Source organism: Bombyx mori, chromosome 19 (genome assembly GCF_030269925.1).
Source record: "Bombyx mori chromosome 19, ASM3026992v2".
In the NCBI taxonomy this organism is placed as follows: domain Eukaryota; kingdom Metazoa; phylum Arthropoda; class Insecta; order Lepidoptera; family Bombycidae; genus Bombyx; species Bombyx mori.
The window spans coordinates 1059898-1131986 of NC_085125.1; the positions used below are offsets into that span (position 1 = coordinate 1059898).

The 72089-nt window shown below is 36.9% G+C and overlaps 3 protein-coding genes, 1 long non-coding RNA gene and 1 other non-coding gene across 8 annotated transcripts; 2 read left to right on the forward strand and 3 right to left on the reverse strand.

Moving 5' to 3' along the window:
- Window positions 1-6262: 6262 nt before the first annotated feature.
- CPR11 (cuticular protein RR-1 motif 11) lies at window positions 6263-8177 on the reverse strand. Its single transcript, NM_001173266.1, is given in 3 exon segments — window positions 6263-6270; window positions 6973-7672; window positions 8142-8177. Coding segments are annotated over 3 exon segments (744 nt in total).
- Window positions 8178-13149: 4972 nt separating this feature from the next.
- Window positions 13150-22059, reverse strand: LOC134200640 (uncharacterized). Its single transcript, XR_009975640.1, has 2 exons — window positions 21833-22059; window positions 13150-13497 (listed from the first exon to the last, which is right to left on the reverse strand). It is a non-coding gene; the product is annotated as an uncharacterized LOC134200640 (long non-coding RNA).
- On the reverse strand, window positions 13881-13977 carry Mir2849-3 (microRNA mir-2849-3). Its single transcript, NR_107462.1, has one exon. It is a non-coding gene; the product is annotated as a microRNA mir-2849-3 (primary transcript).
- A 23418-nt stretch (window positions 22060-45477) lies between the features above and the next one.
- Or-10 (olfactory receptor 10) lies at window positions 45478-53927 on the forward strand. Of its 2 annotated transcripts, none has more exons than XM_021347993.3 (9): window positions 45478-45811; window positions 47452-47635; window positions 48382-48516; window positions 49630-49798; window positions 49912-50024; window positions 50702-50801; window positions 51549-51653; window positions 52948-53103; window positions 53812-53927. In XM_021347993.3, exons 2-9 carry the CDS (start codon window positions 47469-47471, stop codon window positions 53866-53868), a joined length of 1002 nt encoding a protein of 333 aa, XP_021203668.1. In that variant the 5' UTR covers window positions 45478-45811; window positions 47452-47468; the 3' UTR covers window positions 53869-53927. The 2 variants fall into 2 exon arrangements, with proteins under 2 accessions (XP_021203668.1, NP_001104819.1); NM_001111349.1 differs by lacking the exon at window positions 45478-45811 and adding an exon at window positions 46702-46849 and having other exon boundaries at window positions 53812-53868.
- Window positions 53928-57904: 3977 nt separating this feature from the next.
- LOC693089 (TPR-repeat protein) lies at window positions 57905-66562 on the forward strand. Of its 3 annotated transcripts, NM_001046842.1 has the most exon segments (10): window positions 58068-58111; window positions 59543-59656; window positions 59997-60116; window positions 61081-61208; window positions 61992-62202; window positions 62781-62984; window positions 64254-64571; window positions 65433-65628; window positions 66385-66471; window positions 66474-66518. In NM_001046842.1, coding segments are annotated over 7 exon segments (1204 nt in total). In that variant the 5' UTR covers window positions 58068-58111; window positions 59543-59656; window positions 59997-60056; the 3' UTR covers window positions 66474-66518.
- Window positions 66563-72089: the final 5527 nt, after the last annotated feature.

The following is a 72089-nucleotide window of genomic DNA, read 5'->3' on the forward strand; positions in this document are numbered from 1 at the left end:
TTTGATTTATGTGCTTTAGTCAGATTGTGTGTTGAGCAAAATGTAAACCGATGATGTAATAAAAAATAAACTGAAAATTTTGACTTATGTGCTTTAGTCTGCCGACCCTAGTATTGTCGTGTCGCGCGTGACGCCGCGGGGCAAATCTAGTCTAAAAAAGCCTAAGCTACGCCTTATATCATCAGCTACCTATCAGTAAAGTTTCGTCAAAATTGGGCCAGCCATTCGAGAGATTAGCCGGGACAAACAGACAGATAGACAAAAATTGTAAAAAATGTTATTTTGGTGTATGTACCGTGTATAATTATATTCATATGCATTATAGTAAAAAGCGGTTATTTCAATATTACAAACAGACATTCCAATTTAATTATTTAATTATTTATTTCCATTATCTGGTACATGTAACACAAGTTCTTTACGAACTTAACATGGGACCAGATAACGTGGCGTGATTGTTAGTAAATATTTATTCTTATGCATAACAATTTTTCCCCTACCTAATCTTTGGTAGCTTAAGGGGCTATTCCAAATATGCAAGATCTCGTAGGTGAGCTCACTGAGCTCGAGCTAGGAGGATTTGCTAATACTAGCCCTAGAGTGCCGTGCTTTGCTCATAACTCGACAATAAGCATTAAGGCTATTATTCTAAACTAGCTTTTGCCGGGACTTCGAACAAATTTGGTCAGCATAAAAAACGTTATAGTGAGCCAACCTTAACATATAGACATATGCTGTCGCGGACTTTTTTTAGATCTTTTAAAGGCGAACAATTATGTCATACATTATTTTAGCGAAACTTTAATCGTTTCTGCAGCGCACGCAGCGGAAGCTCACAAAAGGGAAAAAAATCCGATTTTGAAACATTATTTATTGGTTCTCCGCTTGTATTAGTCTTGGCGTGATGTCATATAGCCTATAGCCTTCCTCAATAAATGGGCTATCTAACACTGAAATAATTATTCAAATCGGACCAGTAGTTCTGAGATTAGCGAGTTCAAATAAACAAATTCTTTAGCTTTATAATATTAGTATAGATATCAAATCAATTTGTTGTCGTTGTTCGATATCACGTGAGGAATAGGGCTTTGATAAAAAAAGGTGACAAAAGAAAACAATTTGTTGTAGATTCATTCGTGAATCATTTATTTACAAAATAATAATTTACATTTAAAATTTAAAGTTAAATCCGTACATTCTAAGCAAAAAAACCTGTTCTAAGATTCCGTAATGATCGTACTACATTTTTTTTATGTTTCCCGTTAATTGATAAACTTTTAATAGCTTTTTAAAATTATTTTTTGGCCCAGAGTGTCGGTATCCTAAAAGAGATAAATTACAATTTAAAATCACAAATGTCTTACAATTCTAAACAATCACTAATGGCACTAGTAATGATAGCCGGTTTTCTCGTCAAACCTCTGAGGTTGTTTGGGACCACTGAACTCTTCACCTTTGGTTTCTTGGTTTTGAGCATCCTGATTTGAGGTTTGACCAAACTGAGCTATCTTACAGCATGGTTTACCAAAAGCGGGCTTGGCCTGAACTTCGGATTCCTGTCCGGTTGATGCTTGAGCTGATGCGGTGGCTGATGGACCTTGAGCAGTCGCTGAACTCGCTGACTCCTGTGACGGTCTTTGACTGTATGAGGAGGGACTCGATGCTGGCTGGAAACCGAAAGGTTTATTGGGCTGCCTGAAAGCCTGTGAATTGGAGACTGCAGGGCTGCTAGATGCGTATGCATTTGCTGAGGATTGACCAAACTCAGGTTTTGTTGGTGCAGGAAATTGTGTCTGGTAATCATTGTACTGCCCACGAGCAGGCTGTGCTTGATTTGATCCAAAGATTGGTTGCGATTGACCGATTTGGGGAATATTTGCTGGTATTTGACTTCCAAATGGCTTATAAGTTTGGGAACCGAATTTCGAAATGGACTGTTGGTTGTAGTTTGGTGATTGAATTTGTCCAGCTTGCGCTTTTGATGGGAAACCAAATTGAGGCTTGTTTGGAGTCTGAGCAACACCGAAAGGCTTGTAGCCTTGATTCCCGAATTGTGTTGGAAATCCTTGGGTTCCAGTTACCGGGCTTCCGAAACCTGGTTGTGAAGATTGACTAGTTTGTGGACTTACATTCAGAGATTGGTCAAATTGTGGTTTGGTCTGTTGTGTCTGACCAAATTGGGGTTTGAGATTAGATCCAAATGCACCAGTTGGTTGCTGACCAAAAGGCTTTAATGGTGGAGTTCCGAACTGAAAACCAGCTAATTGAGAAGTTGGAATATTTGTGAAGGATGATTGTGAGTTTTGACCAAATTGACCTTTAGCCGGTAGGGATCCAGGTAGAGAAGCAGCACCAAAAGGCTTGAATGGTTGGGAACCAAATTGAGACTGAGAAGTTGGCTGTTGCGGTGTAATTCCGAAAGAAAATTGATTAGTTGGTTTGGTTGCTCCAAAAGAAGATGTTTGTATTTCAGTCTCGGTTTTTGAAGGGGACTGGCTGTCTTGATCAAATTGTGGCTTGGTTTGAGGTTGTTCGTTGGAAGATTTATCATCTGAAGAATCTTCTTGCTCAGTTCCAGGAGCTAAAACTGGCTCTGGTTTGTTATACTGATATAGTTCACCGTCGTATTGTTGAGTGGGTTTAGATTCGGATGGATTAAAGTTATCTTCTGAATCAGTTTTCGCGGGTTCGTCTTGACTGACTGCCTTCTGAGGCTTATACTGATTATTCACGTTTTGTATTGTACTTTGGACTGATTCTGGCTTTGAAAACTGCTGCCCCGATTGTAAAAATGTTTGAGGCTTCTGAGGAGTCAGGACTTGTTGAGGCTTAACACCGAATCTGTTTCCGAATTGAGCAGATGGTATTGTTGGCTTAGTAGGAAATGGGGATGCTGAAGCCTGAGTCACTCCGTTAAATACAGGTTGTGATGCTCCAGGTTGCTGTTCAGGCTTAGAGGTAGAGTTAGCGTATTCTTCCTGATCCTCTGTACTAGGATATTTGATTTTATCCACAGTCGGTATATTTGATGGCTTAGATGAAAACGGAACCTTACCTCCTTGCTGGATCTCCGAAGATGGAGTACTAAATGGTTTTGTTGGTTGATTATAATAATAAGAATGATCAGCTCCTTGTGGTTGCTGGACAACTATGGGTTGATTATTAAAAGGCGATGTAGTACTCTGCGTTTGAGGGCGTTGACTACCAAAAGCATTTTGAATGGATCCGCTTGAAGCAGTGGGCTGGCCAAATAGATTATTATTCTGAGAGAATCCAGTTTGAAATGGTGATGGCTGTTTCTGGCCACTGCTGAATTGGTTTTGTTGATTTTGAACTAGGGTTGGGTTCGTCGGCTTGTTAATTCCAAAAGCTCCAGTCTGTGTAAAGCCATTTTGGAATGTCTGTGGTTTATTTCCTATTGAAGCTTGACCAAATTGATTCTGACCTTGCGGCTGTAGATTTGAAGATGATAATGGTTTATTTTGAGAAGCAAATGCTCCATTTTGCGACAATCCCGTTTGAAGAGGCTGAGGTTTGTTTATTAAACCGGGTTGACTAATTTGACCTTGAGGCTGCTTTCCTGGAGTACTTGATGGTTTTGTGTTAAATCCATTATTCTGATTAAACCCATTTTGGAAAGACTGTGGCGGTTGACCTCCAGATAGTGGTTGGCTTAGTTGCTGACTAGGAATCGTCGGGATCTGTGGTTGCGTGCTAAATGCGTTCTGAGTATAACTCGGTTGTTGATTTCCAGAGAATGGTCTTTGACCTTGAAATTGTTGTACGGAAGCTGGCGACGATTGTGTTCCGAAAGCATCATTCTGAGTGAATCCGGTTTGGAAGGACGACGGCCGATTGCTGCTAGTCAGAAGCTCGTTTATTTGACCTTGGCCTTGGGGTTGTTGAACTGGAAAGGCGGAAGGCTGCTTCTGTGTATTGTACGAACCGAAAGTAGGTTTGAAGCTTTGAAAGTCCGCTACATGAGAATTTTGTCCTGTTTGGGATGGGAACTGCGAAGTACCGATTTGGCTTGTTGTTGTACTTGTAGACGGTTGGCTTGGATTATTGGAAATCTGACCTTGTGCGCCGGCGTCACCTTCGTGCTTTTCTTCGTTTTGTTTCATAGATGTTGTTAGACCAGCTTGCGGAACAGAGTTTTGAGGCTTGAATGACCCAAAATTATTAGAAGCAGTTTCAGTTGAACCTTGGGGAGAGGTTGATTGCAAAAGTCCCGGTCGAGACACTGATTCTATGGAACCAGAGACTTGTTGCTGATTTCCGTAAGAAGATTGTGAGTTTAGAGTAGATGAAGTGAACTGTCCGGGAGGACTTCCAGATGGGGTTGGAAACCCTCCGATAGATCCAAATGGTTTATTTGTACTAAAAGTGAAAGCTCCTGGCTTTTGAGGCTGTGCATTATAATTAAGTTGAGTTTGTCCGGCGTCACTAAAAGGTGGCAAGTACTCATTATTTATAAAACCACTTTGTCCAGCTTGGCCAAAGTTATTGGTGGTAGTTCCAGTTGGCTTATAGTTTGACCCAAATTGTTGGATACCCGGTTTGCTTGAAGTACCAGTATAAGTTAGTGAATTTTGAGCAATAGGTTGTTCATCATTAGATGATGACTGCTGATTGTTAGCTGTAGATGGTGTTCCTTGTGCTTCATCAAATTGGGTGAAAGAACCGATAATAGCGCTGCCAATGTTTGTCTGGGAGGTTGAGCCACCAAGCAATGACGGTCCTTGATTAGGCAGGAGACTAGGAAACGTACTGGGAATTATCGAAGATTGACCAAACTGTGGTTTCAGTGACTGCAATCCATGTTGTACAGCAGATCCAATAGCAGAACCAGTGCTGATCAAACTATCAAAACCATTTTGTCCTCCAGGTTTCGAAATGAACTGCGATCCTATTTGGGCCAATTGGCCAAAACCTGGCAATGGTTGGCCAGTAAATGTTTGGCTGCTCAATCCGGGGATGATGGTTGGTACGTCATTTTGCGTTTGAGCGCCATTAGCGGGGCCCGAGTTCAAGCCGTTCTGATTGATGACAGCTCCATTGGAAGTCGTATCTGATCCAGGTCGCTTGTCAAATTGACTCTGTTGTTCGCCATTGTATTTATTACTGTCACTCTCAGTGTAATCACCTTCCGCATTGTATTTCTGAGCATCGTAAGAGCCTGCAAAATAAAAATGAAAGTTGTCTATCATTTGTCAGCGACGTCTCAATAGGCATATGTCATTGATACATAGATCAGAGAGCACAATAACCTAAGCCGACCTGTGACATCTTTTTGAATGAAATAGTTTTTTTTTTGGCTTTGATTCAGGAATAGATGTTACATCACGTGAACATCGATAAATTAATTTCGTTATAATGTTCTACATTTTTTACTAAAGTTTTGAAAAACGCATGTCAATATTAAATATTTAGCTATATAATGAGAGCGTTGTGTCTTTTAGATATTGAATTTGAAATATTGCAAAGACATGAGAGATTGGAATTTAAATGCAATAAAAACATCCATTTTAAATTCATAACAAAAAACTTGCGCGGATTAGTAACTAGTTTTCTTTATTGTTTTTAAATTAATGTTTTTGTTTTGTTTGAAATAACGGATGGACGTATCGCCTGTGCAAAATAGTGAGGCGTTTTTATTACGTATATGAATGGATGGGCTCATCTGTCTTAAGGTGGCTATTGGAGTCCGTAGATAATACAGACTTAATGCCGTCACCTGAGATGTGAATTAGAAATCTCAATTAAATTGTATTACAGATATTCCACGGTGGGATAATACACGGCAGTAAAAGCCAGGTCGTGGTACCTACCCGTGCAAGTTTATAAGCCCTACTACCTGTGAATACATTGGCATATTTCAAAGTATATGATTTCAAGCAGTTAAAAATAAATAGCAATATCTTCGGTATTGATAATTGCAGTATCAGTTTTGCGATATGAAGACATTATTTTGAGACAGAATTCAAACAGAAATAATGTAAAAGATTCGTCTACCATTAAATTTCATTAACAGTGCATTACTTCATAAATATTTCTGTAAATGCAACGGCACTGGTATTATGTATAGATATAATGTGCATGACCGTCTTTGATTGGAAAATACAAATCCATTAACTGAATAGATAAACGGTCCGAATTATCGTCGATATGATGTACAAGATTAATTTCCAACGGGTCAGATACATAAACGTATCGTTTTATTTGTTTACAAATTTGTGTTTCGTTAGCATACGTATCTTTTTTATAATCCTATTAATGTTAAAATCGATTACTCATTTTTTTAGTTCGTTTGAAAGTTTGTTTTGCAAGACCGTTTTATTGTAAGTCGAGTGTTAGTAAATCTGTAATACTAATATTAAATAAGTGTAATTTTTACGTTTGGATACTTCTTACTCAATCATGGAAAAACGATTGAAACTATTGGAAAAAATTGGATTGGGATAAAGTACAGAGATAATTTAGAACCTGGATTATGACATAGCCCACTTTTTACTATGGAAATGACATGCGTATATTGTAATAGTGCTTTCATTTTTTCGTGATTTTACATACCAACTAAATGACCTGATAATTTATGGATCAGAGAGTGACACAAGCTACGGTCTATCCCGGGAAATTCAACACGTTTTAATTCTCTCTAAATTAAAAAAGTAACGCGAGTGAAATCGCTAGCTAAGGTCTGATAGCTTACAAAAAGATTGATTGACTAAGAAAAAAGATTACCTTAAGACTCTAAGCTTGTACCTATATTAATTTTGTGATATTGATATCCATCTATATTACATACTGATAGCTTTGTTGGTCCAGTGATCTTGACTACCATGCAAAGAATCTAGTTTCGATTCTCAGTCGGAGTAAATATATTTGTTGAACTTTTAATGAACAAGTGACCCCATTAGCCAAACATCTTACAAGCCCTAAGGATAAAATTGAACAAAATATCTGACTCACCGTCGTCAACTAGGCCAGCAGCTTCATCCTTTTTGTTCTGCTCGATGGACTTTAGAATCTCGTCAGGAATCGGAGGAGCGGTCGGCAAATGGTTTCCTTGCGGCTTGTACCCGTTCTTATCAGCAGTGTAGGTGACGCTATAGACTTGGCCATCGTCGCCCTTGTAAGAGTACCCGCCCTGGGCATGCACTCCATCATGGGCCACGCCATTTTCTCCGACAGCTATTCCATTATCAGTTTCGAAGCCATAATTATAGTTATTTATGTCGACATTGTTTTCGTAAGTTATTATATTCGAATTCCTGTCTTGAGTCGCTTGAGGTCTTTCGGGTTTCGCTTCGAATGCCCCATTTACTTGGCCGCTTAGTGGAGCCCCGAAATTGTTTTGAGAGCCTCTGAAGGCTGCGTCACCAACCTTAGATGCCGTCGATCCGTAGGAAGGTCTTGGGCCACCCAAACCGGACTGTTCCGATTCACCTGTAGATCTAGTGCCAGTTAATGCTGCGTCTACCACGACGCCCTGGGCATCGTTAGTATAACCGCCGGCTGGTAGTTCTCCTATTCCTTGGTTAAAGCTTCCCGTGAGAGGAGTTTGTAAGGACCCTGGACTCCCACCAGCTGTTTTAGCAGAAGCGGGTGGTAGGTAGGTCCTGTCTAACTTCGCGGCGCCACATACCGCTGTGAGAGCGGTTAGTACCAGCTGGAACCAAAAAATTTACTTCAAACAGTCGTTCTTGAAAAAATAAATATTATTTAGATATTTCGTGAAGCATTTATTACCATAATATGTAGATAGATTTATATATCACATAAAGATTACCATAGATACCACATGTAGACTTAGATTTAACTATATAATTAAACACTTAAGGATACTAATAAAACAATTCTCATACGTTAGAAATACCTTGACGAATCGTTATTCACGTTAATTTAGACTTTTTTCTATTCTAAAATAAAATAGTGTAAAATAAACTATGTTTAATTCGTTTTGCCGTTTTGTTACGTAATGTGATCGATTATTTTAGTTTTGTACAGTTTCAAGAGGATTTAAAGGGTTTGGATATGATTCTGGAAAACTGACCATAGCTAATGACAATTAACGCACTAAGCGAAGATCTACACCTACCTGCTACTAGTGATGTCCATGAGCAACAGTCACTACGTACAATCAGGACAGTGTGTTCGTATGCCGACAGCCGCATTGAAAAACATATTAATATGAACATCAAATTTGGAGACTGTAAGTTTTGTGTTGAGTGATCATTGTAAGGTATTTTACTAACTTTCGTAAATGCCTTTTTGGTTAATGAGAGAAGAGACGTTGCTTTATAAAAATTAAACATTTGTTTTTATAATTTGCGTGATTAATACTGGTAGGATAGCTCGAAAGTAGACGATAATGTGAGGAGAGCTTCCTAAAAAGACTTTGGAAGGACTTTGTTAAAAGGCTGTGTAAGGTAATGTAAGGGAGAAGGATGTCAGTCCAGAGATGAGGTACGATAGGCCTGAATGGACATTCTGTACCGACCCAACGTAGTGGGACGAAGGCACGAACAACAAGGATATTCAGAGCCTCCACTGGTTGCTACCATCATGGATATTTATATTTGACTTGTTCGAATAGTCGTTATATAGTACAAGTGAGATAATGACATCTTGTTGCAAGTTGGGAGGCATTCGCATTAATTATATCCTTGGACTCAAGTGGCCTTTCTTTACTTCAGACTTTATTTCAGTTGGGGTTTGAGATTCTCCAACCAACTAGTATGGCTAAAAAGATAGACAATAAGGGTGTAATCTTACAATTGTTACAAAAGTTAATTGTGTTTCATATGTGAGCTTTTTAAAAATAAAGCTGTGTGTCTTTGTCTAACAAGAAATAGCGGGATGTGTTTTCTCACGCAAAACTTATTACCAAATTATTTGATTTATATTTCGGATTTAACATAATATTTTGTATGTATTTACAAATATTATGATAATAGCATTTTGTATTTAAACGATGATTTAAGGATAAAAACGAGAGAGCTCATATTTTTATGAAAATGCGAACATACATAATAATAACTTTAATAAATAATTAATTTTTTTACCGTTAAACGGATTTAGATCTTGATGACTCATTTTCGACATATTTTTTGAAAGAAACAACTTCGATTTATTTTTTATAGGTTTTTTTTTCTATTTTTAATCGTATTCAATATAGCGCTTAAGTTCTGATAAGCACTTTACAATTATGAATCCAATTCACATGTTTGAATGCACGAAAAAACCTCACCCCGTAGAAGAAAAAATAAAGGTTATATTACCAAAATCATTTTTGGCGGCCTTCTTCGTTTTTGGATGCTGCTCACTGGATGACCCAAGACACACTACAAGATTACATGATAACTTAAGCTTTTTATAGTCCGCTAAAACGTGCTGCGTCTGCATCGGGCTATGAGCACCGTTATGCTAAATTATTGTGTTGTTAACGCCCACCTTAAGCACTCGAGTTTAGAGATCATATTCGTTTGATAAGTATTTCGCAAGTAATTTTGCTAATAGCACCCCTATTTTTTTGATTTGGGTTAGCCATTTCGGTTGGTAGGGCTTCGTGTCTATACAGGTTTATTCTACCTGTCGCTGTCGTCAAGTGGTCGTGGATTCTGGTCTGAAGATCGAGACAACCGCTGTACAAACAGAATTGAGATTCCACGTCTTGAAATTGGTGTCAATAATAGTTAAATCCGTGAACTTGGCTTTGGAGATAATTCCTTCGACATTTACCCCATTACGTTCAGTGATTTTAGTATCGATTTATATTGACTTTGTAACTAGAAACACTCTCTTATATATACAATTGACAGTCGAATTAGCGTTGAATATGAAATTTGGTACCAACTATTTTTATATACGCAAAGTTAATTGTAAGTCAATATATGAACCATGATAATATGTCGTACAAAAGTACTGTTTATTACAAAATTAAATGTCTTTCAGTTGGCCTTGACAGCGAGATGTAAATTGGACTGTAAATACTCCTCATAGTTTTTTTGTGATGTAATTTAAAATTATGTATTGAGAATTTCAAAAAAACACCTCCCGATTTAAAAATATTCTTGACAATAATAAAATTCTTTGACGTCTCTTTTCTCGATGTTAAATTTCCTGTCCCACGAAAGGATTATTATAGTCGAAACATTTGCATCACAAAGACCTCTGAACTACAAATAAACTACGTAAAATTTAATGTTATTAAATGAATAATTTTTAAAGATCTGTCATTAAATTGTATCTTAAAGTTTCTTGACCTCAACGTGTATTCTTTATACTATCTTGTTTAATTGTTTGAATTATTATAGACTCTTCATATTGACATGAAGTCGAATTCTTTATTCCTGAAATCCTTTTAAAATAAGCCCTAGCACCAGTAGTTAGAGAATTTTTTTTTAAACTATTTTATGAATATTATTTGTCTTGGTCTAATTGTAAGTGACTAATTCTTTGACCGTGTGAGTTTGAGTCACAATTGGCGACATCTTTGAAGACAAATATCTTGTCTCATATTAAGTATTTCAGGTAAACCAACAACTTAGAGCCGTTGAGTTCTTTTTCCCCCTACCTATTCACTGGTAGCGTAAGGGGCTATTTCAGCTAAGCGCGGACGGGTATTTGCTAACACTAGCCCTAGCAAGAGTAGGGCCTCGCAGAGTCTACCACCGGATCGGAATTGCGACCCACTGAGAAGATCTGACGAGAAACTCAGTGGGCTGTGTCTATGGGTTAGTTCGCTCGTCGAACTCTTCGTCGTAATCGACTAGTTCGACGAGGATGGTGACTGGTGCTTGAGAGACCTAAAAGCACCGAGAGTGAATCTGGGGGATCCGACATGTTTCCGGCGACGGCAGCTTTGCGTTGCCCTGTCGGGGTCGGATAAGTTCTAGTAACCTCGGTGGGCTATGCTAGTTTTGCAGAACAAGTAGGTGAGCTCACGGGGCTCTAACCTGATGACGTTGCTAACACTAACCCTAGCGAGAGCATTGCTTCGCAGAGTCGTTGAGTTAATTGAACGGTTAATGTATATTTGTACGTCTAATTATAGAAAAAAACCTGTTCAACCAAGAACAGTTACTCATATTTCGTGAACACGAGATTCTCCTCTATGGAAGTCTTTCGGGAACCTTTGCGTTTGGAACCATTCTCTCATGACTGTCTGTTGGGTTGTGACTTCTCAAATGAGACTTCAAATGCATTCAGTATTCGTTTAAGATTCGGATGGTTCGAAGATCTGAGTATATTTGTTCTTATCAATAATATTCCGTACCCGTAATGTAACTGATGGACCTAGCTTTAGGTCATTAGGTCTGAGAAGATTTTAAACAGCAAACGCCCACATTTGCGTTACAAAGAGACAATAAGCGTTAAATCTATTAAGCTATGAATGCTTAAATGTGATCACAGTCGCTCATTACATAGGAAAAGACGCATTAATTGACGGCATCGACATTTTTAACGACGCGTGTCCTGGTCTCAGAAACAAACTAGTATCCAAGTTCCTTTGTTTATAATTCGTGAAAGAATGTTAACTCTTGTTTTCGTGTTCTTTTCAATTATTATTTTTATGTCGTACTGTTAAAATTTTAATTTAACCAATTTTTCCGCTGTTTGTAAAACTGCTGTAACATGTCATAGTGTGTTATAAGAGATTGCTGTACATGCCTGTAACTGGCTTACATACAAGTACTTAATTTTATACATGTTAATTTTAAGCTTGAATGTTTTGTGTTTTTTTTGTCGTTTTTTTATTGCCCTTGTAGGCAGACGAGCATACGGCCCACCTGATGGTGAGTGGTTACCGTCGCCCATGGACTTCAGCAATGCCAGGGGCAGAGCCAAGCCGCTGCCTACCGCTTAATACTCTCCACAAGCCTCGTTTGAAGAAGGACATGTCATAGCGCTCGGGAAACAACGTGGAGGGGAGCTCATTCCTTAGCCGGATGGTACGTGTTTCTAAATAAATAAATAAACAAAAAAAGAACAAAGCCTATAACAAAAAAAATACCAAATTCGCATTCTCCTGCTTGAAGGCGTCTTTGAATAATGCCGTTGATATTTATCGAGAGGTCGTTTAAAAAAAACAAAATGTTCATTAAATAAACTTGGAATGTATTGTTCTGGAAACTGGTTAAGTGACAAGTGAATGTATACATAAATGACATGCGTATTGCAGGTTTTGCGCCGCCAACGGAATCTCAATTATTTTTAATATATATGTCGTTCCATGAGCAGTTTAGGCTAAGACATTTTAAATACGCTTTTATTAGCTTCAGACGTATGTATGTTTGTAACGGAATCTTTGTATAAGAATTCAACTAAAAATGAAAAATAAATAATAGTTCAAAAAAAAATAACAAAATACGCTTTAATGGAAAATCCAACTAAGAAATAGAAAATAAATTTTAATAAATTTGAATTAAAAATAGTGTAAGAAAGAAGTGTCAAAATAACCCTTCTACTCATATATGTTCATAAAATATTTATAACTACTTATACCGTGCACCCCACGCTTTTTATATAATAAAATCATTTTTTCTTACACTATTTTTAATTATAATTTACTAAAATTTATTTTCTATTTCTTAGTTGGATTTTCTATATAAGCGCATTTTGTTAGTTTTTTTAAACTATTATTCCATTTTACGGCCGGACAGGAAGGAATGCATATATATAGATAAATAGATATATAGTCTCCATTTAACCCCAAATAACGTTAAAGGTAACTCTGATAGGCGTTCCGTCTGGTACAGCATTGTGGATCAGACCAAAAATCAAATCTGTACCTCAGAGGCATACAACATTAAGAGCCTAAAGTCAAATTTTACAGGAGAGGCAAAAATGCGCGTAGAGAAATTTTGAATGTAATTTTGAGAGAGTTATAATAGAGGCAGAGTAATTAACTTAGCTGTATTTTTTATAATAAATAGAGGGAAGTATCATGAAATACTTCATAATTCCGATAAATCTATCTATTATCTTTTTTTATGGACTTGAGGCTATATACCTTTAAAAAAAATGTATTTCTTAGAGGTATACAATATTATAAGGTAATCCAAATGTATATGGAAGTAATTTTGAAGGGGTTGAGGGAGACAGGAGGATTTATTTTATATAATAAAAATAATAAGTCTGTGCTAAGAAATTGAAATATTTATTTATCTGATTATTTATAGGAGACTAATAGCTCACTCGCAGCCTTCAGGCAAGTCAGGAACTTCCGCTCATGGAAGATTATTTTAATATTCATGAAACAGATGGAATCCACTGCAACGATTTTTGTAAGTCGTTGTATTTCAGTCCTGAAATGGGTTTTCGAGTTTCTCCAATAGGTTTCGTCGCGGACATCGAACATGCTCTTCGTTTGTTTCTAATAAAACTGACTTGTTAGAATGTTTCCTGGTCAAATGAACCCATCTATTTTTTTCGGAACTGCATCCACACTATAGCTGAATAAGGCACAGTTTCTCCTGCATTCGATTTTTTCTGTGAACAAAAAGAGTTAATGATCCTTCACAAAAAGCAGAAAAATCCTTAAAGTGATCGGTTTCCATATTCATAATTTTACTTTTATTATTTCTTGAACAGCTCTTAATAACCTACTGCCAGTGCCAGGGAGTAACAATGGGAAACTCTTGGATCTTTTTCTTTTCTCGTTCTATTATTGAGTTGATCACATCCACTTCCATGTGTGTCCTTTTAGTAAATACTTGTGGTTTATTATTTACAAATGCTCTTTTTGAGTCAATATCCAGAAGTACCTAAGCCACCATCAAGTATACATTCTTATTCTGCCCCGCACAATTGTCGCTCCATAAGATTACTTCTTTCAACGCTCTATCGTTAAAAACATTAACTATTCCTGATGCCATTTCATTTCCACCTCAACCCGCCATGGTTTCGTCCCACATAAAACATCAGTTATCTTTTGGAACTGAGTCCATAATCGTAAAGTTAAACGTCCACAGCTTTCTGTAATAGAAACTTTGGCTATAGTCAAATAGTGTTGGTAAACATCTTTGGAGATCTACAGTTAGAATTTTTTTGGCACCATGGCTTTCTTTCGCTTCAACTTTGTCAAATCCTTTTAGCGTATAGTGCAGACGCTAAAATGATTTAACGGATTTAAAGGAATTAACGGAAGGAAAGGATTTAAAGGAATTAACTGATTGATTGAGTAATTGGGTTTCTCTGTTTTCTATCATATTTTCTACATCTTCGATGGATGAGTTACTTGTTTCTGGTATAGTTACCTGCCTGTTTCCAACATACTCGCACTTTGTAGCGTCTACATCGGTGTCTGGTATATATTCTTTATCTAATGGTGAAAAATCTTTAGCTCATAAACTCATAACTTCAGCTCATAAACTTAACTGTACCTTTGTGTTGAAAGTTTGTAGATGGTACGAAATTTTTAGAAATATCAGTAAGCAAAACAGTGATTGACAGTTGGAATCCATTATCAGTAGCAACACCGATCGTACACTTTTCTTGAGATGGAGCTAAAAGTACGTTAAGTTCTAAACAACGTTCAGCCCGGTCAGTGTCAGAAGGTTGACGGCGAGAGGCATTAACAACTACTGAGCACTATCATGGGTTGGATTAAAATTTATTCGAAGAAAAGAATAACGGGTGTTGAGTTGGGTAATCTATGTTATAGGTATAATCTGTGTCATTGCATTTTTTTCCCTCCATTACTGCTGCAAAATTTATACAAATTGTTTGTCTCTAAAAAGTTACGTTTAATAAATTCTATAAAACTATCCAAGTTATTATTTAAATACGACAAAGTGGGTGAACAAACATATTTTGGTCCTTATCGAACCGGATTTGCAACAAACTCGAGTGTGTTCAACTTGAATTGACTTCGACAATATGAGCAAAATCACAGAACTTATCAATATTCTGGAGGAAAAAGCTGATCTGATATTAAAATGCACGACAAACATTAAAAAATGTCCGAAGACACGTATGACGAAGGGGTACGTAGAAACGAGGTTGAATACCATCGAAGATTACTGGCAAATATTTAAAGAAACACACGACACTCTTGTGAAGTCCCTCACCAAAGAAAAAAGATCGGATATATTATATTTTAAAGAGAATGTGTATAGCAATATTGAAGAGTTATATATGGATACAACATCAGATTTAAAGGATACTTTGTCCAATTTCGTACAAACTGCAGGTACCCCCACACCAATTAAACAACAAGATTTGAATATAAAATTACCCCATATACAATTACCTACGTTTACTGGACATTATGATGATTGGCCAACCTACAACGACATATTTACTTCACTTGTTCATCACAATATTAAATTATCTAAAGTTCAAAAATTACATTACTTAAAGGCAAGTGTTGCTGATGAAGCGGCTTCTCTACTCAAACACATATCGGTGACTGAAAGCAATTATGAACAGGCATGGGACATTTTAAAACAGAGATATGGTAATAAGAAACTTATTGTTAATTCACTTTTAAGAAGATTGTTTCAACAACCAAAAATAAACACACCTAATGCCATTCAACTAAAAAGATTATTAGATACTACAACTGAATGCCTGAGCAGCCTACAAAACCTTAACTTACCTGTTGAGTCATGGGATTTAATTATCATCTACATAATTGTGCAAAGACTGGATCCTGAAACACATAAAGCATGGGAAGAGTATAGTTTCCATAGAAATAGTGAAGACCTACCTACTTGGCAAGAAATGAAAAACTTTCTAGATTGTAAATTTAGAACAATGGAATTAGTAACATACACACCTCAAACAAAAGAATTGAAATCTTATAAACAAAAAACATTCCAAATTTCCACAACAGAAAAGATCTGTATTAAATGTAAAGAAAATCATACCCTTTGTCATTGTGAAGAATTTATTAAACTGTTACCAGATGAACGAATTGGTTTTGTGAAGAACAAGAATTTATGCTATAATTGCTTACTACCAGGACACCCAGTGTTTAAATGTCGACTCAGAATATCATGCAGAATCTGTGGTAAGCGGCACCATTCGTTACTACACAAAACAATCAATGGATTAGAGACAAACTATAAACAAGTTGAAGACACAAACATCCAACCAGGCCCTATAAAGGATAATGATGCAGACGTTGCTATACTGTCGCATATGGCGACAAAGAGGTCCACAGCATTGCTGGCCACAGCATTGATAACTGTTAAGAATAGTACAGGACATTATACAGTATTGCGCGCCTTAATAGATCAAGGGTCACAGGCTAATTTTATTAGTGAAAGAGCAGCACAACTTTTGAAAGTCAAAGGAACACCCACTAAGGGGACAATCACTGGAGTTGGATCTACACAAACGGAAGTAAATCTGGCAGTCCAGCTTAAAATATTATCTAGATACCAATGCAATTTCAAGCTCAACGTGGAAGCATATGTGATGCCTTCACGTTTAACAACATACTTACCGTCCACAACTATTGCCGACTCCACACTCACCTGGTCGCATTTGAAAGGTCTCAAGCTGGCAGATCCCACCTTTAATCAACCAGGGAGAGTTGATATGCTTCTAGGTGTAGAAGTATATGCAGCCATTCTGAAAAATGAAATTATTCGAGGTCCTCCTGGCTCTCCATGCGCACAACATACAAGTTTTGGATGGATTCTCTTTGGAAAGGTACACAATGACATTGAAGAAAGGAAAATAACAGTAATGCACCACCACATGGATTTTGATGAACTGTTACACACATTATGGGAGTTAGACTGTGATAATCAAAGAAAACTTACACAAGAAGAGGAACTCTGTGAGAACATTTATTATGAAAATGTTAGGAGAGACAATGAAGGAAGATACATTGTGAAATTACCTTTTAAATCATATGTCATACTAAGTACAGAAGGTAATACCAGGGATATAGCACTAAGAAGATTAACACAACTAGAGAGAAGATTACAGAGAGACATGAAGTTAAGGACAGAATACACTAAAGTGATGCAAGAATATATTGAATTGAATCATATGGAAGAAGTACCAGAAGAAGAATTAGGGAAACCCTCTGTCTACCTTCCTCATCATGCAGTTGTAAAGGATACAAGTGAGACTACCAAAGTAAGAACTGTGTTCAATGCCTCCTCAATGGGATCTAATAATGTTTCCATTAATGATGAGTTACTAGTTGGCCCACAATTGCAAGAAGACATGAGATCATTGGTTATGAGATGGAGACTAAAACGAGTTTGTTTCATAGCAGATATTGAGAAAATGTATCGGCAGATATTGGTTACCAAACAGGATGCAGATTACCAACGAATCTTGTGGAGAATTGATCCAAATCTTAAAGTCAAAGATTACAGATTGCTTCGGGTAACATTTGGAACTGCTTCGGCTCCGTTCCTTGCTGTAAGAACTCTACAACAAGTTGCAGAAGATGAAGGCAAAGATTTCCCTGAAGCAACTCAAATAATTAAGGAAGACTTCTGGATGGATGACTTATTATCTGGTAACGATACAGTAAGTGAAGCCATTGAATCAGCGAGAAATGTTAGTGACATCTTGAATCGTGGCGGTTTCAAATTACAAAAATGGTCTTCTAACAGTATTGAATTTATGAAAAATATTTCACCTACAGAAAGAAGTACATTGATAAATGTGGATATGAACCTGGGAGGAACTGTTAGAACATTGGGGTTATCATGGAATATAGGAGATGATGTGCTACAGTATAATCTTAATTTGCCAGAAGTGCCACTTACCATTACTAAGAGAAGTATACTTGCTGAGATACAACGCTTATTTGATCCACTTGGTTGGATAGCACCTGCCTTGTTACCTGGAAAACTAATAATACAAAGACTATGGTTGAAAAGACTTACCTGGGATGAAGAAGTAGACTCTGAAACTAAAAGAGATTGGTTAGAGATGAGAAACAACTTAAATTATTTAAAGGAAATTAAAATACCACGCTGGTTACTTATTACTAGTGATGTCATAGAAGATGTGTCAATACATGGATTTTGTGATGCATCAACAATTGCATATGGAGCAGTTGCTTACCTGAGAGTCAAAACTTACAATAATGAATATAAAACTATGCTGATAGCAGCGAAGACTAGAGTCGCACCTGTTAAACCAGTCTCACTGCCCCGTTTGGAACTGTGCGGTGCGGTGTTATTATCAAAGCTCTTGAAACACATCAGTCGTGCTACACGGATACCAAGGAAACAAATCTTTGCTTGGACAGATTCTACCATAGTACTATCATGGCTTACTGGAGACCCGACGAGATGGCAAACATTTGTGAGAAATCGTGTAGTAACAGTGCTTGACAATATTGGAAATGCATGGTATCATGTACAGTCTCAAGACAACCCTGCAGACATAGCATCAAGAGGAATGCTTCTTTCAGATCTCAAAGAATTTAGTTTATGGTGGAACGGCCCTAAATGGCTCACCCATGAAGAAATATTGATGTCTCGCGGAGATAATATTTCTACTGACCTAGAGTTGAGAAGAACAATTATCAATACAAACATAAAAATAGACAATAATCATAATGAAGGAAATTATATACACAATCAATTTGAAAACTTTAACAACTTGATGGAACTACAAAGAACTATTGTGTACTGCAAAAAATTCTTGAATTTTAAACGAAGTAGCGATAACATTAGTACAAAGTGCTTCAGCCCACTGGAGTTAACAGAGGCTCTTGAAACATGTGTGCGGTTAGCACAACATAATGATTTTGAACATGAAATCCACGATTTGTTACAAGGGACTGGAGTAAGTAATAGAAGTGTACTGAAGAATCTCAATCCTTATCTAGACAAGAAAGGTCTTCTCAGAGTAGGCGGTCGATTACGAAATGCGGAAATGGAAAATGACGCTAAATATCCTATGATCATAAGTCATAAGAACCCCATTGCAACATTGATAGTTAGTGATGCACACTTGAAGACACTTCATGGAGGACTCCAACTCACAATGAATTTTGTTAGATCAAGATTCTGGATCATAAGAGTAAAATCATTAATATCAGCTACAATACATAAATGTTTAATATGTGCAAAGCAGAAGGCTAAGGTCCGACACCAACTCATGGGAGACTTACCTGCAGCACGAGTAACACCCACTCGTCCATTCCTACACTCAGGAGTAGATTTTGCAGGCCCACTACAGATTCTGGTTTCCAGAGGAAGAGGCATGAAATGCACTAAGGGATACATATGTATATTTATATGCATGTCAACTAAAGCAATCCACTTGGAACTGGTTGGAGATTTAAGCACCGAGTCATTTTTAGGATGTTTTAGAAGATTTGTTGCCAGAAGAGGTCGATGCTCCCACATTTGGAGTGATCAAGGTACAAACTTTGTAGGAGCCAGTAAAGAATTAGCAAAAATGTGGCAAGAAGCAAAATTAAGTATACCTGAAGATTTAATAAACATTTTAGCTGAAGATGGAACCCATTGGCACTTTAACCCACCTTATAGCCCGAATTTTGGAGGTTTATGGGAAGCTGGGGTGAAATCTATAAAATATCACTTAAGAAGAATTCTTGATAGAACACTTACCTTTGAAGAGATGTCCACCACACTGTGCCAGATTGAAGCCTGCTTAAACTCGCGGCCACTATGTCCAATAGATCATAATGATATTGACAATTTAAATGTCCTTACTCCTGGACACTTTCTCATTGGAGAAGCTCCAATCAATGTACCTGAACCAGATCTTAGCCAGGTGAATGTAAACAGACTGTCTAGATGGCAACATACTCAGAGGATACTTCAAAACTTTTGGCATAAATGGAAGACGGAATATCTCACACGTTTACAACAAAGACCTAAATGGTTAACTATAAAGGAGGAGTTTAAAATTGGAGAAGTGGTTCTGATTAAGGAAGATCACCTTCCTCCAGGCAAATGGGCCTTAGGTCGCATAGTTGATAAATATCCTGGCTCTGATAACATCTGTAGAGTTTACAGCTTAAAATGTTGTGGTAAATTGATTAAGAGATCCATTAGTAGACTGTGTAAATTGCCAATTAATGAATAACTTTCATTTAACTTAAAATTTGGTTACTTTATAAACTTTATTGTTTTGTTTTTTACTAAATTAAATTTAAGTAAATCTATAAATATATTTAATACAAATAGTTAACAATTAATTGGCAATAATGGTTAAAGGATTGGTAAAGAAGGATGTTTAAAAAATAGATATTTATTCATGTAAAGTTAATGATACATTAAGAATGACCTAATGTTCATAAAATTCACCTATTTATTATAGGTTGTTTTGTACTTTCTGATATGTATTTTAAAATCTGATTTATGTTTGATATTGTAAATTCTAGTAATTTGTTTGGTTAAACTCTTGGAGCTTATCAGAATGAAAACTTACAATTTTGCTATGATTTACTGTGTTTCTCAAAAACTTCGTTTTTGGGGGGGCGGTATGTTGAGTTGGGTAATCTATGTTATAGGTATAATCTGTGTCATTGCATTTTTTTCCCTCCATTACTGCTGCAAAATTTATACAAATTGTTTGTCTCTAAAAAGTTACGTTTAATAAATTCTATAAAACTATCCAAGTTATTATTTAAATACGACAAAGTGGGTGAACAAACAACGGGCAATATGAGAGAAAGCTCGCCACTCAGCCACTCGCCACTTATACGACAAGCATGCAATTACCACTTGTTTACATTTCTATTATTTGTTCAGTATGTTCATGATAATGGAAGTAATAATAAGAGCACTTACTATATTCAGGAGTTGCATTACACTGTTCTCCGGCATTTGCAAGATTACATAGTAATTTTCCACGTGAAAACATATTATTTTTACACTTTTATACAATTAATTGCGTTATTTTATACGCTCAAAGCAACGACAGTTTCACGTGTATCGCGAGCGCCCCCGCGTTTTTTAAGAGGTATAGAACATTATATCCAATGAACAGCATTAACGTCGCGCTGTGGTTAGAGGCAAAAAATATCAACATCATTTGAGATCCTATACCCAGTTAATATTTGTGCAATTAATGTTATATACCATTGTATATCTCTTTTCATAGGCAACGTAGGATTTAATGCTTTATACCATTATGTAGAACTGGTTCTTGCGATTTTAATGGTATAAAAAACTTAATTTCGACAAAATGTGGAGTTACTATTGTTTACCTCTGAGGTACAGAAATACATAATTGGCTACACATAATATAATCATGAGTATGCAAAAAAAACCTCATATATAAAATGTTTGTTGAATATCTGAAAACGCCATATTGGATAAATATTTTCAGTGAATTTCAAATAGTACCTAATTAGTATGGTTTTTTATTAAGTAAATTATGATGTAGTATCTAAATTAGTTCAGACACTAAACATATTATTATGGTGATGAAATGTTTTCTCTAGCGTCGATAGCCAGAGAGGAAAGCCAGAAATACTTGGATTGAGCACACCCACAATTGAAGTCACTTGATTTAGTACGCGGTGGACCACGAAAACGGCTTAATTTCGGATCCTCCAGATCCACTAACAGTGCTTTTAGGTACCCCAAGCACCGGTCGTCGTCCTTGTCGAACCGTCGCTTGTGACGAAGGGCTCGGCGAGTAAGCTAACCCACAGATCAGATTCCACAGCTGGATCTTCTCAATGGGTCACGTTTCTGATCCGGTGGTAGATTTTTTTTTATTGCTTAGATGGGTGGACGAGCTCACAGCCGACCTGGTGTTAAGTGGTTACTGGTGCCCATAGACATCTACAACGTAAATGCACCACCCACCTTGAGATATAAGTTCTAAGATCTCATTATAGTTACAACGGCTGCCTTACCCTTCAGACCGAAACACATTATTGCTTCACGGCAGGAATTCTGCGAAGCACGGCTCTTGCTGGGGTTCGTGTTAGCAACGTCGTCAGATTTGAGCCCCGTGAGCTCACCTACTTGTTAAGGTTACGCTGATATTATGGTCTCCCTAGACCATCAGCTTAGGTAGGAAAAAAAAGAAGTAAAAAGGCTTGCTGTGCTCAAACTAGAAAGCGGATTGACTCATCCATTCAGGAAGTTGACAACGACAGCTGTCACTTTATTTAGTCGACGTCAATTGAAAGTTGGCCATTTGTCAAAAACGCGTGTTTGACAAATTTGTTTAATATTATGTCAGTTGCGCTAAAGTAGACCACAAGTAGACGTGAACTAGATGTATCATTCCGTTGATAGGAAATGATTTATGACGCACACTACATAATAGGTAAGATACGTGGTGTAATACGTAAAATCTGGGTTGACCCTTCGGTTTGGTAACAAATTTTAAAGCAGCTAAGATTCGTCTTGTATGAATATAAATGATAGGCACTTTAAAATTTGGTCCTTAAGCTAAGATTCATCTGAACTACACTACACTACTATACTTGAGACCTTAGAACTTATATCTCAAGTTGGGTGGCGCATTTACGCTGTGGATATCTATGGGCTCCAGTAACCACTTAACATCAGGTGGGCTGTGAGATCGTCCACCCATCTAAGCAATAAAAAAAAACTCAGCATTGGATGGACACGAGTTGAAGTAGAAGACGAATTTTTAGGTATCTGAGATTTTTTTAATCTTTTTATAGCATATATGGGTGTACTAGCTCACAGTCCACCTGGTGTTAAGTGGTTATCGGAGTCCATAGACATCCACAACGTAAATGCCACCACCCATCTTCAGATATGAGTTCAAGGTCTCAAGTATAGTTACAGCGGCTACCTCACCCTTCAAACCGAATGGAAGAAATCCAGAAAATTCCACACCTGAAGAAAAAAAACTTCAGAGGTGTCAAGGTACACCCGGATGGAACGAAGTTCCTTTCGATTAATTAGTGAAGGAATTGTATTTTTTTTTTATAGCTAAAAGAATTTATAGCAAGAAGTGTCGTGACAACTTTTCGTAAGAATTTATAGCAAAAAGTGTCGTGACAACTTTTCGTAAGAATTTATAGCAAAAAGTGTCGTGACAACTTTTCGTAAGATTTTTTTTCCATCTAGCCCCCTTTCACAATGCGCGATAAGGAACTTCATTCCAAAAACTTGCATATATCTTCCGACCCACAATATTCCAGCCGTTTGCTTTAATCTACAGAGCAATGTCCTCAGTGAGTCCCGATTACGATCCAGTGGTAGATTCACTGCTCTTGTTAGGGCTGGTGTTAACAAATTCTCTCAGGCTGAGCCCCGTGAGCTCGCCTACACATTCGGTGAATCTTGCAAAACCCCTTGAGATAACAGTAGGTAGGCTTAAAATATTCTTTCATTAGCTTAAAATATCCTTCTCTTTGTCGTTAATTACGAACTAGTACCCCCAAACGAGACAAATGCAATTTATTTAAGCACTAGCTGACCCGGCAGACTTCGTAGTGCCTCAATCGATAAAACAAACAAAAGGAATCCTTCCGACGGGGGACACATCAAAGGAAAAACAAAATTGTTATTTTTATTTAATTCCGAGCATTTTCATATTTATTTTTAAACCTTCTCTGGACTTCCACAAATAATTAAAGACCAAAATTAGCCAAATCGGTCCAGCCGTTCTCGAGTTTTAGCGAGACTAACGAACAGCAATTCATTTTTATATATAGATATAGAGATTAAACGCGTTATGCATAATCGTTAAGTAAGCCTTCAAAAAAATGTTATAGTTTGGGAGTTTAACGATGAAGGGAAGATCTTCTACTGAACGGTTGTAATTGCTTAGTAGGCCGACGGTCCGATTGTTGTTGTTCAGAACTTGTAATATTATATGGAAGCTTGAAAATGTCGCAAGCGAGAGTCAAGCATCTATACGTGAAGCAAAAACTTTGTATCCCTTTTTACGAGTATGAAATTTTCCACACTTATAGAGAATATAGAGAAGAAGTGCACAATGCTATTTTTTTTTTTAAATAATGCATAAAGGATACATTAAATCAATAAAGAAAACATTACACACACTACATACCATGTATTTGACTCACACACGCATGCATACTATTTATTGTCAAACTTTTGTTCTTTACGTCTGTTGTCAAATTGAGAATAGATTAAATATAGTTTGTCTTTGTTAATATTTTTTACAGTGTAGTCTTGGCGAAATTTGTGATTATAGAAGTATAAAATACAATCATAATAGTGTACAAACTTACAATTCCAATTAATTATAGTCGAATTTCGACTACTGCGGGACTTATAGTATATCAAATATCTTGTGTTAATAATGTGTGAAATATTAATGCTCGCTTTTCTTTAATTACCACAAATATGTTTCACGATTAATGAGCAGATTCGTAAGTGTCTAGGTTAGTTTTTAAAAGTTTATCCGACGATTGATTATAAGATACAATCAAACGACTCCTCGCGTTAATAGCGAAGCTTCGTTCCAATCAGACCTGAAGCGTTTTTGATCTAATAGGTAAGACGCTCAGCTTATTTGCACTAAAGCTTTGTTCGGACTAGGCGAGTATTTTAGTCGATTACCGAGTAATTTAGTAGCTAAATGTGTCTGAACACCAAATATTTAGTCGAGTAGGTTAGTAAATAATTTAGTCAAGTCAATCCATTTTGTTCTATTTTTTCGGGCGGGTAGCGTATCCCACCACGCGTCCTTGCTCACTGGCTCACTGACTAAACAAGTCCGAATCTGTTGATTAGTCGAGTTCATTAGTGGCACTTCTCAAATGGGTATCTTTGTGATGAATTTGAATGCCGCTTCACGCAGACGCGCTTTCTTTCCACGATGCAGGATCAGTACCACACACAGCGCGCTACTTATTGGTAGCATTTTGGAAACAATTTATCTTTATTGGTAACCAGCAACCCGCCCTCGCTTCGCTTCGGAAACATTAAATTTTATTGTTGATGATAGCTGAGTCCCACGATGTGACCCGCGGTTATTATCGTACTGCGGGTGACGCCGCGGGGTGAAACTAGTATAAAGTGAAAGTCTCGTCAAAATCGGTCAAGCCATTCCAGAGATTAGCGGGAACAAACAGACAGACAGACAAAAATAAACATATTTTGGTATATTTATGTACTGTGGTATACATACATACGCATTTAGTAAAAATTGCTCATTTTATTATTACAAACAGACACTCCAATTTTATTTATTTGTATAGATATCTATTGACATAGCGATGTTAAAAAATGTTAAAAAAAAGGCTTTTCCATAGGTTAATCCGGAAGGCGAAGAAGAAATTCAAGATTCGATTTTATTATTTATCCGAATCAAAGCTCTAAAATGACGTAGTAATATAAAACTTCGCAGCTTTTTAAAGTTCCTCCAAAAACAACTTAACAATAGTAAGTTTTACGATCTTGTCTTGACGATTGCGTCACTATCGTATCCTGGTTTTTGTAAATATGTTTTATGATTTGAAATTAAAAACACATAATAACTTTCACTGGTGGTAGAACCTCTTGGGAGTCCGCACGGGTAGGTACCACCACCCCGCCTATTTCCACCGTGAAGCAGTAATGCGTTTCGGTTCGAAGGGTGGGGTAGCCGTTGTAACTATACTTGAGACCTTAGAACTTATATCTCAAGGTGGGTGGCGCATTTACGTTGTAGATATCTATGCACTCCAGTAACCACTTAACATCAGGTGAGCTATGAGCTCGTCCACCCATCTAAACAATACAAAAAAAAGGTGCAAAAATACTTAAGTCTCTTCTTTTTACCGACGAAAGTACGCTAAAATTATTTATATGCGGTAATAAATTTACACATACGCAGAACATTATACATTTCTTGAACAAAAATATCAACTCTGACCGGTTTAATCCCGGACTTCTTGGGTATGATAGTCAAAGGCCAACCACACGACGAAAATGAGATCACAACAAAAAATCATCATGTAAACAATACACAAGAATTTAGTCTGTCTGTACGTTCAGGAAAAGTAATTTTAATAGAAAGGGGTTAAAGTAAAGAAGAGTAATGGAAAGTAAAAAAGTTACAATTAGAATTATTTTCTCTTTTAGTGACTGTTTGTTTGTTGACGCACAGATCGGTTTCAGAATTAGACGGACGCAGGTTAATTTTGACTGGTAAAAATTTGTCAAGTGAATAATTAAAGCTGTCATTAAAAAAAATGAATTTTACTTCCATACCCTTCGATTTTAGAAGTAGCATAGTAAGCAGTTGGACTAATTTTAAGTCGTCGAAATAATCCGGGCTACGATTAATGCTATTTCTGTGCACGGATCTCCGCTCACGCGATAAAAAGCGTGGTGCACGCAGGTAAAGCTGTGGGCGGAAAGCTAGTCAATTAATATACCCGGAATCGAACTGTCGTCGTAAAGTTCACTGCGCTTGATCCAATGTTTACATTGTATTGCAATAAAGCCCCGTAAATAGTTTTCGCATTTATTAAAGTCATAATATACTCGTAAGGTACCCATTAATATTTCGTATTTCATACAAGCCATGAAAGTTTTTCTAAATGTTGTTAAGCAAAAATTGTGTTTACCATTTATTAAATACAGTTTAAAAAAAAACATATAAAAAAAGCCCTAAAACGAATTTTTGATCCGGATATCAGGCCGAAATAATAAAATTATTGATTTGCTATCGGTCCTTGAAAACAGCACTTATTTTCAAGTAAATCTATCGTATTTGGAGTTGATGAGAAATATTTGGAATGTCTTTGTTACATAGATATAGGTTAAGTTAATAAAAACAAGTTTAAATACATTGTAGATGCCAAAGAAGTAGTGATGAATTAAAATTGCATTTTTATTACTGGAAAATACGGCCATTCTAATATCCAATTGCGACATTCAACCCCGTGTTTAATGGTGGGTAAAGCCATTCCCTTGGGAATATCTGCCGGTCACCGTCCTCGTCGAACCCGTCGCTTGCGACGAAGGGCTCGACGAGCGAACTAACCCATAGACACAGCCCACTGAGTTTCTCGCCGGATCATCTCAGTGGGTCGCGTTTCCGATCCGGTGGTAGATTCTGCGAAGCACTGCTCTTGCTAGGGTCAGTGTTAGCAACACTCCGGTTGAGCCCCGCGAGCTCACCTACAAACGTTAGGGCGAAGCTGAAATAGCCTCTCAAGGCTATCAGCATAGGTAGGAAAAAAATGTGTGCGTGTACTAGTGTACACACGTAAGAAGTGAAACTTCTTTATGGCCTTATTTTTCGAAAAATGATCTACATGCAACTTTCTAGAAATTGGTTAAATAAAGTTAAATTAGATAAAGTTTAAACAAAAGGATTTTATTATCATAGACATGAATACAAAAAAGTTAAATTAGATAAAGTTTAAACAAAAGGATTTTATTATCATAGACATGAATACAAAAAAGATGGCGCGTAACGGAAAAATGTGACGCGTAACCGAAAAATGTGACGGTAAATTTTTTTCCAACGCCGATAAAGAAGTTTCACTTCAAAAAAAAAGAAAAAAAATAAATGGGAATATCTGTTTGATAATTATGAAATAATCTAAGCATTAATAGCTCTAAGTCACTAAGGATAGGGTTATGCGAATATTCTCGTCTGATTAAGTCCCTAAACTTTTTTTTATCAACTTTCCAATTATTTTTTTATTGCTTAGATGGGTGGACGAGCTCACAGCACACCTGGTCTTAAGGGGTTACTCGAGCCCATAGACATCTACAACGTTAATGCGCCATCCACCTTGAGATATAAGTTCTAAGGTCTCAAGTATAGTTACAACGGCTGCCCCACCCTTCAAACCGCAACGCATTACTGCTTCACGGCAGAAATTGGCAGGGTGATGGTACCTACCCGCGCGGATTCACAAGAGGTCCTACCACCAGTAAACATGATTTCAATTAAAGTAAATTGAATTTAAGTAAATTTGATCTCAAATGTTTATTTTTAACTCAATATTGCATAAGCACATCCGATCCGTCACAGATTCAATTGTATGATGCCCAGTACGTGTTACATAAGATGTAGTAATTCATTTCATAAAATGTCTTTTCTTTATCTAAGTATGTTTATCAACTAATAATTTCCTCTGACCTAAATTAATGATGATTTCATACTATAATATTATAAAGAGGAAAGATTTGTTTGTTTGTTTGTATTGAATAGGTTCCGAAACTACTGAAGCGATTTGAAAAATTCTTTCACTGTTTGGAAGCTACACTATTCCCGAGTGACATAGGCTATGATCTTTTTTGAAAAAAATTAGGGATCCCTACTAAGCTGCAATAATGTGAACCAAGGTGTAAAAAAATTACCTAAAATATTCTTTACATCGCGTGCCCTACGAAAACTATTTATGATAGAATAAAATAATGTACTACGACTTTGTGGAACACATTATTATTTACAAAAAGTGTCGCTATACCATATGTCTAACTATTATAGTTATGCCACAATAAGTGTACTTTTATTTAAAAAAATAAAACAACGTCAAATATCGTTGAAGTTTTTGTTAAAGACCCGAGCGGAGACTGAGCGGGCCGCTAGTTTTTTATATAGTGTCGATTAGTTGAACCTCTCGTTAGCATCTGGTAGCGCATTGCAATCGGACACAGGTCAGCAGCACCTTCCAGATTGTTTCTGCCGCGATTGTGTCATGTTTTTCAGCTATAATAAAATAGAATTGAGATTTCGAGGTGGGTTGTGGTATTCAAGGGTATTTGCCTCCGATACTCATTAACGTTAAGTAATCCTTGAGCTGGTTCATCCTAGTACGTGACGAACAGTGAATATTAAATGCAGAGTCGTGAGCATCCGTGATCTCATTTCAAATTACTTTCGAAACTTCAAACCTCTGTCTACACAGGTTTTTAGGGGTAGTAGGACCTCTTGTTAGTTTGAAGGGTGGGGCAGCCGTTGTAATTATACTTGAGACCTTAGAACTTATAATCGTGGTATAATGGTGGGTAGCGCATTTACGTTCTAGATGTCTATGGGCTTCAGTAACCACTTATCACCAGGTGGGCTGTGAGCTCGTCCACCCAAGTAAGCAATAAAAAAAACCACAAGATCTCAGAATATTTCTGGGCCATTAACATTTTTAAAGTACAAGATTTCCAGTTCTATAAGTATAAGTGAGAAAATGCGCTCAAAGCTTAATATTAAATCCATTATCAGATAGTAGATTCGCAAATATTTTTCCCCAACTCAAGATCCAACAGTGGAGTTGATAAATGCGTGTCTTGCTTCATCAACTGAGGCAATTGAACGATTTTATATAAACACTATTGGTTTCGGCGAGTCCTTCATATCCAGACCACACAATGCCTATATACATAAAAAAGTCTTACTTTGAAAATATATTATGGACATTGAAAAACTTAAGGAACGTGTAACTTCATGTGCGGCTGACACTCATGATGCTACTGAGCCAACGATGTAACAGTATTTGCGGGTCAAAAATCATTACATTCAAAATATTCATTTGACAAACTGGTTTCATAGGACTACTACGAGTATACTCGTATAAAAATGACGTCTAAACTATACATATATGACAAGCTTGTTGGTGTATATTTCATATTTGAGTCACGTTATAAATGTTCATCCATACGTAATAAATTAATACTAGAGGTCCCGCAGTAGTCGAAATTCGACTATAATTAATTGGAATTGAAAGTTTGTACACTATTTTGATTGTATTTTATACTTCTATAATCACAAATTTCGTCAAGGCTACACTATAAAAAATATTAACAAAGACAAACAATATTTAATCTATTCTCAATTTGACAACAGACATCAAGAACAAAAGTTTGACAATAAATAGTATGCATGCGTGTGTGCGTCAAATACGTGGTATGTAGTGTGTGTAATGTTTTCTTTATTGATTTAATGTATCTTTTATGCATTATTTAAAAAAAAATATTAGCACTGTGCACTTCTTCTCTATTTTCTCTATAAGTGTGAAAAATTTCATACTCCTCCGTCCGCGCAATTTTCGTAAAAAGGGATACAAAGTTGTAAATGCGAAAATAATTATGTCTCTCTGTCGCGCTTTCACGCCAATACTACTGAACCAATTTAAATTAAATTTGGTACAAATATAGTCTACGGCCTGGGAAAGGACACGGGCTACTTTTTAATGCGAAAAAAGGGTCGTAAAGGGTTGAAAGGGGGGATGAAAAGTTGTGTGGAAGTATCGTCATTTTTGGAGCTAAAAGCTCGAAACTTATTTTTAGGCTGTGGATTCGATATAGATAAATATAAATCGGACACCGGATAGGAACGAAGTTCCTTATTATAAAAATATTAATTTTAAGTTCTATTCGAGGTATAAAGAAAATATAACTGGAGGTCTCGCAACAACCCTCGGTCATTCGGTAACGTGCGAACTTATTGTGGTACACTTCATTCACGGTTGTTTGTATAAGAGTTAGTGTATTCCGCAAACGAACGCTCTGAGGTCGTGGTCAATGAATGGTAAAAAAATATGTTATTTTTTGTACGTTATTACAAAGCTTAGTCGTACACTGTGTGCATAATAAAAATCTTACGTTACGGACGTTTTTTCCCGGTTAGGGTACCGCATCGTCCCATAAGGAACTTCGTTCCATTAAATATGTACAATAAATAAATAATAAATACGACACTTAAGCTTACAAATCAGGATAATACTTAGGCTATAATTTATAAAAACATAGTGTGTACTATCCAAAATATAACGGTAAGTCTCAAGTAAGACGAAAAAAGAAAAATTTGCCATCTGTGAGCTATTTTTGCGTTGCTCTGCAAAAACCGTTGGAGTTACACGTATATAATATAAAATGGAAATCTTTATCTCAAATTGTCCAACAAAAAAGCCCGTGACAGCATATATCTATCTTTTATTTGTAAGCTATTATCGCCAAAATAGTGAATCATTAATATAAGAAGAGGAAATATTAGATTTTTTGTTTGTTACGCATTGCAATGATGGATTGATCTTTTTGTCGATCAGTCTTATCTTTAGCAGAGGTTTTTTCGTTTATAATTAATATAAAATATGTATTTTAAAAATAACAACTAAACAAGTTTAATTAAAAAACCGAACTAACAATTCTTTTCATTTTTTTTTATCCTGTTGATATTGATCAGGATATTACAGGGAAATTATAAGACAATTGTGTTGTCATCGACGCTTTTTCCGAACTTTCAAGTTAATAGAAAGCCTTGAAGTCTGTAATAATGACGTTCAAATATTTTGTTACATACAAACAAACACATCTACATATGTATGTACATACCAAGCTATTAAAATCGTGGCAAAGTCAGGCGTTTTAAACCTTAGAACCTTAGGTCTAAGATTTATAATAGTTCCATTTGATTACGCAGATATGTGATCGTGTTCACAATCTATCTCGTGTTAAGTGGTGAAACATTACGGCTTAAAGGATAGGGTAGTCGTTACGCAGGACAATTGTGATTTTGACCACATACATCAAGCTACGGGCTTCGGTAACCATTGAACACTAAGACTTTCATAAACTAATTAAACCCATGCATTTACCTTGACTGTCAGTACTTGAACCATTGTACCATGATTCACTTGCGAACTAACAAATGTAATGATAAACTTTTAGGTAAATCTATACTAATATATAAATCTACAGTGGTTTTTACGGATGTTTCGTTATAACTACTGAACCATGCATTCGATTGACTTGAAACTTGGTATCCATGTAGAAAATACATGTACTTAATGGATATGGTAATATTTATATGCTCAGGAACGATCGATACATGCTGCTCCAGCTGATAATTATGGGCAAAGTGGACGGAAAGAGACGTGCTGGGCGAAGAAAGAAATCATGGCTCCGGAATATCCGGGAGTGGACCGGTATTGCCTCCGTCGAACAGCTGTTCCGGCTGGCTGCAGATAAAAACGAATATAGAAAGCTAACGGCCAACCTTCAGGATTGAAGAGGCACTGGAAGAAGAAGAAGAAGTGAAGAATATTTATATGACTGTTGGACTCCCTAATAATAATGGCAATAAATAGAAATGTTAATTTTAAAAGCCCAGCGAAGCGAGCGAGTACGGCTAGTAAATATTATATTATAACGATAGGATTCATATTTAATTAATATTTCTCCTTCTCCATCTTATCCCACTAGGCGGGGTGGGCACAGCTAATTTTTCTACTCCATTCTCCTCTATCAGCCGTCATCTCAACACTCACTCCACTTTCTATAGTCTATCGTCATTCACACACTCCATCCATGTCTTCTTCGGTCGACCTCTTCCCCCTCTACCTTGCACTACCATTTCCATACATCTCCTAGTCACATGCAACATCAAAATTAAATATCCATACCACGCTAACCGTTAAAATTAACATTTTTACTGTCTTAAAAATTTTGATATTTGATTTGTTTAACATTTTAAATAATATCATAATCTTACTTGAGAATGCCTACTTTTTATTATTAATCTTTGTTTATTTTATTTTGTTTTTTTATATGTGTATACCTATTGTATTAATTTCATTTTAATTTAATGTTATGTGAATTGATGGATTATTGTTATCTGATAAATAAATGAATTGAATTTAATAAATAAAAGCATCAGAACGCCAATGTCGCTGCCCAGTTTTCTTCCACCTTTTAAATTTGAATCTTTAACTCAATTAATAAATAATAATAATAAATAAATAAATATTTACTAACAATCACGCCACTGGTCCCGTGCCACGTTCGTAAAGAACTTGCGTTACAGGTACCAGATAACGGATATAAATGTAAGATTTTTATTATACACATACATATATTTAATATACATCCATAACCCTGGAAAAGACATTTATATATATCATACAAATATCTTCTGTTGGCGGGATTCGAACCCGCGACCCCCTTGTGTAGTGACCATGTCACTTACCACTACACCGGACGGCCGTTAAACAAACTACAATTAATTACGAAATCCGTTAATTGAATTAATTATTGAATAATTCGAGGCGTGATGGCACGGCAGCTAAACGGCAGACTTACTAACATAATTGTGAATAACCAATGAATTCCGGCACAAATCACGATTTTGTATACCGGAAACGTGAATTTCCCATAACGTATGCGATTAATGGTGAGGTTACGAACAATATGTGTTTAGTGATTGATTATCATGCACTATGCATATTATTATTTCCTTGAATTATTTAAGATGAGAAGCTTGGAAGGTTTTAAATTCGAGGGCAAAAAATTTAAATTAAATCCGATATTGTTTTGATTATTCCAATGGACCGGCAAGGGATTATTGGTGGTAGGACCTCTTGTGAGTCCGCACAGATAGGTACCACCACCCCGTCTATTTTTGGCGTGAAGCAGTAATTAGGAGTGGGTGATATAAATCGTATATAGATTCAATATCTATATATCGCAGCAATATCGTTGAATCCGATATCGCCCCGCACGAAATCTATAAATCGATATCAGCCGATACACGATATTGCTCGATGTGATGCGCATCGCCATATCGGACCGATTCGTGAATCGAAATCTATATTTCGATATCAGCCGATACACGATATTGCTCGATGTGATGCGCATCGGCATATCGTACCGATTCGTCAATATCAGCAATATTCGTTTGGTTCGTATCGAATCGGCCAGAGTGAGCGAGCGCACGATAGGGATATCATGTGATGAATGAAACAGAAACAGGCATTATCCATACAATTGTAAACCTTATATTTAAGTCCATATGTCTGTAGATTATTCTTAGCGTATCAGCAGGATACAATTAAGGAAAGAAGTTTCAACTTTCGACCCTAGCTTGAATGCAGTATAGCCTATTTGCATCGTTGAATTTAATTTCACGCGCTCCATTACCCACTCCTAGCAGTAATGCATTTCGGTTAAAAGGGTGCGGCAGCCGTTGTAACTTGTTGAGACCTTAGAACTTATATCTCAAGGTGGGTGGCGCATTTACGTTGTATATGCTTGAGCTCCAGTAACCACTTAACATCAGGTGGGCTGTGAGTTCGTCCACCCATCTAAGCAATAAAAAAAAGTAGCAAATAAAGCCAAATATTTTGTTACAAATGTCGAAGCCGTATGTGTTGAATGAAAGTGAAATGAGATGAAATAAATAAATAGCATTTGATTAAAATGGTCGGAATTTACCGAGAGTTCAATGTACTTTTTGGAAGAACACGATAAGGTTTGTCTAGTGATTTTCTTGAAATTGCCCACATTTGTATTTAAGCAATAAGCCCCTATTATTTCGGGCACAAACCAAAATCAATCATTAAATAACTCGAAGCAAATCACGCACGGTCATCCGGCTCCAAATTAAGATTGTGTTAAGAGCACCAAATAATGATATAGATACTTATATACGCTTAAGCATAAACATTTTTTTTATTGCTTAGACGGGTGGACCAGCTCACAGCCCATCTGGTGTTAAGTGGTTATTGGAGCCCATAGACATCTATCAAGTAAATGCGCCACACACCTTGATATATAAGTTCTAAGGTCTTAGTATAGTTACAACGGCTTCCCCACCCTTCAAACCGAAACGCATTACTGCTTCACGGCAGAAATAGGCAGGGTGGTGGTACCTACCCGCGCGGACTGAAGGACTGAAGGAATATATAGATAATACACACCCAGACAAAGAGTAAACGAACCTGTTCATGACACGAATGTATCCCCGACGTGGGAATCGAACCCACGACCCTCGGCGCAAAATCAGCGGCGCTAATTACTGCACCAACGAGTCAGTCACAGTCAGTAAATAAATATTGAAAGAAAAAGCAATATTATTTTACTAATCCGACAATATCCAAAACAAGAAAAGCACAATACAGTATTACAAATACATTAACTATTTTTTTTTACTTCGATACCATTTGGTATCAATTATACAATCATTAATATCATCTATTTTCTTCATCACACATGCAAATCTATTTTGCCACACCTCTATGATACATAATGTAAGACTCTCAAAAATTCCTGTTTTTTATCTTAACATTATTTTAAAGCTTTTAGCTTCTGATAGTCTCGCTGTCATAGGGTAAACTCCATTGACTATTTGATGATAAAAATTATTTTGCTGTGTGTTGGCGTATTCATCGAAATAATTGAGAATTCAATCTTAGCCTGAAAGACTTCAGTCCTGCATCTTATTTAACAACTAGATTTGCCCGCGACTCCGTCCGCGCGGAATGGTTACTTTGGCATAACGCTAAATTTTACCCCTCATTTACGTAGAAAGTGAAAATATTTTTGAATTATAGAATGTTAAGGAGCTATTTAAACCCCTATTTTGAAACATTCTTTATTGGTGCTCCACTTGTATCGGTCTTACCGTGATGTTATATAGTCTATAGCCTTCCTCAATAAATGGGCTATCTAACACTGAAATAATTTTTCAAATCGGACCACTAGTTCCTGAGATTAGCGCGTTCAAGCAAACAAACTCTTCAGCTTTATAATATAAGTATAGAAAACACTTGGTGATTACCAAATATCTAGACGTAAACTTAACGTCCGCATCAATCTTCTCCTTCAGAGAAAAATATTTGCATTTGTAACGCACGTTTTTATCGTAATAAAAGTAGATTACACGTTAAAAGTATTCACCATTAAAAAGACAATAGTGATAATAATGTTAATTTAGAAAATAAACACGAAAAAAATATTATAATATTATTATTATTATGATGCGGAATACCGTAATATGGACATAAATAAGTTTAATTATAAAACGCCTGCTACGAAATATAAAAACACAATTGTCAAGAAATGTATAATTTAAAAGACCTGTCTCAGAAACTAGTTTTTCAAGTGTTTTCGGTCAATGACTCGTGGCTCTGCCATCAGCAGCAGATGCCTGTGAGCCGGTGATTTATGCGAAATTTTGATGTTTCTCAAGATTTTGAAGTTGTCGTGGCCGAAAGGATAAGACGTACGGTGCATTCGTGTTGAGCGATGCACCGGTGTTCGAATTCCACAGGCGGGTACCATTTTTTCTAATGAAATACGTACTTAACAAATGTTCACGATTGACTTCCGCGATGAAGGAATAACATCGTGTAATAAAAATCAAACCCGCAAAATTATAATTTGCGTAATTACTGGTGGTAGGACCTCTTGTGAGTCCAAACGGGTAGGTACCACCATCGCGCTATTTCTGTCGTGAAGCAGTAATGGGTTTCGGTTTGAAGGGTAGGGCAGCCGTTGTGACTATACTGAGACCTTAGAACTTATATCTCAAAGTGGGTGGCGCATTTACGTTGTAGATGTCTATGGGTTCCAGTAACCACTTAACAACAGGTGGGCTGTGAGCTCGTCCACCCTTCTAAGCAATAAAAAAAAAGTAAAGCGCTGGGGACCCATCTAGCTGTGTACAAAACTCTCGGACCCGATGCGCTGAGCGCGCAATCAGACCTGCTTGTATTTTATTTATTTATTGTTAACATAGAAGTAGAAACACATTCATAGTTTGCATCTGTGCTTGAACTAGGTGATAAAACCTGTATCTCAAGCAAAAGTGCTGTGTTCCTAGTACAAAGAATACAACAGCTTTACTTCAGATACCTACACAAAAATAGAAAATTAATAGACAAAAATTTTACTGAAATTCATGGATTGCATAAAAGTGACAATATGTGAGCTTAAAATATTACAATTAGCAAAAAATATTGATATGAATGTACCCTCTGTGGCTAATGAGTCTGAGTATGAGTTAGTGCAAGAGGTTGTGTGTGGGTGTAGTCAAAAACATTAAAAGTTATTTAATAAAATTTCAGTGCCTTATAGTTGAAACTAAGCAACCAAGCTATACTAATATTATAAAGCTGAAGAGTTTGTCTGTTTGAACGCGCTAATCTCAGGAACTACTGTTCTGATTTGAAAAATTCTTTCACTGTTAGATAGCCCATTTATTGAGAGAGGCTATAAGCTATATAACATCACGCCAAGACTAATACAAACGGAGCACCAATAAACGTTTCAAATTCGGGTTTTTTTTTCTTTCTACGCAAATTTAGTCATAGGTAAAATTTAGTGTTATGCCAAAGTAATTATTCCACGCGGACGAAGTCGCGGACAAAAGCTAGTTAAATATAGAAGTTTTGCATACTTTGTTGCTTAAGGCTTGCATGAAAGGTTACTATGAGGATAATCTAACTATATATATATAAAAATGAATTGCTGTTCGTTAATCTCGCTAAAACTCAAGAACAGCTGGACCGATTTAGCTAATATTGGTCTTGAATTATTTGTGGAAGTCCAGAGAAGGTTTAAAAGGTAGATAAATATGAAAATGCTCGGGATTAAATAAAAATAACAATTTTGTTTTCCCTTTGATGTGTCCCCCGTCGGACGGATTCCTTTTGTTTGTTTTAAGTTTATTTTATACAAAAGTTTAGGTCTTTTATTTATCGATTGAGGAATTACGAAGTCTGCCGGGTCAGCTAGTTATGATATAAAGGATACGGAGAAGGTTAAATGGAGCGCGTAAACTTGCTCGATAATCGGAATGTTGTTGTTCTGAACTTGCGCATTTATTCACGATCTCTCGAAATTATTGCTAGTAGCATTCAGGTTTTAACCACATTTCTTTAATACGCCAAGAGATATAGTTACACAATTTTGGAAACTCAATCTTCGATGCTGTCTACGATATTGGAGTTTGGTCTGTTTGATCTAATAGTGATGATTAGCTTTTTTATTTTTTTATTGCTAGATGGGTGGACGAGCTCACAGCCCACCTGGTGTTAAGTGGTTACTGGAGCCCATTGACATCTACGACGTAAACGCGCCACCCACCTTAAGATATAAGTTCTAAGGTCTCAAGTATAGTTACAACGGCTGCCCCACCCTTCAAACCGAAACGCATTACTACTACATTACTTCACGGCAGAAATAAGCAGGGCGGTGGTACCTACCCGCGCGGAATCACAAGAGGTCCTACCACCAGTAAAGAACAATATTATAATAATAGCTTCATGGACTTTGCGACACTCTTGTGAATGGATGGTGGAGGAAGAAGACAATATTATTTTATTCAAAAGGTGTTCGGTCTATCTAATGCTACCGGAAGGGTTACATATTAAGGTTATTACAAAGCTTATGTCGACCTAGAAACTGGCCAGTTTTGGCACTGTCTTTCTTGTAGATCGAATGATTCCGGTAGAGCTAACATCAGTAGCCACCTGTACTTACGGATCTTGGAAGTTCAGTCCCACTTCGGGCTGTGACGTAATTTACATTGATCATCGAAAACAAACAAGCTAAAGTCAAAGAACGCAAAATTGTTAAAATTTCTTAAAGGTATTATTATTTACTAGCTGTACCCGTCCGCTTCGCTGGGCATTTAAAATTGACATTGTTATTTCTCACCCCCACAAAGATTCTCATCATTATCGCCCCCGCAACTGGTATAGGAAGTCCAACACTCATATAAATATTAGCCTATCCATTAAGTACATGTATTTTCTACATGGATACCAAGTTTCAAGTCAATCAGATGCATGTTTCAGTAGTTATAACGGAACATCCGTAAAACCACTGTAGATTTTATATATAATAGTATAGAGATATACATAGTCTTTTGTTTGTCAATGGATTTTTTTGTTTATTTTAGTGGTTATTGATGACTTTTGTGACGAAATTAAAACATATTTTACAATAGTTTTCTAAACGATTATAAATGTCAAAGCAAAAGAGGAAATGAAATTAACGCATTAGATGAATTTTAATTTTGAGATATCAGTGTATATAGTCGAATTTCAAACGGAAGACGAACGCGAGTTGAGTTAAAACGATGAGAAGGATAATCGGGTGCATTAATGCTAATCAAACTACCCAATACATTACGCCAAGAGTGCCACGCATTGAACGGTTTCCATTTTAATCAAGGTAAATTATTAATTAAGCGACCATGAACCGGCCATCAGAATGTTACGAAAATATATAATGCAACAGTAAAAAAATTGAGATTAATTAAAAGTAAATATGTCTTGTAAGCTGACGGATAACGGTTTACTTAACTAGCTGTCCACAGTTTTGATGAAGCAGTGACCGCACATTTTCTAGTTGAGTTCAATAGTCCGTTGCTACGAGGCTTTCCCGATTTGTCAGAAATCGAGCTTTTTTATGATTGAAGGATTACTGGTGGTGGTCCGCAGGCCTTTACAGTTTCATCAGGACAAGTGGCGAGCAAAGGCTCAGCCAGGAGTGGTGGAATTTGGTAAATAGCTGCCCGAGCACCTCCAAAGGAGACATAACAACTCAAGAATAGCTCCTTCGCGAATGAATATATTACCGGATCGGAATCGCGATTCACTGAGGAGATCCAGCGAGAAACTCAGCGGGCTGATAAATCGGTCAGGCTGCACGTTGAACTCTTTGCCGAGTTAGGTACGGTTACCGGGGTCCCTAAGCCTGCTCTTAGTGTTAGACCTGAAGGCGTCTAATACAAGAGTTATTGGATCTAATGGATTCGTAAGGTCGTAAGAAATCGACCGTGGGCTGCGGCAATTACTTGACAGGATAGAGGTTCATCGCCTCTGTCTATCCATTTATAGAAAAAAAAAGAAATTGCTCGTAAAGATCAGGCAGACATATCGTCGTAATGCAGTAATGGGGAGGGGGTACCTACCCGTGCGATCTCACAAGATGTCCTATCACCAGTATAATATATCTAATACTTTCTTACTCTGTGGCGGTTGGCTGGTAACGGGCGTAAGATTGTAACATAATCGTGACTTTATTGTCGGGTAAGGTTGTATAAGTCACAGAGCGTCGATTGTTTACACATATGTGTGCATTTTAGTGATTTAATCGACATGCAAAATAGTGTGGATCTGTGGTTAGATCTAATTTACGATCGCATGGCCCGTTACCGAAGTTTTTTATTTATTGCTTAGATGCGTGGACGAGCTCACAGCCCACCTGGTCTTAAGTGGTTACTGGAGCCCACAGACATCTACAACGTAAATGCCGCTACCCACCTTGAGATATGGGTTGTAAGGTCTCAGTATAGTTACGACGGCTGCCCCACCCTTCAAATCGAAACTCATTACTGCTTCACGGCAGAATTAGGCAGGGTGGTGGTACCTACCCGTACGGACTCACAAGAGGTCCCATCACCAGTAGAGTTAAAACTTACTAACTGAAAAAATACGCTCATCTATGCGCTCTGCGGGATGCTTCTTCAAACGAGGCTTAGGTAATGTCCTTTTCGGGAAGGAACATGAAAAGTTGATCTATAAGGCTTCCATAAAACTGGTCTTATTGTACTTGTAATGTGACATATAGCCGTTTTGCTTGGTTATCGCCTATGTTATAAGCTTTTATTCCATGAGCAGATGAAGCAGCTCAGAGACCACTTAATGTTAAGTTGTGACCGGATTCTATATAGAGATACCAAGATGTGAAGGTCGCCAGCTTTCTTGAAACTAGAAGTACACATCTCAATAAAGTTTACGAAAATAATTTTTTTGTGGGTAGGATTTTTATTACACGATTTTACTCATTCATCGTGAAAGTCATCAGTGAATATGTTGCAATACGTATTTTATTGAAAAAAATGGTGTTAGCCTGCGGGATTTGAACACCATCTCAGCCGCATCGCTCGATATGAGTACACCGGATGTCTTATCCTTCAGGCCACGGTGACTGCATAAGACCAAAATGAGAATTTTCGACCAAACTGACTGTAGTGGCCTGCCCTTTAATCTATTAAGCACGCTTTTGACCTACGACCTCAAGCTGAAACGTTTTGAATACTGCACGCTTTTCATTCATACCGAAATTAACCCCTATGGCCTTGAATTAAGATCGAATCGTAAATGTCTGTAGAACAATACATCCACTTCGTCCAATTTAAGTCATTATTTAAATTCACAATTATTACCGGTGACAGCCCATGAATCGGCTGTCAAAATATGAATTCACATTATATATATTATTTAGATCCCTGCCTTAATGAATCGAAATTTGAAATTAGGGGTCAATGTAAAATGAATATCGGTACACTAAAATATTATTGAAAGACCACTTTATGATGATCCGCAAATAAAATGTTTAAGTTACAAAGTACGGCTCAATGTACAGTGGAATTGTTGGATCCAATTTATAAAGGCCTATCATTCTATGAGTGATGATCGAGATAATGTCTATTGATAACTTGGTGTTTATTTGAAATGTAGTAGGACAAGTTAGAAGATACTTTTTTTAAATGCGTGGGCGCTATAATATTTCATGATAATAAATTAAATACACAGCATTGGTTTTTGTCGTTCATTAGAATTTTTTTCTTATAGACCGAGATTAATTTTGGATAAATCAAATAATTAATTTGTTATCATAGACATGTCAATTGTAAAACTATCAGTTCAAATGTCAAAGGTTGACAACCTGATTTTTTGACACCATCCAAATTTATCATCTTAAATACCAAAGCCATTGTTTTCTTGGTGTTTCAACCGCAGCAGTGAGCACCGCGACAAATAATCAGCATAGTTATATTTTTATTATTTAAAATAGAGAAGTCTTCTGACTATCCACTTGATGTTAAGCTAAGTGGATAATCAGATATCGGAATCCATGACAACTCTGAATGGCGCTGCCAGCTTCGCATCGTAACCAAGACATAAATTAAAAATTTAATATTGATTCATGAAAGAATTAACCAAAACATGAATGATAAGCAGTACTTAGCTTAGATCAAACTCCACATTTAATGAGAATTTTACGTTAATTTAATATAACACCAGATGGATTTGGTATATTATAATAATATAGATTTAACAATACAATAAAAACAATAATTGATAGTATGATATATTAGTAATATCATATTGGTGCTTAATAAAGCTTGTTTTAAATATTAATAATACACTTTATTCATAGCCGCCACTAAATTATAACATCCAGTTATTTTATAATGTAATTGATTTCGAAGTTCCAACGTAGCATCACATTAAAATAATTCAAAAAATATGATTAATGTTTTGTTAATAATTTCAACGTATGCATTCACGTATCATCGTGTGTGCTATAATAATGATATATTATTCATTTATTTACAGTAAATATTAGTTTCGTTTCTCTTTAACTATTTATCTCATAAAATGGTTTTTAATCATAATTTAGAGCTGGAGATATTAATGGTGACTCATGAGCATGTCAATAGGCTTTTGGTTCGATTCAATTACTGTCTTCTGTTGGGATATTGTTATATTTAAAACCTATGACTGCTTTGTCCCTAGCGGCAAACGTCCCTCGCTGTTCCAACTCCATACAAAGTTAACTTTTACACGATCGTGAAGTTAAAAAACTCGCATTTAGCACACAGAGCGCCAGACAACTTTCGAGATCCAGTGAGATTTCAAGTATTTTTGATTCTGTAGTTTAAGCAATTACGGACCATTATTACTCTATATGAAATAGTTGAGTCGATTTTACAATCCTATTGTTTTTCATCTGAAAGGTCCATACAATAAGATGTAAGGCGGAAATCAAAAGAGGTAAGAGAGACCCTCATTTAGAACGAGCACACCTACCCTTAATCAAATCAAATCAAAAAAATTAGAATTAGAATTTCAGAATTAATACTCTAAGGATTCCCTGATTTGCAAAAAGCCATTTGGCAATTTAAAATCCAGTTTGTTGTTGAAACCGTTCACCAATTAAGGTAATTATGTGAATCCGTGACGCGATTTCGGTCTAAAGCAACGTCTGTTTGATGCTCCCGATAAATCGCTAACGAAGTTAAAATCTGATCGTGACAGAAAGAAGATGTCGTTTGGGATTGTGCCCCATGCGGTCAAGGATTGGAGACGGATTGGATCGGTTTGGATCGATCGGATTGCTTGTTGTCATATGGTGTTTTTCCCGTTTGGGGTGTTGGGATGGCAGTTACGAGTCAAGTCATACTAAGTTTCTTTCACTTTTAACCCAAGCGTGTGTCCAATTGATTGAATCATGACGTGGTTGGGTTGTTGAGGTTTCCACAATCTGTATCACATGAAGGAGGATTCGGCAATCGTTACCGGGTTGCCTGTAGTCTGTGCAGACGGTTTTCTATTTATTCGTAATAGTTCACTAGATGAGAACCAGCGGTTTTTTTTATGTGAACCAGTTCACGACCCAACTGATGCTAAGGGGTTGCGCATAGGTACTGCTAAGGCTATATATGTACATAAAAGAGACGAAATGTCTACGACTTAAGGTTTAGTCTTATTCGAGTCCAAAAACTGTATTAGAAGAACATTTAAATTGAGGCTGAAAACGTTTAGCTAGCGCCATGACCCACTGACAAAGCTTAAAGTCAACATCTCCTTACTACGCGTAGTTTACACGTCCGATTCAGATCCATCATAGTGTGGTAATCTTGAATTGTGGCGTTAAACGTCGATGATTTGATTAATTACGTGGCTCCTGCGGTCCGTAGGCAATGAAACAAAAAAGAAAAATTTATTCAACGGACTAGCTATCCCATTCTTTGAAACGTTATTGCCAGCAGTTAGCGATTTGTCCCGCCAATTATCTATTTCTTTATTATTTAAATACGCTCTTTGAAGTTTTGCGACTTTTTTATGTATATCGTTTTCGTTATTTCGGTAATACCATTTCCCATGGCCCAAAGGTACCACTAGGTACTACCACAAAACACTTATTTTAAATGGTGTGATAGCATATTCACGATACCATTAGGTTACCACTCCATGTTCCACTAATACAGAAAAAATTTGATGAAGCAAAAAAATGTTACCTGCCCCAAGATCAATATGTTAATACGCCTGAACTATATCGTCTCCAATCACAAAGCCTTCAAATATTTGGACTAAATTATTACTACACCAGACACAGCATACTTATATAACATCAGCAGTCATCTTTTGTTTTGAGTAATTAACAAATTGTTCATGAACTTTAGCGGGTCGTAATTATAAATGTCTATGAGTATTTCCAATTAGACGTGCTAAAATAAAAATAATGGAGGTATACCAGTTGTTACAACGTGGATGATGCACGCTTTTTATGGCACTGGTTTTTGAGCAACCTCAAGCTGTCATTCAGTTTCAGGCATGAGGTTGAAATCTCAATCGTAATGCACAACGGCTATCTTATCCTTCAATTTGGACTCATGAGTGTTTCGCCACAAACCCAGGTAACATGGTTGTTCCTAATTGTGGGATTCTAACAAAATGCCTGGCCCACAGTAGAACTAGGCATCCATAAGGTCATTGGAATATCGCATAACAATCATCCCCTGAACAGCTCATAGATATCACGAGATACCAAACATGTGAGAGAAACTTCATTTGCATCAAACGTGTCATAAAGGTCACTATTCAAGGTCTCTTCCAATCCGTAATGTTTACACTAATTACAATAAACAAAATCATTAATCACAGTTAAATTTACATCACAGAATGATGATAGATGATAATATAAACGGTAATTATTCATAATCAGATCCTCCCACTGTCCGGAACCAATCAAAATGAGGGATTACTGTTCAGAATTTCTGATCTGACCTTCGATTGACTGAGCGGTTTTGATTTGGTTTTGCTCAATTAGTTCTTTGTGATCGCAAGATGCAATCACTCTAAAGATGCTTTTAGTCTGTTTTTAGAGCCTTCGATGAACTGTCCCGATGGTGTTCAGAGAAATACCTATCGATCTCATTTTTCTAGCAGGAAAACATTACTGCTTTGCAACAACAGTAGGCAGATTTTGGCTAGATTTTCACATGAATTTGCAATCTGGTGTGAAGTGCTTACTGAAGTTCATAGAATTGGCTTGAGCTCTTTAATGACCCCCCTCATTTCGTTTTTACCATCGCACTGGTATCAGACCAGTTTGCTTAGTGCGAGTTTTTTTAATTTTTAGCTTCCCTAAGTTTGCCGCTAGGGGCGCTGTTCCAACTCCATACAAATTTGAGTTAACTTTTACATGATCGAGAAGATAAAAAACTATTAATAGTTAATTGCTAGATGGATGGACGAGCTCACAGCCCACCTGGCGTTAAGTGGCTGGAGCCCATAGACATCTACAACGTAAATACACCACCCACCTTGAGATATAAGTTCTAAGGTCTCAAGTATAGTTACAAGAGCTGCCCCACCCTTTAAACCGAAACGCATTACTGCTTCACGGCAGAAATAGGCAGGGTGGTGGTACCTACCCGCGCGGACTCACAAGTGGTCCTACCACCATATAAATATATATCTACTATAATACAATTCTATACCACCACGAAACGAACGCGAAAGTTGTAAATAATTTTAATTATTTGTAAGTAAAAATAGTTTTATTTTCCAACTTTTAAGTCTACTTCTGTGTCGCGAAAACCGAAGAAAATACAATTCAAATTCAAATTCAAAATAATTTACTTCAACTTAGATGTCAGCATAACACACTTGTTGAATGTCAAAATATAAATAACAATGTTAACTCTACCACCGGTTCCAAAAAAAATATTTCAAGTACCTTCGAATTATTTATGGAATTGGAAATCAGTATGGAAAAATGAAATTATCTGCAACGCAGTGGATCAGGGCTGCTATGCACATAATAATTAAAGTTTTCCACTCACGTAAACAGTAATTGTACTTCGCACTTTTAATGGCCGCATCGCTTAGTACTGTGTGATTAAAAATAAAAGTTTTAATTCGTGACAGTTATAATGTTATTAACAAAGTGCTTGCTGAATTTCAACTAGTTTTACAATGCAATTAAATTTAAAGGGCGTTTAAGAATATTTGTTAATTTGTAGGTTGCGTGTCAAAAAAATACTATTTAATAATAAAAATCTCGAAAAATAAGTAAACTTAAATGTGTTGGGCTGTGAGATCACACATCAAAGGAACGATGATAAAGTGAAAGCAGTAAGTTCTTTAATTATAAGAATATAATATTATAATGAAATTTAATTAACGTAACTAAACTTAACTTTAGTTGAATTCCGATTATTACTATTTTTTTTTTTTTTTTAATTTCACAGATGTGTGGACGATTTTTTGTTAATTTATTTAATACGTGCACATTAAGAACTATACTAAAATTGATTAGATATCTAACTTTAAGTACATTTACAAAGAAGTCTTTTATATCACGTAGCCACGTAGATAAAGACATTTTCAAGGATAATTTATCCTGATACTCAAAGAACAGGAGTTAAGTTCATGAAGCTTCTTCGGCAGTCTGAACCCCTCTACAAATTTGATTTTGGTACATTATGTAACGGAAATAAAGGCAATGTTCAAAGTGGTGTTGCTTCTTGGTGGTATACGCCCATAGACACAACCCATTGAATTACTCGCCGGATCTTCTCAGTAGGTCGCGATTCCGATCCGGTGATGGATTCAGGGAAGCAATGTTTTACTAGGGCTGAGCTCATCTACCGATCCGCGTGTAGTTGAAAAAGCTCCTTAGGAATAGGTAGGAAAAAAGTGGTGGTATTCGGTTGATAACTCATGTATTATATTACATAGTAAAAATATGCAGCATAAGTAGACGTTCAAAAATATGTTAGTGAAACAAGACCTTTAGAAATGACACTACTATTTATATTGCAGCAACAGAAAAATAAATGTTTCATTCAATATTGTTGATGCGAAATGAACATTAACGAATGACTTCCTTTATCCTAGCTCTTGCTTAGTTTCACAGTTCTGTATTCGAGTCCTGATTCATTGATGTTTTTGCTTGTGCAGTAAAATATTCTGCTTTAAATCTAACAGGATCGAATATCGGTCCTTTTGAAGGTTTTACAACAATGAGAACCAACGCTAAAAGTTTCCTCTTCGTACCGTCAAAAGTCCTGACATTATGCGGGGTCTGGCCAGTTGAAAAAACCTCGATCTTCAGCTTAATTTATAGATCGATAATGTTATCATCTCAATTTTGTTTCCTCGTGTTCAATGGTGAGTTGGGAATTTAATTAAAACAACATTAGTTGACAGTCTGCCACAGAACCTTGCGTTCATAATTATGGGTGACAAGGAGAATCTGCAATTTTTTTTTATTGCTTTGATGGGTGAACTAGCTCACAGCCCACCTGGTGTTAATTGTTTATTGGAACCCATAGATATCTACGCAAATTATAATTTTGCGGGTTTGATTTTTATTACACGATGTTATTCCTTCACCGTGGAAATCAATCGTGAACATTTGCCAAGTACGAATTTCATTAGAAAAATTGATACTTTCCAGCGGGATTCGAACACCGGTGCATAGCTAGATACGGATGCACCGGACGCCTTATCCTTTAGGCCACGACGACTTGGCCTTGCTATCAGTTGTCTCAGTAATAGGTCGCCAGTATCCAAATTACTAAAGTCCTTTGTGGTACCAACATAACACACTATAATAATTATGCAGTTTCGTAAACACATACCCAAATTAAGACCGATTTGTCAAGATGTATCTGTTCAATAAAAATTAAAATCTTTTAAAATGTACAATAGTCTTCTTGTCTTTTCCATTATAGGTTTTCCTTACTAAGATTAGATGCACTTATTTCCAGGCATCTACATCGGTTTAATGTGGGGGGATCTGAAAGCGGTATCCGACGCTCTGTACATGTTCTTCACCCAAACAACGTGCTGCAGTAAAGCAATTGGTTTCTACTTTAACTTCATGAAGATAAAACGAATCGTCGCTTCCATGGACGACGTACTATTCACGGCCATGTCCATCGAAGATCAAGCGTAGGTTTTTAATTAGTTTCATGTATGAAAATTTACCAAAACAGTTGTAATTCTTAACGAAATTCGCTTTGGCGTTGCCGGCTGCTAAGAGAATCAAGAATTTTTTGTAATCGTAATGATTATTGATCATTTAATGGTGGTAGGACCTCTTGTGAGCCCGCACGGGTAGGTACCACCACCTTGCCTATTTCTGCCGTAAAGCAGTAATGCGTTTCGGTTTGAAGGGCAGGGGCAGCCGTTGTAACTATACTGAGACCTTAGAACTTATTATAATATATCTCAAGTTGGGTGGCGCATTTACGTTATAGATGTCTATGGGCTCCAGTAACCACTTAAAACCGTCTGGGCTGTGAACTCGCCCACCCTTCAAAGCAATAAAAAAATTAAAAATAAAATTGGATTTATTTTGCAATCGTATCGTATTTGCTTCCCACTCAATTCTACCACTGTAACTATTGTATAAGCAAGAGCTATAGCACCCAAAAAACTAAAATACTTTGAAACATGAATTTAGTTTACCCGAGGGAATGCTGAGGTTAATATCAATAGCTTGGGAGCTTTTTTTTTTCATTGACAACTCTTCACTTTGATTTGAACCAAACCCTCCACTTATTATTTCTAATCAATCAACTCAAGGCTTCCCATAAGGAACGGGTTAGATGGACAAGTGAGACACTGTAATAAAAACCACCACCAAAATAAAATTAGGAATTCGGACAAGAAAAATAGTTTTGTAATCTTTTCAGCACCATCTTTAGCCACTCGAGGACAGTAAATAAGCTATATAAAGGTGTATTGGGTTTCACGGGCTTTACTCTTGTGCAGTGGACAGTGTTATCGCTGATCGGTAGTGGAAGAACGCTACCCTTCAATGAAATGTGGTAAGGCCATGGAATATATGAGGGGTAGATGAGTTCACAGTCAATCTGGTGGTATGGCGTTATCGGAACCCTTCGCGTAGTAATTACCATAATTCTCCTCGAGATACTAGGTCGAAGCCTCAATGTTATTGAATAGCATCTGTCGGAATAGGCATGGAGGCGGTATCAACCCGTGCGGGCTCGCTCGGAAAACCTTTCTCGGAAAACGACAACTGATTGCAGATTTGACTTTTTGACCACGACATAACTAAATAAATATGCTCCAAAAATGTAGTTTTGCTAATATATTTATTTTTAAGTGTATCGTAGAAAGAATATTTCGGCTTGGTGCCGTTGAATTTACAATTTTTTATTAAATTCAAAACTAAATTGTTTTCCCAACACATTAGATTAACTATACATATTAAAATACCGGTTTCAGAGATGCTCTATTTACGTTCCGTATGTATAACCTTTCAAAGCCAGTATGTTTCATCATAAGCCACTTGGAGCAAATGTACTTTCCGGCTTGATTAAAAGTTACAAAAAGCCACAAATACCAGTGCCCCGTTCATTGTTGCTGTAAAAACAAAGTGATTTCACTTGAATGTCTTTGCACTTTACATAATTTTCGTTAATGGGATTGTTTCCATCATTAAGCCATCCATCCGGTCTGTATATTGATTTTACTATAGATATCTGCAGTGATATGAATCTTTACAATATGTTATGTCGAATGCTGAGAGGCACTTTTGTATGTGCCCTTGATATTTGACATCTTGGGACATCTTCTATACTGAGAAATAGTGGGAGTATGATCTATTTCATCCTACACATTACTGTCAATGTCATTCTGCAATTTAGCTTGATGTTTTCAAATTATCATCATTCTTTTATACTATGGCATTTAGATTCGAATCACTAAATATAAAAATTAATCTTGCGAAGTCAAACTCTAGAGAGTATCTGGATTACTCAAAATAATCGCCAGTGATACATTTAACTTAAGAGGCACTGAAATAAAGTTTCTTTTAGGCCTAATTAACCGTATTATGTACAGACTGAAAGCACTAAAATTAAAAACTAGTAGCAATCATATTACTATACTAGGAACTATTCCATTTTTCCTACCAGGGTACCGACTGATATAAGCAAATCCCCAAACTATGAGATAACTTTTGTCGTTGAACTCTGGATGATGGTCATATCAGCCGCTTTATTCATGTCTGTAGACACAATAACGGTGGCTACGATGATGTTCTCTTGTGCTCAACTCGACATTATTATGAAAAAAACACAGCAGGTAAGTGACGCTATTGGTACCATTGATATGATGGATAACGAATGGCCTACTTTTGTGTCTCTCTGATTTTAAAGAGTGACGCCAAAACGTAATCCCCCTCCCTCTGTTTTCAGATACAAGAAATACCTTTATCACCAGATTTATCATCAAGAAACAGATCGGAACTTCATGAAAAGAATAATGGGATTCTTATTGACTGTATCAAGCAGCACCAAGCTATAGTAAGGTGCGGTGCTTTAAATAGTTTTTTTAACAGCCCACGCACGTCCAGTGTTGAATAAGCCCTCCCCCAAGGTTCACCACAATAGCCGGTCTTGCGCATCATGCAACTAGCAGGTTCCTGCGACTTTTAGCAAGTCTTCGATCCACCTCGTGGGTGCCTAAGCACGCTACGCTTTCGGGCACGCGGTCACCATTGGAGAACTTTTCGGCCCCAGCGGCTTACGGTTCTCTATAAGCAATGTGCCTTGCGTACTGCCATTTCAATCTTCGAATCCTTCGGGCTACGTCAGTTACCTTCGTTCTTCTGCGAATCTTCTCGTGACTGATTCGACTTCGCAGAGAAAATCTGAGAATAGCCCTCTCCATTGCTCTTTAAGTGACTTTGACCCTTCTGATAAGGCCTATTGTCAGAAACGAAGTTATATAAGTAAATACACTTATTTGATACTATTTAAGACACTTTGAACGTTAAACTTAGCTTCTTAGATAAATAACCCCTCAATGAAAGTTATGGTTAGAGTTTTAGCATTAACGTAAGTTTTAGAATCCTTTCATACAAACTCTTTAAGACTCATCGCATTAGTGATTTGTGGACCCTGATACTGACTAGTGTGAACTCATCATAAGTAAGTATTATTTGTGATTAGATTTAGTTAATGACCCTGCTACTTTTATTTCCAGATTTTCAGAATTATGCGAAGGCACTTTTCAAGTACATTCGTTTTTTCATCTAGGCGGTATTGTGTTCATGATTTGTGTCATAGGATTTCGGATGGCCGGGGTGAGTTTTGATAAAAATTAATTAGTAATTGTAAGCGAAGGACAATTCACGATTGAGTTCACGGAGCTTTTACTGGGTGCCGAAGCCCTAAGGTACCATGACGTGACCGTACAGCTTTCTGGACGGGAAGTTGAAGTATCAATCATGCTACAACAAATTATGAAAACTTAGGACCAAATGCTCAAATTCGCGTCATATCACCTTATTTTCTTAGTATTTTAGTATTATTATTATTATTGTACCATGGTTCACTTGCGGACTAAATAATAATAATAATAATAATGGTTGGTTCGAAGTAAGCATCAGTGAATGGAATATTTGAAATGTATTAAACTGATAATTATTTTTAACTAGCTGACACGGCAGACTTCGTAGTTCCTCAATCGATAAATAAAAGACACATCAAGGGGGCACATAAAAGGAAAAAACAAAATTCTTTGTTTTTATATAATTCCGAGCTTTTTTATATTTTCTCACCTTTTAAACCTTCCCTGGACTTCCACGAATAATTCAAGACCAAAATTAGTCAAATTGGTCCAGCCGTTTTCGAGTTTTAGTGAGATTAACGAACAGCAATTCATTTTTATATACAGAGAAGATAGATAAATGTATCTTTTTTATTTGATTGATTTTGGTAATTCTAAGTATGTTTCAATGATACTATGTACACATATGGATTTGTTGTTGTCTGAAATATAATAAATCATTCATTAATTCATTCAATAATCACATTTTTTTCATGAACAGGAGTCACCAGTAAGCGCACAGTTCTGGGCAGCTCTCAGCTATTTAGTTATCATTTTGGGCCAACTATACCTTTACTGTTGGTGCGCTAATGAGTTAACAACCAAAGTAAGTATTTACGTTGGCAGCTGTCACAGAACAAAATATAATTGAGAGAAACTTGAATCGTTTCTACATATGTATACTCTAAGTCGCAAGTTTACGGAGTAAAAGCCTCAGTTCGGTTGAAAATCTTTCATTAGCCGCCGAAGCCGTAGTTCAAAATACACGCAATGTATAGCTTAAGCCTTGTTCTGACTAGGCGAGTATTTTAGTCGAGTACCGAGTAATAGCTAAATGTGTCTGAGCACCAAAAATTTAGTCGAGTAGGCTAGTAAATAATTTAGTCAAGTTAATCCATTTTGTTCTATTTTTTCGGGCGAGTAGCGAATAGTTTAGCCACAAAATTACTCGATACTCGACTAAAATACTCGCCTAGTCCGAACAAGGCTTTAGTGTGTGAAGGTAGACACTTCGATATTTTACTATATTCCGTCTAGAGCTTAACTATTTTTATTTTTCTGAACTGATAAAAACAACTAGGTATTTACTACTGCTTTTAAATCCTCGACAGTTTCAATTCAGAATTTTTTTATTGCTTATATGGGTGGACGATCTCACAGCCTACCTGGTATTAAGTGGTTACTGGAGCCCATAGACATCTACAACGTAAATGCGCCACCCACCTTGAGACATAAGTTTTAAGGTCTCAGTGTAGTTACAACGGCTGCCTCACCCTTCAAACCGAAACGCATTACTCCTTCACGGCAGAAATAGACAGGGCGGTACCTACCCGTGCGGACTCACAAGAGGTTCTACCACCAGTAATTACCTTACCTTTTTTTCTTCTTTTTCTAATAGATTTTGTCACTTCTCATCTTTGTAATTTATTTCATTGTGTACCTACTGATTCTAGTTAAGCTAAGCTCAGTTCAAAATTTCTGTATATTATGAATGTTGTGTTACTACCGTCCTATTTCTGGTGCGAAGCAGTAGCATGTTTCAGTTGAACAGTCGAATAAGTAATTACCTTTCTTTTTTTCCTACCTAAGCCGAGAGTCTTGAGAGGCTATTTCAGCGTAACCTTAACTAAGTAGTAGGTGAGCTCACGGGGCTCAAACCTGACGACGTAACCAACACTAACCCTAGCAAAAACAATGCTTCGCGGAATCTACCACCGGATCGGAAACGCGACCCACTGAGAAGATCTGGCGCGAAACTCAGTGGGCTATGTCTGAGGGTTAATTTACTCGTCGAGCCCTTCGTCGCAAGCGATGGGTTCAACGAGAAAGATGACCGGGGTAATTACCGAGCGCTATCCTCAGTAGCAATGGTAGACTACACCAATTTCTCTTTCTCACAGAGCGAACAATTGCGAGACAAACTATATCTGACTCCCTGGTATGATCAAGATGTGAAATTCAAAAGGAATCTATGTATCGCTATGGAGTGCATGGCTAAAGCACTCACCTTCAGAGCCGGAAGCTATATACCGTTATCTAGAGCTATGTTTGTGTCGGTATGTTGAAATGATTTGTATTACTAGAAAACCACACGGTACACACTGACCAATTGGCTGTTTTTAGTTACTGTTGTGTTAGCGCGTATGGGGACAAGTCATGACTCAAGACGGCCAGTGACATACTAAGATTTATTTTAAACATAACATTTTGTTTTCCATAGCATTTGTACTACTCAACAAACAAGTTTTGATTCCTTTTTTTTACAATTTTCACATAAGCTTCGGCTTGTCCGTTGCTCGCCGGATGGTATGCCGGCGAAGTCATGTGAGATATACCGTTTAGTGTACAAAAACTAAGAAACTCCTGAGACCAAAAATTAGTACCGTTATCCGTAACTACCGTATGAGGCAATCCGTATCTGGACATGTACCCATACATTCTTTAAATGACCGCACTAGTAGATGTGGAAGCCATCTCGTGCCTACACCCCAAGCCACTTGGAGTACGCGTCTACTAGGACGAGGTATATCCGACCATTCAGCGGACCTAGAAGGAATGTATGAGTACATGTCCAGATACGAATTGCCACTGTTCATAGTTCTTTTTTTTTATTGCCCTTGTAAGCAGACGAGCATACGGCCCACCTGATGGTGAGTGGTTACCGTCGCCCATGGACTTCAGTAATACCAGGGGCAGAGCCAAGCTGCTGCCTACGGTTCGGGATAATCTCTTTTTTAACATCAGAATCTTTTTTACATTCCCAGATTCTGCGCTCTTCGTATTCTTACTTCGCGTTCCTGAATCAAGCGAACGAGCAATAACACGTTTCAGATTAACAAAAATCTGCAGAATTAAAGACTATAAAGATAAAGATATAGAAGCCTTTATTAACAACCTTAATTCATATTTATGTACATACTATTCATTATTTATTTCTTTGCGTTTGACATCGGCTAAGATTGTTTTGCTTTTGCATAGGCCTCCGCCAAATCCTGCCATAAGTTCCGGTCGTGGCATTTCCTCTTCCACGAAAAGCCTGCAACGGCTTTTAAAGACTATAAAGAGTCTTAAGGGCTTTGTTAAATATATCATCATATCTTATCTTATACCTTTAAATGAGCAATTCTTGTATATAAATATATATATATATATATAATCTGATTCTCGGAAACGGCGCCAACGATTTTAATAAAATTTAGTATAAAGTGGATTTCGGGGGCGATACATCGATCTAGCTACGATTTATTTTCAGAAAATGTTGTTTTATTCGTGTTTTCAATAATGAACTTTATCGATAACCAACTTAAACATAAACTTTTTTGTTTATTGAAAGAAAATAACAAATAAAATAATATAATATCAATATGTAATTCGTCTTCTTCTTAGTCGAATACTTCATTGCTGAAGGTCGTGTCCTTGAAATGTAATTCGTATTTAAATATAATTTCTAAAGAACACAAAATATAAAAAAAAAAATACCGAGCAAAACTCGATCATCTTCTAGTTGCCTTGCTATTTATATACATCATCATTATCATCATTATCCTGCCCTTCTCCCAGTCACATGGGGTCGACGCAACATCTTTTCTCCTTCCATACTCCTTTATCGTATACCATTTCTTGGTTCACTCCGCTTTTACACATATCGTATTTCACGTAATAAGCCCTCTTTGTACAAGTGATGAAAATACTCACAGGAAGAAAGAGGACGTAAGAAGATTGTTTGTGAAAGAAAAACAGCCCAAAGAATGAGATCCTTGTAGTCGTCGTGGCTTCTAGGTTAAGAAGCTCGGTATACTCATATCAAACAAACATGCGGTCAAATTCTAAAAGCTGCTACCGACTATTCAGGAATATTTTACGTATTCACGAATTATTAAACGACGAAGTAAATAAATAGCATAATGTAATAAAACCGAAACTAGCAGCTTATAAATTTAAATCTATACTTATTATATAAATCTACAATGGTTTTTACGGATGTTCCGTTATAACTACTGAACCATGCATCCGATTGATTTGAAACTTGGTATCCATGTAGAAAATACATGTACTTAATGGATAGGCTAATATTTATATGACTGTTGGACTCCCTATACTAGTTGCGGAAGCGTAAAAGATGAGAATCTTTGTGGGGGTGAGAAATAATAATGTTAATTTTAAATGGCTAGCGAAGCGGACGGGAACAGCTAGTAAATAAATAAAAATATGTATATAATACTTATTCATTTGATTGTGTCGGTAGAAGTACATAATTTGGGGTAAATCGTACATTGAACAGAATGTAATATAAAACAGATATGATTGCTGTTTTGAAACAGCAATAGGACCATCGTTCCAACACAACTAAAATGACTGACGTGCATACAGCTCATGTCGTTATGATTAGCTATCGCCACTGATAGATATTGACAATGCCAATGCACTGCTTAGCGAATTTCTTTTATCGAGATCTAGGCTAGACATTTTTTTAATTGTTGGAACCTCCTTGCGGGTCTGTCAGAGCAAAAATAAGAAACATAATAATGTTGTAATAATAAAATCGTGATGATTATAATCAGTTTACATTTGATTGATACATCAATACACATCACATCAACACGAGGTCAATTTTTAATTACGTAACACCCAGACTATCTACGATAATTTTATTGTAACGTCTTTTGTTTGTTCGCTATTTCATTTTTAGCACTTAGGTACACAGATTTTGAAGTTAATTTGTGTAACAGTAAGCTTTATTCTTTGCTGCGTAAGATGGGCTGTATTTCTATTTTATTGAGATTTGATTTTGAAATCTTCGTGTTTTATTTATTTATTTTTTATTGCTTAGATGGGTGAAAGAGCTTCACAGCCCACCTGATGTTAAATAGTTACTGGAGCCCATAGACATCGACAACGTAAATGCGCCACCCACTCTGAGATATAAGTTCTAAGGTCTCGAGTACAGTTACAACGGCTGCCCTATCCTTCAAACCGAAACGCATTACTGCTTCACGGCAGAAATAGGCAGGGTGGTCGTACCTGCCCGCGCGGACTCACAAGACGTCCTACCACCAGTAAAAATTGTGTGTATTTTTATGTCGCCAAGACGACGACAGGGAGTTTCGCGTTTTCTTCTTCAATAGTTATATTGGACTGCGATTTATTAATTAACTTCGTTAGTTTGATGTAAAGGGGTCGTTTATAAAATTATGTTTATACAAATGGTTACGTAGTGTTTAGCGGTCGCAAGTTCGAGGTCAACCGCAGAAAAACTTGTAGAATTTATAGAATCTTTGTTTAAAATATGGTAGGGTTTGATTAATTAGTCGTCGTGGCCCAAAGGATAAGACGTCCGGTGCATTCGTGTCTTGCGATGCACCGGTGTTTGAGTCCCGCAAGCGGGTACCAATTTTTCTGATGAAATACGTACGTAACAAATATCCACGATTGACTTCCAGCAGTTGAAGTAATAACATCGTGTAATAAAAGTCAAACCCGCAAAATTATAATTTGCATAATTACTGATGGTAGGACCTCTTGTGAGTCCGCACAGGTAGGTAGGCATCACCCCGCTTATTTCTGCCGTGAAGCAGTAATGCGTTTCGGTTTGAAGGGTGGGGCAGCCGTTGTGACTATACTGAGACTTTAGAACTCATATCTCAAGGTGGGTGGTGGCATTTACGTTGTAGATGTGCGGCGGGCCACCAGGCGGGTTATGAGCACGTCCACCCATCTATTCAATAAAAAATTAATAATGATAAACATGAGCAGGATAGCAACTATTTCTGAGAGGCCTTGAGAAGCCTCTGTTCAGCAGTGAAGGACCTTCGACTAAAGATTGTAAACATTATGAGGTAAAGCAATTTTTACGGTAATTAATTTGAATGGTTTTGATTACTAGTAGTTAAAGTACTTTGAGGATAACGAAAAAGGGAAGATATTCTATCGTGCGTGTGAAATCGCTCAGAAGATCCACGGCCCAAATTTATGGTTCGGAAGTCGTAAATATAGAAACTTATCTTAAAAATTTTGTTAGCGAGATTCAAGCATCAGTCAAATATACCTATTGTGTTTTACGACAGCTACCTACCACGGTACCGATTTACATCCTTAACATAATTATACCTAGTCATAAATACATATTTAGATCGTAGCACAGTGAAGCGTATTTTTAAAACCCATGTACAAATATTGTTTCGTTTTTGTTTACTGTAGCATTTTAAGAGTTTCTAAATTTACAAAAAAAAAGCTGAAAAATATGAAAAGCTACTAAAATATTATAACTTCGATATTATTATATAAGTTTGGTATGCTTTGCACTTTATAATCTAATAAAATCACTTCTACCTAATAGATTTTTTTTTATGATTGAGGGATTACTGGTGGCTCCGAAGCCTTTCCAGTTTCAACAGGACAGTATTGTTGGACAGATTGTATGGATTGGAGGGTGTCTATGTGGGTGCGGGCCGCGTTATCGAACACCACACTCGCGTAAGTCATTACGGGCCCATAACAGAGCATAATGTCAGTGCTCCATAGGTACTTATTATACCATCCTCAGATTTGTAATACTTCTTAGTTTTTAAAAATTCTTACACAGTAAACATATTGTTTTTTTTTATTGTGTCAACCTCTATTATAACTATTAGAGAAAAAAATAAGATAACAAAAAAATATATAATAAAAAAGAGTGCAAACAATGATATTTGCACACTATGGCGCATTATGCTCTGTAATTAACCATTACTTAATGGTAGTTTTCCAATTACAGAGCATAATGCGACTCAGTGACGCACAATGCCGAATTATGCTGAAGCTTAGTTGAGCATTATGCCGCATAATGCGCTCTTGTGCTGTAATTGGAAAACGGCCTGTTAAGCGACAAGAAAGTATTTTTAATCAAAATAAAGTCAAATCGGAACTTTTTTAGTACATTCGTTATTTTATCCACTGCAACCCCAAAATTGCCATGACAATCAAATTTGTTTGGAATCTGACGTTTCTCAAGTGTTTGTTCGTGGTTTGTTCGCGAGGGTCTAGGAATCTCGAAACGTTTATCGATCAAACAAGGACTAAAATAAGGTATTCAATAATAATAAACTGGCGTCAGATTATGGAAAAAGCATTCGAAGTACAAAAACAAGTACGCGATAATGCGAAAACAGTACAGAGTTACATGAGTGACCTGCTTAATTGGGAGACCGAAATGAAGAGAAAAGAAGCAGCAATTAATGGGCAATATGAACAGGTTTACAGTTATTTCGCGATACAGATAACGTATATAGTTGTTCAATGTATTATTTTACTTTATTTATCTGTATTCATACAATTCAGAGAATGAATCTATAGTACTTGTATGGGTTGAATAACCTAAAGAGTATATCTTTGTTTTTGTATTTTTTAGTTCATTTCTAAGTTTCGCTTGCAAATATTAGCACATAAAGCATGCTTATAGAATGTTTGTATTGAAACTATAAAATACCTTTCAATGTGAATTCAGAGTGTATTGCAACTTTGATATGAGCCCACAACAGGTAGCTTCATATACTTAAAGAACAATTATAATTATCTATTCTATTAATGCATACTTTTGTCTGCCTAGTTTTAGTAACATGAACAAATTATTTTGTTTTTCTTCTGTGTATGAAAATTTTGAAGTATGCATATAGTATTAAATGATAGATTATGCCAACAGCATGTGCTTGGCTTCTGTCTCTGTGCAATATAAAACATGAACTGACCAAGTAACTATAAAATAAGCCTTAGAAAGCCTTACAAAGATCTTTTTAATGAAAATATATTGATATAACAAAAAAAATTGAGGCGGGTAGGCATTGTACAACATAAGATATTTGATAGACATCACAACATCGAATGTTATCACCCAGTAAAAGGATAGTAATGGAACTACATAACATACTTTGTAAAGCAATTAAAAGGTGAATGAAAGAGTGCATATCACATTAATTACATTCATACTCATAATGTTTATTTGCATATCATATACACTCAAAATATTAAAGATATTAATAAAAGTGTTAAAAGTTAAGTGTTCGATATTCTTTAATCAGCATAACGAAAATTGTTAACTCTCAATAAGTAACACTACCATTAATAATGGTAACTATCAACAGACTTTCACAAATGACTTCCACGGTGATGGATTAATATTGTGTAACTGAAACCAAACTTGCCAAAATTAGAATTTGTAAAATTAGTGGTGGTTGGGTAGCTTGTGAGTTTGCACAGGTGGGTACACTAAGACCTTACCTATTTCTGTCACAAAGTAGTACTGCATTTTGGTTAGAAAGAAGCTGTGGGGCAGCCATAGTTCTGTAGAACTGGGATTTAGAATTCCTGTTTCAAGGTGGGTGATAGTATTTATGTTGTTGATGTCTATGGACTCTGGTAACTACTAAAATCAGGTGGGCTGTTAGCTCATTCACCAGTTTCGGCAAAAAAAAAACAATAACAATGCTGTAAAATGTTTTAAATGTGTTTTTAATCAATTAGGATTTGCCACCGGTTCGAAGCAAAATCAAAAAGGACAAACCATTGGTAGCCAAAAAGAAACAAGATAAGAGAATCTCTGCATCAGATTATCAGGCATGGGAGAAATTTGATGCTGTGAGTATGTATATAAGATAAATTTTGTGAAACACGTACCAACTGTAGTGATTAATGATAATGTTAAATTACTACGAATGGTATAGTTAACAAATGCATGTTGTAGTATGCTTAAACTTGCCAGATAATACTGGCTGCTTGTAACTGAACCACGTATTTATGTGGCAAATGAGAGTGTAACACTAATAACAGAAGAACATGTCTTATCAAAAGTACACTCTAATTTGCGTACAGATTTGTAGATTGTTTAGTATTTATTAATTATTCAATATGGGTATTGATGTGCCCCATATTGTTAAAATCCCAAAACCTAACCATCGGTGTGTTTGGATTTATTCAGGACAAAGCATGCAAAGACGTGGAGATTGCAGACATTGGTCCAGCTTCGTTAGACGGCAAGATGAGTCAGCAGGTGAAACAGGAGAAATTGAGAGAAGAGGCACAATATGAGAAGGAGAGGGTAAGATATCGTAGTGTTTGTGCTAATGAAACTTGTACCATAATTACAATTACATTTCACAGCCATTACTTCTCTGCTAGTATGTAAAAGAAAATAGCTTTGATTACTTTAAAACTTAGTGCAAAATATTTTTTGCTTTCTTAAACTTATACTGTTTATTTAAATTATTTGAGCTCAAGCAGCTAACTATAAATAGTAACAAGGGTTTAATTCAATGATATATCATATACTAACCTTATATCCTCTACTACTGCTTTGCAACAGAAATGGCAGAATTATTAATTAATGTATGGAGGCTCCTGACACACTCTTCCACTATTTTGTTAAATTAAAATCTCAACCTAAAGTAATTGACTTGAAATTCTGTTTTGCAATTAATCGGAAATTTGCACTGGTCTCTGACAAAATGCCAAACATAACAGATACCATAATGTTTTGAGCGAAAGAATAGAAATAAATTTGCAAGTTTGACAATTACAGTGAAAATTTTTATATTTCATTTAGTGTAAAATGTACCTTCTTCCTTTTCTCCACCTTATCCTACTAGATGGGGTTGGCACAGCTAATTTTTCTCTTCCATTCTCTTCTATCAGCCGTCATCTCAACACTCACTCCTCTCTCTCTCATATCGTCATTCACACCATGTCTTCTTCGATCCTCTTCCCCCTCTACCTTGCAATACCATTTCCATACATCTCCTAGTCACATGCATCTTCTCTCTATGCATCACATGTCCATACCACGCTAACCGTCCGCTCCTTAATTTGTTGCTTACCGGAGCCACTTTCACACTTCCTCTGAGATACTCATTCTTTATCTTGTCCATTCTTGTCACTCCACACATCCATCTCAACATTCGCATCTCTGCCGCATGCACTCCTCTTTCATGCTTTACTGTGTATTTGTGTAAAATGTACCTATTAGATTTTACCTCATGTTGAACAGAGAGGGTTTTTATTTCTAGGGTAACACATTTGTGAAACAAGAGAAGTGGGATGAAGCAATATCGTGCTACAACAGAGCCATTGAACTCGTCAAAGATGATGCCATATACTTTGCTAATCGAGGGTTTTGTTACTTGAAGAAGGATAGGTAAGTTCAACATTTCAGAATGTATTTATGTATCGATATAAGATAATTCCAAAATTGAAAAGTGGTCCTTTAGCAGTGGAATAGGCAGCGGCTTGGCTCTGCCCCTGGCATTGCTAAAGTCCATGGGCGACGGTAACCACTCACCATCAGGTGGGCCGTATGCTCGTCTGCCTACAAGGGCAATAAAAAATAAAATAAAAATGAGGGAAGGGGAAAGGTGAACTTTGTTTGATTAATTAAACTAGAGAGAATTTTGTGGCATGTTCACGGGTTTGAAGAAAATCTGCGTTATTTGCTCTTGCACCTGATAATAAAACGAACAATTTCGTCTATCACAAGGTGCTTCACTAAAGAGTGGAACCCATGCACTCAAATACATGGTCAATAAAGAATCATTAAAATACTTGCTTTTTTAATTTACATTAATTATCCAAATAAAAAATTGACCTTGATAAAATCAAAAGTCTGCTTATTTATTGCCTCTAAGGCGGAAAAAAAATCGCCAGGTCAGCTAATTGACAATACCGAAATCGAAAGTATAATGAGAAAAAATGTATTGCGTGAAAGACGATATGTGTAAGAGGGGAGTGAGCAAAGAAATGGTATATGATAGAGGAGTGTGGAAGGGGAAAATATGTTGCGCCGAGCCCAGATGACTGGGAGAAGGGCAGGAGAATTATGATGAAAGTATAGGGCCTTCTAAAGTGAGGTATAAGTCCCCAAGATGCAGGCACATCACCATCGCCTTGATACACGTACGCTAGTTCCGTTTTACGTTTCCAGCCTTCACCAAGCAGAAGCGGACTGCACTGAAGCCCTTCGCCTCGACCCAACGTACGTGAAGGCGCTGCAACGCCGAGCCACCGCCCGGGAGAGGCTGGGCTCGCTGCGGTCGGCGTCCCAGGATCTCGCTCAAGTACTCCAGATTGAACCTCACAACAGCGCGGCTAGGAAACAGCTAGACGCCATAAGAGCTAGGATGGGGACAAAAGGGGTAAGTTTTTTTTTTTGGGCTCAGATGGGCAGATGCGCTCACGGCCTACCTCTAGGTCCATAGACACTCTAAGGAACGCTATGCCTTAAAACACAATGTCGAGGTCTCGACTTCATGGAATATGGATAGAGATCATCTACCCAACTTTGCTGTTAAAAAAAACTTGCCAAATGTGTGTCGGATCACATACAATAAAAAGTTCCATAGCTTGAACGAATAGTTAACATATTGAATTTGATAGCTTAGAGTAAATCTATTTATAAGCTGTGTATGTTTGGAAATTACTCTGAACTATAGTTCACAAAAGACACATGAAGGAAGCTAATTAGCTATAACTATTTTCCAAATTTAAATTAAGTAGTAAAATGATACTTAGCTTTGCAGATTAAGCTTTAATTTGGCTTGAATTAATATTAAGTGAATATTATATATACATGTATAAATTATCTCTTTGTCGCTGATGCGAAAGGTTTACAATACAGCCTGTATTAAGCAGCCTTGGGTTAAAATTTGTGGATGAGAAAGTGTTGATCTTTAAGTCATTAATAAGATATTGGAAAGAAAAAAATATGTTTCAGACAAAATCAAAGTCATCACCGTTATCTACTCCAATGATGGAAGCCAAACCGGTATCTCCAAAGTGCTCGGAACAAAAAATCGTGCAAGTGTCCAATGATGTCACTGAGCAGCAAGAACCTATTGTGGATACTTGGAGGGAAGGAGTGGGTGAAGCAATTACTGTATTGAAGCCAGTGAAGAAACCACCACATTTGAGATCTAAGGTAGGCTTGATTTAGTTTTATTATGAAAAAAATATATTATAATGTAATTATTGAAATTGAACAACAGGAGCCTGTAGAAATCACAATGTTTTTTGTTGTTGATCATCATGAAAGATAAAGGATCAATGTATTCACCCTACTTCTTATACTATCACAAGTGATTTACAAGACCGATGACCCCAAAATGATGATGCAATAATTACCTCTAGAACTTATTAAGATCTTATTTAGTTACAAAACAATCATACTATCTTTATCTCAGAAATATCTTAACTATACTGGTGGTTTGGGGTATTGTCTCTTATCGTAAGCTCTCGGGTTGTTACAGGCATCATGCCTTCCACATAGAAGAAGGGACAGTCTTGTATAATGTCTTGTAACTTTAAATGCAATATGACTTCTTTCGTCTCTCAGGGTGGGTTATGTTGTCTGTATACGCATATCACTGTATACCACTTGACACTAGGTAATTACACTCTTTGGACATAATAGCAATAAAAATAAACATAAAATAATTCTGATATATTGTGTGTCATTGTCTCTATAAAGCCTACTTATGTAAATATGTTTGTCTCTTTTTAATCTCTCTTTTTCATTGTGCCTTTTATGTGTTTCATCTGGTTTCAAAATGTAAGTGATAAAAATATCACATATAATAATACATTTTTTCTTACTAAGCGAGTTCGAGTGGTTGACATCTGTGCTCATGTAGATATCATCAAGTCTGGTCTGTGTCTTGTAAGAGATATTTGGTATTGGGGATCAAGTTTTGAGGTTCACGGGTTGAGTGCAGGTGTCTTGTTTTTTTACATATATACTAGCGACCCGCCCTCGCTTCGCTTCGGAAACATTAAATTTTATTATTGAGTAGTTGAGTCCCGCGGTTATTGTCATATCGCGGGTGACGCCGCGAGGTGAAGCTAGTCTAAAAAAGTAGCCTAAGTTACTCCTTTTATCATCAGCTACCTGTCAGTGAAAGTCCCGTCAAAATCGGTCCAGCCGTTCCAGAGATTAGCCGGAACAAACAGACAGACAGACAAAAATTGTAAAAAATGTTATTTTGGTGTATGTACCGCACATATATTCATATGCATGTAATAAAAAGCGGTTATTTCAGACACAACACAACAGACACTCCAATTTTTTTATATGTATAGATATATATTACTATCTGCACAACATAATAGGAATCACTTGGAATGAGGTCACCGTATGTAATTTATCCATTTATAAAAGCATTCTACTTAATTGATTAAAAACTTTTTTCAGAGGCAACTTAAAACGATTCCAATTCACGAGATACAATTGGGTAAGACAACAGAGAAGTTATTGTCTCATCTAAATTTAATAGAGAACGAGGTAAATCAGCCCGATGAAACAGTTAACAATGAATCGAATAAAACTGGAACAGTCAACGATAAGGGTGCAGGTGACATATCTAGTCCTGAGTCGGTGAAGTTGATATCGGAGGCAGTGGCTACGGAGAAGGATGTGCAGAAACTGGTGGCGCCCGTCAATAGTGTTCAGTTCATGTCCCAGTGGAAGTACCTCAAAGGTCAAGACGAGATCAGAAGCTATTATTTGAGTGTGAGTCGTCTTCTTTTTTTTTTAGAGATTTTATGACCTGGTTATATTATTTGAGTGTGAGTCGTCTTCTTTTTTTTTTTAGAGATTTTATGACCTGGTTATTACGACCTTTAGGTCAGGTCTTATTTTGATTTACATTCTTATTTTTATGGAAAATGATAATATGGAGTGAAATGAAATGAAGACGATTAAACGTTTCAAACGGCCGTCTGGTGTAGTGGTAAGTGACATGGTCACTACACAAGGGGGTCGCGGGTTCGAATCCCGCCAAGGGAAGATATTTGTATGATAAATATAAATGTCTTTCCAGGGTTATGTGTGTATATTAAATATATGTATGTGTATAATAAAAATATTATATTTATTTCCGTTATCTGGTACTTGTAACACAAGTTCTTTACGAACTTAGCACGGGACCAGTTAACGTGGCGTGATTGTTAGTAAATATTTATATTTATATTTATTTATATTTATATTAATTTGGGACATTAATCAACTGGGAAATTAAATGAAATGGGATGAGATGATATGGGATGAAATATATAATCTCAGTAAAATGGTGGTCATTTACGGAGATTTTTTCAGTGGACTTTTTGGAGGGTCATTTCAGGTTTCATTTTCCCACATTTGTGCACTTTCACAGATACTAAACAGTTAATAAACCACCGTTATTACACATTTAAACCTGAACAAACACTAAATAGACAAAATAAAGCTTAACTTCACGCGTTCCCGCCAAAAAGTCCCAAGTGTTTTTTCTTAAGACCGTGTTGCCAGACTCCGATCACAAAAGTTGCGTTCCGTGGCAGGCTTTAAAAAAAAATTGACAACCCTGGAATCAGATGACGTGTTGTGCCGCAGATCATAGAGCCGTCCCGGATACCGTCGATGTTCGCGAACGCTCTGGAGAGCGACGTACTGTCGGAGCTCATCCGCGCGCTGCACGACCACGCGCCCAGCTTCCGCCACAGAACAGTCGCGGCCTACCTCACGGCGCTCACCCAAGTCAAGAGGTTCTCAGCGCTGGCGATGTTTCTCTCCGCCGCCGATAAGCGACGTGAGTCCGCGGCCCCAATAAGGCCCATTTTCCAGTTCCATTTGAAGTCGTCGTGGTCTAAAGGATAAAACGTCCGGTGCATTCGTGTTGAGCGATGCACCCGTGTTCGAATCCCACAGGCGGGTACCTATTTTTCTAATGAAATACGTACTTCACAAATGTTCACGATTGACTTCCACGGTGAAGGAATAGCATCGTGTTATAAAAATCAAACCCGCAAAATTTTATAATTTGCGTAAATACTGATGGTAGGACCTCTTGTGAGTTTGCGCGGATAGGTATCACCGCCCTGCCTATTTCTGCCGTGAAGCAGTAATGCGTTTCGGTTTGAAGGGTGGGGCAGCCGTTGTAACTATACTTGATACCTTAGAACTTATATCTCAAGGTGGGTGGCGCATTTACGTTGTAGATGTCTATAGGCTCCAGTAACCACTTAACCCGTCCCCGTCGAACCCGTCGCTTGCGACGAAGGGCTCAAAGAGCGAATTAACCCATAGACACAGCCCACTGAGTTTCTCGCCGGATCTTCTCAGTGGGTCGCGTTTCCGATCCGGTGGTAGAATCTGCGAAGCACTACTCTTGCTAGGATCAGTGTTAGCAACACTCCGGTTTGAGCCCCGTGAGCTCACCTACACACGTTAGGGTGAAGCTGAAATAGCCTCTCAAGTCTATTTCAGCTTGTAGCACAGAGATTAGGTAGAAAAAAAAATTCAAGCTTAAGTCGATAAAATAATAATAATTGTGTTGAAATTACAGATCTAAAAAATCTATTGGAGTACTGTAGGAACGAAGAGAAGTGCAGCGAGCAAGATATCGCCGAGCTAACGGAAAAGTATGAACTATGAAACGGTGTTGTGTAGTTAATTATATTAATAAAGTTAAATATTGTTTTTCGTTTTATTCACTTAAATAAATATTGGTGCCTTCTGAACTATTTCATTGAATTATTTATAATTAAAATAAAAAATTGACATGCGACATACTGCCATCATCGACTTGCTAACGATATGCTTCTAGTATTTTTTTGTTGAGGCCTTGAGAAATGAAGTCAGAAAGTTATATTTCTGACGTGAAGCAGTAATGCGTTTCTTAAATTCTACATAACGGCCATTTCAGCCTTCAAGCTGCAAAAATTAAATTGCGGAAAGAAATGGTAATCTGTGCGAATTATTTTTGTCTTACTGTTTGAGTACATTTTGCGGGAACACGAGAAGTGAAGTGTAATTTGTTTTATTTTGTCTATTTAGTGTTTCTTCGGGTTTAAATTTGTAATGATGGTGGTTTATTAACTGTTTAATATCTGTGAAAGTGCACAAATGTGGGAAAATGAAACAAAGCCGCTGGACGTAACTTCTCGGGATTCTCCAAAAAGTCCACTGAAAAAATCTTATTAAATGACCACCATTTCACTGAGATTATATTTCATCCCATATCATCTCATTTCTTTTCATTTAATTTCATCCCAGTTGATTAATGTCTCAAATTAATCATCTTCATTTCATTTCACTCCATAATATATTTTTTCTTAAAAATATGAATATAAATTAAAATAAGACATGACTTAAAGGTCTCAGTTACCAGGTCATAAAATCCCTTAAAAAAAATCTTACTGTTTGACAAATAAGATATGACCTAAAGGTCTATGTCACCAGATCATTAAAAAAAACTTACTGTTTGAGGACTTTTTGGTGGGAACGCGAGGAGTGAAGTTGCGTGATTTGTTTTATTTTGTCTATTTGGTGTTTCTTCAGGTTTAAATGTGCAATAGCGGTGGTCTATTAGTACCTGTGCTAGTAAATGTGGGAAAATGAAACAAAGTCTCAGTAAATGACCACCATTTCACGGAGATTATATTTCATCCGATGCCGTCTCATCTCATTTCGTTTTCATTTCATTTCATCCCATGCCATTCATATTAATCAACTTCATTTCATTTCATAATATCATTTTTCATATAAAAAAGTTTTCATTAAATTAAGACTTGAACTAAAGGTCTTAGTTACCACGTCATAAAATGCCTTAAAAAATCTTACTGTTTGAGCGTAACTTTATCCGACTACTTTCTTAGACTTAGTGGCAACCATTAAGTTTAGCATCCAAGTCTGGCCCCAAACTTTCTGTAACGGACGTGACGTCGGCTGCCATGGCCTGCCACCAGCCAAAGCTAACCAAGGGGGCATAGTGTTAATAAAACAAGCCTTGCCAGCCGTTTCCACCCGCTTTTTGCTTTTTCTCACAAATATAAGAACTTGTCTCGTTAAGCTGTTGTTTTTTCTATCGCATCATTTACTACACCACTCAAGTCTTATCTGCACGCAGACACAAAAGATGCTGATTAGGGTCGAGTCTAATTAGTCGACTGGACGATGTAATTCAGTTAGTTTTTAAATTATAAGTCTCAGCTTGCAAATGTTAGATGAACATTGTAGGAGATACGTAAGAATAATTAAAAATATATATTTTATTTTATTCCGAAATATGGTTATCTAGTTAATGTATTTACGGGTGTTAAGGCGTAATGTAATCTCGCACTGGTAGTGCATTCTGAATTCAATGGTGAATACTACTGTTATACTATATAATCGAGACCTCGTCTCTCAGAGTGGGTCGCGGCAATCGCGCTGTGAGCTCCGGTAGCCACTCATCAATAAAAAGGTGGAATGTATCCTGGATCTGCATCGCGGCAGAATTACGCGCAGAGTTAGTATCGGTGTGGGCTTTTTTTACGGGTTTTGTTTTATTAAACGATGTTATTTCTTTGTCGGGGTAATTATTTGTGAGCATCGTGCTGAATATATACTTATTATTAGCATAAAGCCGTGATTGTGCCAATCCGATAGCTAGTATTGCAATGTATCAGATTTCTACGTACCTACACCTTTTGTTTTCCTACCTATTCTAGTGACCTCGAGGGGTCATAGTAGATTCAATGAACAAGTAGGTGAGCTCACGGGGCTCTAACCTGGTGACATTGCTAACATTAGCCTTAGCAAGAGCAGTGTTTCGTAGAATCTACCACCGGAACGGAAACGCGACCCGCTGAGAAGATCCGGCGAGAAACTCCGTGGATAATGTTTGTGGGTTGTACACCTCACTGGATTATGGTCGTGGCAAAAAAATAATCAAACGGGATTAAAATTAAAACGCCAGCCAAAAAACCACGACTTTACGTTAATTCTGATTTTTTTTAGCACCACATTAAATTATAGTTTAACACGATAATTGCATCCCTCGCCTAATACACGTGTACAAAATGTTCTAATTTGTAACCGGATTTATGAACGTATTTACAGCAATCAATTTCATTTTAATTTCTTTACTGAAAGAACTAGTTACCCCTACTTCATCCGTGTTATTTTGCAACGGTAAGTCTCAGTTATGAAACATAGTTACTCATAACGTGTCATGTGTCGCGGCGGAGTGACGACTCAGTTGAGCGTCTTGTGGTGCAAGGCATGATAGAGGGTACAAGACCGCGCGGCAGATCACCGTTACGATGGACCGACCAAATAAAGGCAGTTCTAAACGGTCCCGTCAACGAGTGCACAAGAAGGGCCGCGGTACGCGAGGAATGGCGATGTCTTGTGAAGCGCACCACCAACCGAAGTGATGACCACGACCACTCTGCCAAGGGTGCATGCGACTGAGAAGAAGAAGAACTCATAGCGGTTGAGCTGTAACCTCGTAACAAGTAACAACACAAAGATAATTTTTTACGCATTCAGAGACCTGTGCAACTTCAATGTTTGTAAGTACAATATATCTGAAACTTCAGTGTTATTATCCTTTGAGAATTATACATGGCGTTAAAATGTATTGCAACACACTGAACTAGTACACTAACGCGTGATTAAGATCCTATGCATTGCTTTAGAACTTGACTAGTTTATTAGTTTGGCAGCGATTTCTGAATTAGCATTTAATCATTTAAGTTGCCGGTTCTCTAGTTCACTTTGTAAACTGGAGCCTCCTTGTGAACTTGAGGATGAATAGGGTTGTGCATTATACTGCAATTAAATTGGAAATTGGAAGCTTATTGGACAATACACGTACCTATGTCCAATATTTAGGTGTAGTCCATAATTTCAAAAACTTTTTTAAAATGTCCCCGGGTGAGAATCGTAATAAGTAATTCAATACATTGATCCCAAATAGACCTTCAGACGCGCGATTGTTTGGCGACAGAAAATAATATTATCAAGTCCTGCCTCTTCATAAAACAAACAAACATACGCCTAAGAATGAGAATGAAGAAATATTTCTTATTATATACCTAGAGGAAAGTTGAAAGGAGAAGTTGTATAAGAATGATGCGTAGGAGTCCCAGCATCTCTTACTAGTTTTATATGAATACTAAACATACATATTACTATATAATATATTTTTCTCGCTTCGAAGTTTTTAAAATAAGTTACTACAATTCTATCAGTACTTGATGGCACAGATGAAATATCGGCTTTCTGAAATATTCGATAAGAAGCTAGTTTTGTTTCTCGAACGTTGCCTCTTTGTAAATGTACCTAACTAATTCCGGAAATATCCCGGTACTGATCTCCAATTTCGGGTGTTCTAGATAATAATAATAATTCCGTTTCACATTATAGTAAATTTCGATTTGCGTATACCCTGCTCATTGGCTAGCCCTCATTGGATTATCTGTTATTATGCTGCCGGATCCGATACAGAAATTGGATTAAATTTTTTATATTTAATATCCGGTCAATTATCGAATAAACTCGATTAAAATCTGGGTTCTTGTTGACGGATAATCGATTTGACGACTTGTTTATGTAGGCATTCAAAATTGCGAGACTTGCATTTGAATTTTTAATGTTTTTAGGTTTTCTATTGTATACGAGTGGGGATGGGTACACGACCTAATGGTCCACTTGATGGTGTATTGTTGATAGTTGGTCATGAACTACAACTATTTCAGAGACCTAGTCAAGAAGTTACCTAAATTACGTAATACGTTTTCTTACAGCGAAGTCTGGCTACAATTTCTGCCCGGCATCAAAACAATATTTATTACTGGTAGTAGGACTTCTTGTGAGTCCGCACGGGTTGGTATCACTACCCTACCTATTTCTGGCGGTAAGCAGTAGGTAATGCGTTTCGGTTTGAAGGGCGGGGCTGCTGTTGTACTATAGAACTTATATCTCAAGGCCCATTTACGTTGTAGATGTTTATGGGCTCCAGTAAACGCTTAATACCAGATGGGCCGTGAGATCGTCCACCCATCTAAGCAACAAAAACAAAATCAGCTTTTGGTTTGGGTGCACTTTTCAAATCTCGCATGTCTTTCTGGTAACAGAAGAAAATCCTTGGGGTAGTCAAAAATGAAACGATAAATTCTCCCCTAGATTGTCACCTTTCGAGTGTTTTCTAAAAAAATTCTATATAATAATTTATTTAGCTCAATTTGTACGTACGTAAAATGCTGTTATTTTAAGGCCAATGAATTTCTTGTGCCTGATATTTCTGTTTCGAAACTAATCCCTATATTAAGGTACCCTGCGAGGCACCTGGTACTGCCGATAGCGCTACTGATTTACATAATAACCAACCTCACACGCAGATTAGCTTTGTGGTGGATAATTTGAAAATATCCGGGTAATTTGGAGATTTCGTTTAAAGATATCCGGCACAAGTACGAGTAGACGAGAGTGAGGCTTTGGGCTTAGTGACGTAACTGCAGAGGACTGGATTAACTTGAGATGATGGCGTGTGAGATAAGTTCTTTTTTTTAATTCCCGTGTAGGCAGACGAGCATACAGCCCACCTGGTGGTGAGTGGTTACCATCACTCATAGACTTCAGTAATGCCAGGGGCAGAGCCAAACCGCTGCCTACCGTTGTTGTCGGATTCACTCATGGTTAGCAATTACCAGTGCTAAGAGTTTACGTTTATGGTATTGCAACAACTACCTTTATTACCTACATATATTCCATATCCTCTTTCCTAAATTGCTCCTAAACGCAGCCCTAATTTTGTAAATAGCAATACCCGATTTAAATCTGCCTTAATATTTTATTGGAGTGTATATCCATACCATTTACCAACTTTGCTGGTGCCACCATGGCCTTTCCAGCTCCAGTAAGATAGGTGGACGACCTCAAGGATTCGGCTGAGAAGACTACAATCTGCCATGTAATTAACGAAGGCGTAGTAAAAAATTTGAAGACAGGCACAGTCGCATCGATCGATACGAGTACACCATGCTTATTTTCCTTCAAGTCCACGATGACTTCAGGTGAACTTATCAATGCATCGTGAATGTCAAAAGATGGTGAAAAACTTAGGTATGGCGGGTGCCCTAATTACATACGGTATTTCAGAAACCATCTAAAAACTATAAGTGCTTAGGAAGAAATTACGAAAGGACTATTTTCTTTGTGCAGAATTTGAATGGCTGCAGATAATTGGAGTTGCAGAATGACACTCCGCAGTCGCTGCTGAGT

Bases quoted from the DNA above. Each gene is read 5' to 3' on its own strand.
- LOC693089 (XM_038017471.2), top strand. From the start codon at position 57,999: ATGACAATCAAATTTGTTTGGAATCTGACGTTTCTCAAGTGTTTGTTC. The intron at 58,278-59,542 runs GTTTACAGTTAT...TTAATCAATTAG, and splicing joins TTAATGGGCAATATGAACAG to GATTTGCCACCGGTTCGAAG. The intron at 61,209-61,991 runs GTAAGTTCAACA...TTACGTTTCCAG, and splicing joins TGTTACTTGAAGAAGGATAG to CCTTCACCAAGCAGAAGCGG.
- Or-10 (NM_001111349.1), top strand. From the start codon at position 46,702: ATGAGAACCAACGCTAAAAGTTTCCTCTTCGTACCGTCAAAAGTCCTG. The intron at 48,517-49,629 runs GTAAGGCCATGG...TTTTCCTACCAG, and splicing joins CTACCCTTCAATGAAATGTG to GGTACCGACTGATATAAGCA. The intron at 50,802-51,548 runs GTGAGTTTTGAT...TTTCATGAACAG, and splicing joins TAGGATTTCGGATGGCCGGG to GAGTCACCAGTAAGCGCACA.